Genomic DNA, 54,101 nt, shown 5'->3' with positions numbered 1-54,101 from the left:
TACAATGTATACTCTGGTCGGGGATCACGGGTACAATGTATACTCTGGTCTCACGGGGTACAATGTATACTCTGGTCAGGGATCACGGGGTACAATGTATACTCTTTGGTGATGGTCGGGATCACGGGGTACAATGTATACTCTGGTCGGGGATCACGGGGTACAATGTATACTCTGGTCGGGGGTCACGGGGTACAATGTATACTCTGGTCGGGGCTCACGGGGTACAATGTATACTCTGGTCGGGGATCATGGGGTACAATGTATACTCTGGTCGGGGCTCACGGGGTACAATGTATACTCTGGTCGGGGATCATGGGGTACAATGTATACTCTGGTCGGGGATCATGGGGTACAATGTATACTCTGGTCGGGGGTCACGGGGTACAATGTATACTCTGGTCGGGGATCACGGGGTACAATGTATACTCTGGTCGGGGATCACAGGGTACAATGTATACTCTGGTCTGGGGTCACGGGGTACAATGTATACTCTGGTCTGGGGTCACGGGGTACAATGTATACTCTGGTCGGGGATCACGGGGTACAATGTATACTCTGGTCGGGGTCACGGGTACAATGTATACTCTGGTCGGGGGTCACAGGGTACAATGTATACTCTGGTCGGGGATCACGGGGTACAATGTATACTCTGGTCGGGGATCACGGGGTACAATGTATACTCTGGATGGGGATCACGGGGTACAATGTATACTCTGGTCGGGGATCATGGGGTACAATGTATACTCTGGTCGGGGCTCACGGGGTACAATGTATACTCTGGTCGGGGATGGTCGGGGATCACAGGGTACAATGTATACTCTGGTCGGGGATCATGGGGTACAATGTATACTCTGGTCGGGGCTCACGTGGGTACATTGTATTACTCTGGTCGGGGATCATGGGGTACACTGTATACTCTGGTCGGGGATCATGGGGTACAAGTATACTCTGGTCGGGGATCACGGGGGTACAATGTAACTCTGGACAGGGATCACGGGGTACAATGTATACTCTGGTCGGGGATCACCCGGGTACAATGTAACTCTGGTCGGGGATCACGGGGTACAATGTATCTCTGGTCGGGGGTCATGGGTACTATGTATACTCTGGTCGGGGATCACGGGGGGTACAATGTATACTCTGGGCTGGGGATCACGGGGTACAATGTATACTCTGGTCGGGGATCACGGGGTACAATGTATACTCTGGTCGGGGATCACGGGGTACAATGTATACTCTGGACGGGGATCACAGGGTAACAATGTATACTCTGGCAGGGATCACGGGGTACAATGTATACTCTGGTCGGGGATCACGGGGTACAATGTATACTCTGGTCGGGGATCACGGGGTACAATGTATACTCTGGTCGGGGGTCACGGGGTACAATGTATACTCTGGTCGGGGGTCACAGGTACAATTGTATACTCTGGTCGGGATCACGGGGTACAATTATACTCTGGTCGGGGAATCATGAGGGACAATGTATACTCTGGTCGGGGGTCACGGGGTACAATGTATACTCTAGTCGGTGATGGTCGGGGTATCACGGGGTGCAATGTATACTCTGGTCGGGGGTCACGGGGTACAATGTACACTCTGGTCGGGGATCACGGGGTACAATGTATACTCTGGTCGGGGGTCACGGGGTACAATGTATACTCTGATCGGGGGTCACGGGTACAATGTATACTCTGGTCGGGGAACACGGGGTACAATGTATACTCTGATCGGGGGTCACGGGGTACAATGTATACTCTGGTCGGGGAACACGGGGTACAATGTATACTCTGGTCGGGGATCACGGGGTACAATGTATACTCTGGTCGGGATCACGGGGTACAATGTATACTCTGGTCGGGGGATCACGGGGTACAATGTATACTCTGGACGGGGAACACAGGGTACAATGTATACTCTGGTCAGTGATCACGGGGTACAATGTATACTCTGGTCGGGGAACACGGGGTACAATGTATACTCTGGTCGGGGATCACGGGGTACGATGTATACTCTGGTCAGGGATCACAGGGTACAATGTATACTCTGGTCAGGGATCACGGGGTACAATGTATACTCTGGTCGGATCACGGGGTACAATGTATACTCTGGTCGGGATCACGGGGTACAATGTATACTCTGGTCGGGGGTCACGGGGTACAATGTATACTCTGGTCGGGGATCACGGGGTACAATGTATACTCTGGTCAGGATCACGGGGTACAATGTATACTCTGGTCGGGGATCACGGGGTACAATGTATACTCGGTGAACTTTACTTACGATGGGGAAAGAGGTTCCTCAGGCTAAAAATACCTTTCATGCCGAATTTCTGGTGAATAGAAGGGGAAGGAATGAATTGTGCGCCGCGCTACAGATGTGAGAGACGCGAGTCTTTTCAGAGAAGAGGAAAGAAATCTATTTTTGGAGGTGCAGATTGTGGGGGCGTCCGAACCGCAGAACCTTTCCGTAGTCACCAATGACTTCTCTCTACAGCCTGACATGAAAAGTCATTATGGGGGCAAAGGAGCGAAATCATCACATAGACCTTCATAGGAAAGAGCAAGTCTGACTCACTGGCTGCATGCTGAACCGGGGGGGGGGGGGGGGGGGGGTGACATCACTTCTACACAGGCTCATGAACTACCCTGGAACTGGTATGTGAGCCTCACGATATCAGAGACTTCCTGAGGAACTCAGCACAGGGATGGTGGGAACCCCTCATAATGGGCACAGCGGGTGTACAGACCCGGGAACTCAGCACAGGGATGGTGGGAACTCCTCATAATGGGCACAGCGGGTGTACAGTCCCGGGAACTCAGCACAGGGATGGTGGGAACCCCTCATAATGGGCACAGCGGGTGTACAGACCTGGGAACTCAGCACAGGGATGGTGGGAACCCCTCATAATGGGCACAGCGGGTGTACAGACCCGGGAACTCAGCACAGGGATGGTGGGAACCCCACATAATGGGCACAGCGGGTGTACAGACCCAGGAGCTCAGCACAGGGATGGTGGGAACCCCTCATAATGGGCACAGCGGGTGTACAGACCCGGGAACTCAGCACAGGGATGGTGGGAACCCCTCATAATGGGCACAGCGGGTGTACAGACCCTGGCACTCAGCACAGGGATGGTGGGAACCCCTCATAATGGGCACAGCGGGTGTACAGACCTGGGAACTCAGCACAGGGATGGTGGGAACCCCTCATAATGGGGCACAGCGGGTGTACAGACCCGGGAACTCAGCACAGGGATGGTGGGAACCCCTCATAATGGGCACAGCGGGTGTACAGACCCGGGAACTCAGCACAGGGATGGTGGGAACCCCTCATAATGGGCACAGCGGGAGGTACAGACCCCGGAACTCAGCACAGGGATGGTGGGAACCCCTCATAATGGGCACAGCGGGTGTACAGACCCCGGAACTCAGCACAGGGATGGTGGGAACCCCTCATAATGGGCACAGCGGGTGTACAGACCCGGGAACTCAGCACAGGGATGGTGGGAACCCCTCATAATGGGCACAGCGGGTGTACAGACCCGGGAACTCAGCACAGGGATGGTGGGAACCCCTCATAATGGGCACAGCGGGTGTACAGACCCGGGAACTCAGCACAGGGATGGTGGGAACCCCTCATAATGGGCACAGCGGGTGTACAGACCCGGGAACTCGGCACAGGGATGGTGGGAACCCCTCATAATGGGCACAGCGGGGGGTACAGACCCAGGAACTCAGCACAGGGATGGTGGGAACCCCTCATAATGGGCACAGCGGGGGGTACAGACCCGGGAACTCAGCACAGGGATGGTGGGAACCCCTCATAATGGGCACAGCGGGTGTACAGACCCAGGAACTCAGCACAGGGATGGTGGGAACCCCTCATAATGGGCACAGCGGGGGGTACAGACCCGGGAACTCAGCACAGGGATGGTGGGAACCCCTCATAATGGGCACAGCGGGTGTACAGACCCGGGAACTCAGCACAGGGATGGTGGGAACCCCTCATAATGGGCACAGCGGGTGGACAGACCCGGGGAACTCAGCACAGGGATGGTGGGGAACCCCTCATAATGGGCACAGCGGGGGGTACAGACCTGGGAACTCAGCACAGGGATGGTGGGAACCCCTCATAATGGGCACAGCGGGGGGTACAGACCCGGGAACTCAGCACAGGGATGGTGGGAACCCCTCATAATGGGCACAGCGGGGGGTACAGACCCGGGAACTCAGCACAGGGATGATGGGAACCCCTTCGCTTCCCCGCCCAAACTGAAAAATAAGACTTCTTGGCTTTCGATACATTTTATATTTTTGGATCTTTTTATATCTTTCAGCAGTAAGACAGGAAAATGATGAATCTTGTTTAGAAACACGAATTACAAAGTATCATGTGACCCGACACCTAGAAGAGAGAAATGTTTCTTTGTGACATACAATGTTGGTAAACAGAAGAACAATAATAAGAAGGAAGTGAGGGAACGTCGATCATTACCGATCGTCAGAAATAGAACTCCAATATATCGGCATTGATCAGACCAGTGATATTCCTTCCTGCTTCCTGTCCCCGGGTGACTCTCAGAAAAAAAAGTGTCCGATGTGTCCGCCATAATGTCGCAGTCACGATAAAAATTGCTGATCGCCGCCATTGCTAGTAAAAAAAATAATAATAAAAATGCCATAAAACTATCCCCTATTTTGTAGACGCAATGGGCCAGATCCACAGAAGAAGTACGCCAGCGTATCTACTGATATCTACTGATACTCCGGCGTACTTTTAAATTTCCAGCGTCGTATCTTTAGTTTGAATCCTCAAACCAAGATACGACGGCTTCTGGCTTCGATCCGACAGGTGTACAGCTTCGTACGCCTTCGGATCTTAGATGCAATACTTCAGCGCACGCTGGGTGGAGTTGGCGTCGTTTTCCGCATCGGGTATGCAAATTAGCGATTTACGACGATCCACGAACGTACGCGCGGCCGTTGCATTTTCTAACGTCATCTGAAGTCGGCTTTTTCCGCCGTATAGTTAAAGCTGGTATTTTGCGGTGTATAGGTAGACTTGCCATGTTAAGTAAGGTCGTCGTTCCCGCATCAAAATTAGATTTTTTATTTTTTTGCGTAAGTTGTCCGTGAATAGGGATGGACGTAACTCACGTCTAAGTTAAAAAAAATGACGTCCTAGCGCAATGCACGGCGGGAAATTTCGGGACGACGCATGCGCAGTTCATTCGGCGCGGGGACGCGCTTCATTTAAATGAAACCCGCCCCCGACCCGCCCAATTTGAAATCCACCGTCCAGAAATACACTACGCCGCCGTAACTTACGGCGCGAACTCGCTGAGGATTCGAATATACGCCAGGTAAGGTACGGTGGCGTAGTGTATCTCTGATACGCTGCGCCCATCGAAATGTATGTGGATCTGGCCCTATAACTTCAATAGCGATCAATAAACGCTTATTGCGATTTATTTTTACCAAAAATAGGTAGAAGAATACGTATCGGCCTAAACTGAGGGGAAAAAAATTATATATGTTTTTGGGGGATATTTATTATAGCAAAAAGTAAAAAATATTGATATTTTTTTCAAAATTGTCGCTCTATTTTTGTTTATAGCGCAACAAATAAAAACCGCAGAGGAGATCAAATACCACCAAAAGAAATCTCTATTTGTGGGGAAAAAAAGACGCCAATTTTGTTTGGGAGCCACGTCGCACGACCGCGCAATTGTCAGTTAAAGCGACGCAGCGCCGAATCGCAAAAAGTGCTCTGGCCAGGAAAGGGGGTAAAATCTTCCGGGGGGGGGGGGGCAGAAGCGGTTAAAGGTAAAAAAAATAAAAAATTACAATATTCGTTTTTTTAGTAACATTTTTTTTTTTTAATTTCATTGAAAATATTAAAATAAATGTGGGCGCCGTGTTGCGTACTGGAGAGTAATTGTCGGTCAAACGATCTCGGCATGCCCGGTAATGAATTGGTATCTGCAGGTTGTTAAAAAAAAAAAGATGTCATCAAACTATTACCCAACTTTTCCTGGGGGGGCGGTAAGAACAAACGACGCCCAGTTACGCCATAGAGAGGCAAATAAAGCTGAAAGACGTTTTTCTTTGTTTTTTTCCTTTACAGCTGGGTGTTTATATAGAATGTTGCGTCATCTTTCCCTTGGTGCGTCGCCGGGGTTTTGCGCGGTTAAACGAGGGGGGACGTCGGCGTGGCGTGTCATGGATGTCCAGGAACTTTACGCGTGCCAGTCGGCATGTCACACCAACAGAGAGAGAGAGAGAGAAAAAAAAAAGAAGTGAGATTAGAAAACCACTTGTGTCGTGTGTGTGGGCGCAGATAAGATTGACAGATAACGTTTATTTCTGCAGAATTGCTGGAGAAACTTTAGAAAGCGGAGAACTGGTAACAATGAAGCTGAGCTCACGGCGCGCCCCATAGACGCTCCTCCCGCCAGGTTCTTCCCTGGAACATTATTATACAGGATAAACCCCCATCATAAAAACGATGAATAAATGGCGCATTCCATGCTGGTCTTCCTCACTCACCACTATGACATTCCTTTTCTGTATTCTGCAAAAGACCTGGTTGATCCTTCTGCTCTCTATCTCTCCCTCCAGTCCGTGTCCCCACTGCAGTTTTGGGTTTTACAGAGTGGTGGTGGCGGCAGGACCGCCATCAGGCAGGTACAGGCAGTACCCCCCCCCCTATTTTTTTTGTAAGGGGCCCGGAGGTCCCCAGGGCCCCGGATTGCAACCCCCCTTTTTTTATAAGATTTTTTTATTTTATATATATATATGTATATATATACTTTGGGGGGTTTTATTAAAGGGCCCAAAGGTCCCCAGGGCCCCGGATTGCAACCCCCCTTTTTTTATAAGATTTTTTTATTTTATATATATATATGTATATATATACTTTGGGGGGTTTTATTAAAGGGCCCAAAGGTCCCCAGGGCCCCAGATGGCAACCCCCACTTTTTTTATTTAAAAAAAAAAAAAAAAAAAATTTATAAAAAAAAATATTTTTCTATTTATTTTTTTATAATTTTTATATATATATATAGAGAGAGAGAGAGAGAGAGAGGTCCCCAGGGCCCCGGATGTCAACCCACCTTTTTTTTATTTATTTTTTATAAAAAAAATATATTTTTTTTATATACTTCTTGGGGGTTTTTATTAAAGGGCCTGGGGACCCCCATATGGCAACCCCCCCCTTTTTTTTATATAAAATGTTTTATTTATTTTTTAATATATATTTTATTTTTATTTCTTTTTTCTTTTTTTCTTTTAATTAAGGGGCCCAGAGATCCCCAGGGGCCGGAGATCCCCAGGGCGCTGGATTTTTTTTGTCTGAGGGGCCCAGAGGTCCCCAGGGAAATCCCCCAATAAGAGTTAAGTGGCACCCCCCGCTTCTCAATTTAAGAAGCAGGACCCCCCCCCCCCCCCCCGGTTCTTTGCTCCAGGGGGCCCATGCCTGAAGCTGTGTAAGGGGCCCCATGTGACTATAGAGTCACACATGTGGGAGCATACATAGTGGTAAAGGGCAGCCTACTCCCTCCCCCCTCCTCCATGCCCACTAACCAGCTAAACACAATGGGGGTGGGACATTACATGTAGATTGATGGAGGCTTCACCTCCCTCTTATTCTTAGACGCAGGTTGGAGGGGCGGGCCTGTGACGTTCGGCTTCTTTGGGCAACTCGTGACGCGTAGTATGCGACGGTCGGAAGCCTGTCAATCAGATAGGAACGCCCAGTCCCGCAAAAGACATACCCGGAAGCGGCGGTGAAAATATGGTATATACGGGGGAAAAAAAACAGCCGATTGTCATTAGGACAACTCCGCTGAATGTAATGTTAAAAATTTATTTTTGGGTGAACCCCCGCTTTAGGGTACTTATTTAGCGCCGTCAATTTACCCAGCGATATTATTATTATTATTATTATTATTATTATTGATGTATTATTATTATTATTATTATTATTATTATTATTATAATTATCATTATTGATTTATTATTATTATTATTATTATTATTATTATTATTATTATTAATATTATTAAATGATGATGGTGGATTGGCCAGGTATTGTTATTATTATTATTATTATTATTATTATTAGTAGTAGTAGTAGTAGTAGTATTATTAAATGAGATGAGATCTGTCAGGTATTGTTATTATTATTATTATTATTATTAGATGATGATGAGGATGATGATGATGATAAGGGATCTGTTAGATATTATTATTATTATCATTATTGATTTTTTATTATTATTATTAAATGATGATGATGGTGGATTGGCCAGGTATTATTATTATTAGTAGAAGTATTATTAAATGAGAGGAGATCTGTCAGGTATTGTTGTTGTTATTAGATGATGATAAGGGATCTGTTAGATATTATTATTAGATGAGGGGGGATCTTGCAGGTATTATTACTATTATCATTACTGATTTATTATTAATAATAATACTATTACTAGATGATGACGATCATAATGGATATGTCAGGTATTATTATTATTATTATGGGATGAGAAGGGATCTGTCAGTTATTATTATATGATGGGATGGGATAAGATGGGATGTGGTGGAATAGGATGGAATGGGGTATAATTAGATGGGATATATGATGGGATAGGATATGATGGGATAGGATATGATGGGATGTGATGTGGGGGGGGGGGGGTGGGATGGGAGGAGATGGGGTTGGGATTGTTATATAATGGGATGGGATAGGGTGGGATATGATGGGATGGAGTGGGATGGGATAGAATTAGATGGGGTGGGATAGGATGGGGTGTGATGTGATGGGATATGATATGATGAGATGGGGTGGGATATTATAGGATAGGATGGGAAAGGATAGAATGGGATGGGATATGATAGGATGGGATATAATGGGATGGGATAGGATATAATGGGATATAATGGGATGGGAATGGATGGGATGGGATATAATGGGATGGGATAAATGGGATATAATGGTATTGAATATAATGGGATTGGATGGCATGGGATATGATGGGATGGGATATAATGGGATATAATGGGATGGGACTGGATTGGATGGGACATAATGGGATATAATAGGATTGGATGGGATGGGATATAATGGGATATAATGGGATGGGATATAATGGGATGGGATATAATTGGATGGGATATAATGGGATGGGATATAATGGGATGGGATATAATTGGATGGGATATAATGGGATGGGATTGGATATAATGGGATATAATGGTATTGAATATAATGGGATTGGATGGCATGGGATATGATGGGATGGGATATAATGGGATGGGATATGATGGGATATAATGGGATTGGATGGGATATAATAAAATGGGATGGGATATAATTGGATGGGATATAATGGGATGGGATATAATGGGATATGATGGAATGGGATATATTGGGATGGGATATAATTGGATGGGATTGAATATAATGGTATTGGATGGTATGGGATATAATGGGATATAATGGGATATAATGGGATGGTATGGGATATAATGGGATGGTATGGGATATGATAGGATGGGATATAATGGGATATAATAGGATTGTATGGGATGGGATATAATGGGATGGGATTGAATATAATGGTATTGGATGGTATGGGATATATTGGGATGTGATGGGATGGGATGGGATATAATTTGATTGGATGGGATATAATGGGATAAAATTGGATTGAATATAAAGGGATTGGATGAGATCGGATTGGGTGATACAGGAATGTGTCGCACACACACACACAGCCGCCTCAGCCTCTCTCTGCCCGGCGCCCCATTCACAGAGGGAATCCCTGCCCTCTGACGTCACCAGAACCAAGGAAACCCGCACACGTCATTGCACGCAGATGCCCATATAGGGAGACATGCGTCACCGGGCGAGACCACCTTCCAGGAGAGGGGGGGGGGGGGGGAATGTCCGTGTCCAGTCCGGATTCGGACCCCCGCGGAGTCCCAGAGGAACCCTCCGATCCCAACCCGACCCCGCCACACACCGCACCGACACCCGGGGAGAACGGGGCCGGCTCTCGGGGCCGGACACTCCCATTGTCGGTGCGGGGGGGAGGAGAGATGATGACGTCAGGAGCTGGGAGCGGAATAGAAAATCAGAGAGAGATCGATGTCATCATCACATTCCACTGACTCATCACCGGGAGAAGGAGCGAGATCTACGGAGCCAGAGGGGGGACCGACCGACCCACAGACCGACCCACAGGCAGGGGGCCCGACTGACTCATCACCCTGGAGGTGAGAAGATCCTCTGTCCTCAGATCCTCCATATATAGTATATAGATCTATATTCCCTTCTCCTCCATATATAGTATATAGATCTATATTCCCTTCTCCTCCATATATAGTATATAGATCTATATTCCCTTCTCCTCCATATATAGTATATAGATCTATATTCCCTTCTCCTCCATATATAGTATATAGATCTATATTCCCTTCTCCTCCATATATAGTATATAGATCTATATTCCCTTCTCCTCCATATATAGTATATAGATCTATATTCCCTTCTCCTCCATATATAGTATATAGATCTATATTCCCTTCTCCTCCATATATAGTATTTAGATCTATAGTATTCTATTCCCTTCTCCTCCATAGAGTGATACATAGTATTCTATTCCTTTCTCCTCTATACTATAGAGCTACATTGTATTCTTTACTCATCTCCTTCATAGAGATCCATAGTATTCTATCCTCAGATCCTCCATATATAGTATAAAGATATATTGTATTCTTTACTCATCTCCTCCATAGAGCTACATTGTATCCTCATCCCTTCTATTGCATTGTATCCTTTCCTGAGCTCAGATTATTATTTAAACTAATATCCCCCCATCCTCATCCCCGCTCCTCATCTCTGACTTGTTACATTGTATTCTATCCTCACCCCCTCTATAGAGTTACATTGTATTCTATCCTGACAGCTTTCCTGAGCTCAGATTTATTCACACCAATATCCCCCATCCTCATCCCCGGATCCTCATCTCTGATTTGTTACATTGTATTGTATCCTCATCCCCGGGACTCCTCCGCACTCCCCCCGGGATGTTACATTGCATGGATGTGTTACATTGTACCCTCATCCCCGGGATTCCTCAGCTGACTTGTTACATTGTATTCCAGCCTCATCCCCGATCTCCTCTGACTGGTTACATTGTATCTCATCCCCGGGATCCCCGATCTTCTCACATTGGGCACCCCGAAACCTGCTGAGCCGCTGCACCGACCTGGTCACGTTATCCTCATCCCCGGGACTCCTCAGTACATCTCCCACCAGAGGATCGGCACCGACACCCCGGGGATTACATTGTGTCTTCATCCCCGGGACTCCTCTGAGGATACATTGTATCAGACATCTTCATCCCCGGGATTCCTCTGAGGATACATTGTATGAGTGATCTTCATCCCCGGGACTCCTCTGAGGATACATTGTATGAGTGATCTTCATCCCCGGGACTCCTCTGAGGATACATTGTATCAGAGATCTTCATCCCCGGGACTCCTCTGAGGATACATTGTATGAGTGATCTTCATCCCCGGGACTCCTCTGAGGATACATTGTATGAGTGATCTTCATCCCCGGGACTCCTCTGAAGATACATTGTATGAGTGATCTTCATCCCCGGGACTCCTCTGAGGATACATTGTATGAGTGATCTTCATCCCCGGGACTCCTCTGAGGATACATTGTATGAGTGATCTTCATCCCCGGGACTCCTCTGAGGATACATTGTATCAGTGATCTTCATCCCCGGGATTCCTCTGAGGATACATTGTATCAGACATCTTCATCCCCGGGACTCCTCTGAGGATACATTGTATCAGAGATCTTCATCCCCGGGACTCCTCTGAGGATACATTGTATCAGTGATCTTCATCCCTCAGCTGAATGGTCGTATTGGAGATCTGCCTCATCCTCATCCTCCGGACTCCTTAGCACCTCTGGATGGTCCCATTTTACCGGAGCTGATTGGTTCCAAAGTACCGACCGGGAGCTGCGCCGCCTTCACCCGACACCGTCCCCATAGTTCTCCCGACAGCGTTCTTGTCCCTGTACCCTCCCGGTGGTGCCCGGCTGCGTTGGCACTGAGGATCGCCCCCTCCCCCGCGGATCATGTACCAGGACTACCCAGGGGGTTTCGACAGCTCGTCCCGCGGTAGCAGCAACTCTCCCGCCGGCCCCCCGGAGGGATTCCCCGGAGCCCCCCTACCTACCTCCTTGCAACAGGTGAGGACTGTGGATGGGGAGGGGGGGCAAGATTGTGATGTGAGGGGGGGGCAAGATTGTGATGTGAGGGGGGGGCAAGATTGTGATGTGGGGGGGGGGGGCAAGATTGTGATGTGAGGGGGGGGGGGGCAAGATTGTGATGTGGGGGGGGGCAAGATTGTGATGTGTTGGGGGGGGGGGAGAAGGTTGTGTCTCTAAGGAGGTTCCACCAGGAGGGTATCAGATGAAGAGACCCCCAGTCCTCCTGTTTGCTGGGTGGTCTGTTGGCTTTGGTTAAACATCATCTGGTGACCCTGTGGGGGGGGGGGGGGGGTCCTTCAGGTAACATGGACCCACAAGATCTGATCATGGAATGGACTGGTCCCTGTGGGGATTGGCTGGCCTCATAGCAGCCCCATGTGATAGGGCCCCCCTCCAATGCAGGATAGACCCGACCTCTTGTGATAGGGCCCCCCCCTCAGTGTAGGATAGACTAGTAGTCTTCTTGTAGGGCCCCCCTTAGTGTAGGATAGACCAGACCTCTTGTGATAGGGCCCCCCTCAGTGTAGGATAGACTAGTAGTCTTCTTGTAGGGCCCCCCTTAGTGTAGGATAGACCAGACCTCTTGTGATAGGGCCCCCCTCAGTGTAGGATAGACCAGACCTCTTGTGATAGGGCCCCCCTCAGTGTAGGATAGACCAGACCTCTTGTGATAGGGCCCCCCTCAGTGTAGGATAGACCAGACCTCTTGTGATAGGGCCCCCCTCAGTGTAGGATAGACCAGACCTCTTGTGATAGGGCCCCCCTCAGTGTAGGATAGACCAGACCTCTTGTGATAGGCCCCCCCTCAGTGTAGGATAGACTAGTAGTCCTCTTGTAGGGTACCCCTCACTATAGGATAGACCAGATCTTTTGTTGTAGGGCACCCCTCAATGTAGGATAACCAGACCTCTTGTTGTAGGGCCCCCCTCCAATATTGGGGTGATCAGTCCATTTTTTTTTTGTGGTGGGGTGAACTTCAGTTGTGAGTAGTAAGGTAACCCCTCAGTGTAGGATAGACCAGACCTCTTGTGGTTGGGCACCCTTCATTATAGGATAGACTAGTAGTCCTCTTGTATGGCCCCCCTCAGTGTAGGATAGACCAGACCTCTTGTGGTGGGGCACCCTTCATTATAGGATAGCCCAGTCCACTTGTGATAGGGCCCCCCTTGGTACAGAGGGGACCCGCCGGTATGTGGTTTGGTGACCTTTGGTGTAATGTGACTAATTTACAGACCCCTCCATGTAGAGCGGCCATTCTCAACCAGGGTTCCTCCAGAGGTTGCCAGGGGGTCCATGAACTGTGGCAAACCAGCCACCCATCTGATGGTGCCGCCATAGTTCTGGGTTCAGTGCCACCTGGCAGAACCAGATATATGAACCCAATGATCTTTTTAGCTGCATGTAAGGTGTCATGCTTCATATTGATCAGCAATATAAGGGGACATTCTTTGTATTGATCAGCAATATAAGGGAGCATTCTTTGTATTGATCAGCAATATAAGGGGGCATTCTTTGTATTGATCAGCAATGTAAGGAGCATTCTTTGTATTGATCAGCAATATAAGGGGGCATGCTTTGTATTGATCAGCAATGTAAGGAGTATTCTTTGTATAGATCACCAATATAAGGAGCATTCTTTGTATTGATCAGCAATGTAAAGGGACATTTTTCCCCACTGACTATCAATGAATTGGGTTTTGCAAATGTTTTCTGAGACCTGAACATTTTTTCCAAGTGTTCCTCTGTGGTGAACTGGTTGAGAAGGAATGTCCCAGCCATCCCCTGGTCAGGGTTCATTTTACTCTAGACCAGTCCTTTAGTACAAAGAGCAGTTCTGTGTTTAGGACTTTCTTCAACACACAAGATTGGTCGGTAGGACTGCAGCCTTCTGTCCTGAATGTCCTAAGCCTGACCTCCATGATGTCTGATATAATTCCAGCCCTCCGTGTCCATGTGGGTTTAGTAAAGACATGACCTGTCCTCTTCATGGCTGTGCCCCCTCTCTGTCCTACACATGACCAGTCCTATGTACTCTGTCCCTCCTTTTCACTGCTTGAAAAGAACTTTGAAAGAATGGGAGTTCTGCTTGGAATGGAGACATGTCCTGACCTGTATCTGGATAGTATCTATCTAGTTTGGAAGTGGACACATGTGTACGACATGACCCCCCCCCCCCCCCCAATGTATGGGTCGGTGACACCCCCTCCCCCCAGTTATATGGAGCAGTAATTGGAGGACCCTATGCACTCTACACTTAGAAAACTGCCATGCATGCTACTCTTAGAGGACTGCCATGCATGCTACTCTCGGAGTATGCACTCTACACTTAGAGGACCACCATTGCATGCTACTCTTAGAGGGCCACCATTGCATGCTACTCTTAGAGGGCCACCACGCATGCTACTCTTAGAGGGCCACCATGCATGCTACTCTTAGAGGGCCACCATGCATGCTACTCTTAGAGGGCCACCATGCATGCTACTCTTAGAGGGCCACCATGCATGCTACTCTTGAAGGACTGCCATACATGCTACTCTTAGAGGACCACCATGCATGCTACTCTTAGAGGGCCACCATGCATGCTACTCTTAGAGGGCCACCATGCATGCTACTCTTGAAGGACTGCCATACATGCTACTCTTAGAGGACCACCATGCATGCTACTCTTGGAGTATGCATGCTACACTTAGAGGACCACCATGCATGCTACTCTTGGAGTATGCATGCTACACTTAGAGGACCACCATGCATGCTACTCTTGGAGGACTGCCATCATGCATGCTACTTTTAGAGGACCGCCATGCGTGCTACACCTAGAGGGCCACCATGCATGCTACTGTTTAGAGGACCGCGGTGTGTGCTACACTTAGAGGGCATTCTAGACACATCATCTTCAGTAACATTTTTGAATTTGGTTCTTTGGCTGCTGAATCCCATGAATCAGGTCTCAGACAGTTAGAAAGTGTCATTGGCTGGGCTGGGGGTATGAATCACCCATCTAATGTTCTATAGAGCGGAGCACATGGTGCGTGTAACCCTACGTGCACCAGAGGCCATCAACACTGCCACTTCCTTTATACCACCAATCTTCAACTTTCATCAACTTTTTAATCTTTTTTTAGAGAAAACGTCATTTTTCACTGGGGGGGGGGTGTACAAAATGTGTGTAGATGTCCTGTGGGGGGCCCTGTGTGTGGGTTGTAGCTCTATGGCACCCGGGGACCTGCCAGGATATGAAACTTCTCTGGTTATTCTTATGTGTAGCGTGCCCGTCTCTTCACGTGCATTATCTGCATTTCTTGTTTTCGGGAAAGCCGCGTCTTCTCTGGGGCCACATAACCACAAGTTGTCTTTTTTCGGAGAATGGAGGAGACTTTTCTAGATCTTCCTGTCCACAGGCTCTGCATTGTCAATGTGACACTCTTCTGTGCAGTGCTGAGGTTTTATGCAGCACCCTGCAGGAGGTTTTCGGGGTGCAGAGACAGAAATGGAGGTGCCTTAGGAAAAGTTCAGGTCACATTTTTTTTAAATCTGTGTTTTTCTTGTGCTCGGCGAGTTTCCCAACCCCCTGCACTTTGTTTTATTGATTAGAGTACAAACATTAAAGTTCATTGTACTACCACGCCCTGCCCCCCTGCCCCCCTCCTCCTCGTCCTACAAGAGACCTGATACAAGGTGCCAAACCTGTGGCCCTTTGGCACATTGTGTGGCCCACAGGGCCCCGGCAGGCCATAGTCTGTGTTTCCTTACCTGGGTTTTTACTATTGCAAGAAAAAATCCAATTCCTTTACTTTTTATGTGCGTTTTTTATCTAAACTTCAAAAGTTTTGAGAGAAATTTTAAATACGGCCACATGGAGTTTGTGGGGAGCAAAATTTGAAAGCATTGACTTATATAGGAACTGTAATAGCAGTCATCTCTAGCAGTCTTGCGTAATATGTATGATTGTATCTTGTAGCATGCCTGCAGTCTCTGACCATCTCCTGTATTATGTCTGCAGTCTCTGGACCTCTCCTGTACTATGTCTGCAGTCTCTGACTCCCTCCTGTACTACGTCTGGAGTCTTTGACCATCTCTTGTAGTGTGTCTGTAGTCTCTGACCATCTCTTGTAGTGTTTCTGAAGTCTGACCATCTCCTGTAATATGTCTGTAGTCTCCAAACCTCTCCTGTTGCATGTCTGCAGTCTCTGACCATCTCCCATGGCATGTCTGTGGTCTCTGATCATCTCCTGTACTATGCCTGCAGTCTCTGATCATCTCCTGTACTATGCCTGCAGTCTCTGATCATCTCCTGTAATATGTCTGCAGTCTCTGATCATCTCCTGTACTATGTCTGCAGTCTCTGATCATCTCCTGTACTATGTCCGCAGTCTCTGATCATCTCCTGTACTATGTCTGCAGTCTCTGGCCATCTCCTGTACTATGTCTGCAGTCTCTGACCGTCTCCTGTACTATGTCCGCAGTCTCTGATCATCTCCTGTACTATGTCTGCAGTCTCTGGCCATCTCCTGTACTATGTCTGCAGTCTCTGACCGTCTCCTGTAATATGTCTGCAGTCTCTGACCGTCTCCTGTACCATGTCTGTAGTCTCTGAACCTCTCTTGTTGCATGTCTGCAGTCTCTGACCATCTCCCATGGCATGTCTGTTGTCTCTGATCATCTCCTGTACTATGTCTGCAGTCTCTGATCATCTCCTGTAATATGTCTGCAGTCTCTGACCATCAACTTTAGTGTGTCTGCTGTCTCTGAGCCTCTCTTGCGGCACAGCTGCAGTCTCTGACCCTCTCCTGTGACACAGCTGCAGTCTCTGACCCTCTCCTGTGGCATGCCCATACATTTCTCTCTACCATCATACCCATTCATTATTATGTGCAGCCCTTTGGTGAAGTCTAGGGCCACACTTGAGGCCCCCCTTTACATGAAAGCTGACCACCACTTTGTATTAGTGGGTACAGACACTGAAAGGTATTCTTCATCATTATAGGGGTATTGGGGAGTATTGGGGTACACAATCTGCACAGGTGACCAGCATTGGCCTGGGGACCCCAATGAGATCCAGCAATCCGTTTTTGGGGTCCACAGACTGCTGATTTTTACATTTTTGGTCATTCAGCGTCTGTCGGAAACATTTTTGGCTCCTGAAACAATGGAAAGCTGAGAGAGTTTTTTGGGCCCCAGAAAAGTAACACAAAGAACTTGTGAGCGGCGGATTGGACGTCAGTGTGAGTGACAGAAGTGGAGTCAGTTTGGAGGATTAGGAGCTCGTTGCACCCGGAGCCTCACACCTGGATTAAGGCCGGGCATTTTCTTTTGTCTCTGCAAACACTGCTGAGATTACGAGGATGGGGTGGAACTGTTTAGAGGGCATTGGGCTCACCAAAGTTCTACTCCACCCCGTCAGTCCCACTCTCTAATGCATCCATTGTTAACCCCGTCTGTTCCTTTCACGCCAAACTGCGACTTTCATTGTAACAAATTCGCTGCTCTGATCTCAATTCTGTTCCATAACCTCTGTTCTCTGCTATTCAATGTTTCTTTTATTTAATCCGAAAACGTAATCTTTCTGTTCTGGATTTGTTGATATCGGGGAATACTTTACAGTTTTTGAAGAGAAAACAATGTTCACCACTGAAACTCTGCGAGGGATGAGCGGCAAGCTTTATATTTTAGAGAAGTAATGAACTGGTTTTCAATGTGTTTCCTCTTTTACTATGTGGTGTAGCTTACTGCTGGCCACATGAAGTGGGCTGATGGTGTCAGAGAATTGTACAGAGCTCTGCTAATTGGCACAATAGTTTACACGCCAATGGAGAAATTTATAAAGGTGGCACTGGGCCTGCAAGGCTGGGTATGGTGTCACAGAGAGATATAGGGACACAATGCATCATAGGCTGCATACTGGTGTCAGAGAATTGTACAGAGCTCTGCTAATTGGCACAATAGTTTACATGCCAATGGAGAAATTTATAAAGGGGGCACCGGGCCTGCAAGGCTGGGTATGGTGTCACAGAGAGATATAGGGACACAGCTGGTGTCAGAGAATTGTACAGAGCTCTGCTAATTGGCACAATAGTTTACATGCCAATGGAGACATTTATAAAGGTGGCACCGGGCCTGCAAGGCTGGGTATGGTGTCACAGAGAGATAAAGGGACACCAAAGCCTGTATACGGGTGTCAGAGAATTGTACAGAGCTCTGCTAATTGGCACAATCGTTAACATGGCAACGGAGCAATTTATAAAGGTGGCACCGGGCCTGCAAGGCTGGGTATGGTGTCACAGAGAGATAAAGGGACTCCAAAGGCTGTATACGGGTGTCAGAGAATTGTACAGAGCTCTGCTAATTGGCACAATAGTTTACACGCCAATGGAGAAATTTATAAAGGTGGCACTGGGCCTGCAAGGCTGGGTATGGTGTCACAGAGAGATATAGGGACACAATGCATCATAGGCTGCATACTGGTGTCAGGGAATTGTACAGAGCTCTGCTAATTGGCACAATAGTTTACATGCCAATGGAGAAATTTATAAAGGGGGCACCGGGCCTGCAAGGCTGGGTATGGTGTCACAGAGAGATATAGGGACACAACTGGTGTCAGAGAATTGTAAAGAGCTCTGCTAATTGGCACAATAGTTTACATGCCAATGGAGACATTTATAAAGGTGGCACCGGGCCTGCAAGGCTGGGAATGGTGTCACATAGCGATAAAGGGACACCAAAGGCTGTATACTGGTGTCAGAGAATTGTACAGAGCTCTGCTAATTGGCACAATCGTTTACATGGCAAAGGAGAACTTTATAAAGGTGGCACCAGGTCTGCAAGGCTGAGTATGGTGTCACAGAGAGATATATGAACACCAAAGGCTGTATACTGGTGTCAGAGAATTGTACAGAGCTCTGCTAATTGGCACAATCGTTAACATGGCAATGGAGCAATTTATAAAGGGGACACCGGGCCTGCAAGGCTGGGTATGGTGTCACAGAGAGATATAGGGACACAATGCATCATAGGCTGCATACTGGTGTCAGGGAATTGTACAGAGCTCTGATAATTGGCACAATCGTTAACATGGCAATGGAGAAACTTATAAAGGTGGCACCGGGCCTGAAAGGCTGGGTATGGTGTCACAGAGAGATAAAGGGACACCAGAGACTGTATACTGGTGTCAGAGAATTGTACAGAGCTCTGATAATTGGCACAATCGTTAACATGGCAATGGAGAAACTTATAAAGGTGGCACCGGGCCTGCAAGGCTGGGTATGGTGTCACAGAGAGATATAGGGACATAGAGCAATGTTTCCCAACTCCTTTCCATTATTTTGTACAGGTGATTTGATCAGTTTCACCGCCTTAGTAATTACAACAGTTGTTTCATCTGAGGGAAATGCTGAAAACATGACCTGTTGTGGGCACCTTGAGGACTGGGGTTGAGAAACACTGTCATAGAGGAATCCAGAGCTCTTCTAGCTATCAGAATAGTTTAAATGCAAAGGGGGCGAGGTATAAGGGTGACACGGGGCCTGAAAGGCTGGGTATGGTGTCACAGAGAGATATAGTAACACTATAGGCTGTATACTGATGTCAGAGATTTGTACAGAACTCTGATAACCGGCACATTAGTTTGAGAAATTTATAAAGGTGACACAGGGCCTGCAAGGCTGGGTATGGTGTCACAGAGAGATATAGGGGCACAATGCACCAATCATAGGCTGTATATTGGCATTACAAAGGAGTACAGAGCTTGTCTAGCTAGCAGAATAGTTTACATGGCAAGGGAGCAATTTATAAAGGGGACACCAGGCCTGCAAGGCTGAGTATGGTGTCACAGAGAGATATAGGGACACAATGCACCATAGACTGTATAATGGTGTCAGAGAATTGTACAGAGCTCTGCTAATTGGCACAATAGTTAACATGGCAATGGAGAAATCCATGAAAGGTGACACAGGGTCTGCAAGGCCGAGTATGGGGCCACGGAGAGCAATATAGGGACACAATGCCCCATAGGCTGTATATTGGTGTCACAGGGGAGTACAGAGCTCTTCTAGCTAACAGAATAGTTTATATGGCAAGGGAGCAATTTATAAAGGGGAAACAGGGCCTGCAAGGCTGGGTAGGGGGTAGTGTCACAAAACGATATAGTAACGCATTGCACCATGGACGATATATTGATGTTGGGGGGGGGGGGGACAGAATTGTACAGAACTCTGCTAACTGACAGAATAATTTATACGGCAATAGAGAGAGGGGGCAGGGCAGGGTAGGAGGTCACAGAGGGCAATAGGGCCACAGTGCACCATGGGCTGTATACTGGGGTAACAGAGGGATACAGGATGTCACTGCTAACGGGTAGAATAGTTTATATGGCAAGAAAGAGCATGGGGCAGCAGTTGCCCTGGACATGGGCTATCACCAAGAAATATGATTGCGAAGGGTACTATTTGTTATATATAGAGTTACAGCGGGCTGCAGGGTGGCACGGGGCACCAGAGACCAGGTATCTATGTCTTCTATGAATGGTATACAGCGATAGGGGCACAACTTAGGATAGGTACATGGGGTTTGACAGGTTTTCTTATGATATAAGACCACGGGGTACATCTGGTGCCCATAGGGGGGGGGGGCACTTTGCGAAATGAGCCAGAATACCTGTTGCCAGGAGGTTAGAATCAAATAACATTATTAAGTTACTGTCCGCACCCAGGGGACAGGGAATGCTGCCCAGGAATGAGATTACCGATACAAACACTGGGTTCTGCCAACTGATCGAATTATTGTAAGAAAGGGCAGTGGCCCTGGGCTGATGGAGCGCACGCCGCTGCCTTACGCAAGGTGGCACATGTACTGCTCAGAAAGCTCTCTACTGACCCCTACTGGATGCCAGAGTGAAATGCAACACAAGGATAAAGCCAAAAAGCCCATACAGTTGTGGAGATTTACTAAAGCTGGTGCAGCTGTGCATGGGAGCCAATCGGCTTCTAGCTTCAGCTTGTTCAATGAAGCTTTGACAATAAAACCTGGAAGCCGATTGGTTTCTATGCGGAGCTGCACCAGATTTTGCGCTCTCCAGTTTTAGTAAATCCTCCCCCATTGTGTATAATGTTCAGATATTTAAAGCGTAAGATCTAGAAGATCATTTATTACCAGCAGATACATTGCATATGAAATCATTTAATAAGCAATATTTTTGTAAAAAAAATGATAGACCTAATGTTACATTTTACCATTGGCTCTGTTTTATTGCCCGCCGAATTCTCCCCCGGGCTTCTACGGTCATTCCATGCCCAATCTGATAGTTTGCCATTGGGCACAGTGGGTACTTTAAGAGCCTGTGCAGGCAGGATATATCATCTGACAACCTGTAGCACATATGATGGTCGATGACCCCGCCCCATTAGTAAGACCTTATTGAACCGATGCTACTCGGTTGCTATAGGTTACCGCAGGCATATTTGCAATTTTGAGCTGTAGAAAGATGGCCAAATTAGGAACCGTATTCCAACGAGACTGAGGCGGGCGCAGAGGGTGTTTCAGGTGTGTCTGGGCACACTCTAATCACTCTTTGCTGTTCTGATTTCCACTATTGCCCAGGGTCTCCCCTGTTTTGTGTCCTCCACAGTGTTGCTGGCTTCCTCCCTCTTCTCCCCCAGCTGCTGCGAGGATGTTTCAGGATGAAGAGCGGAAGAAGGGGCTGGTCAATGTGTCATTTACCGTCCCCTTCCTTTTCTAAATGAACACACTCACTCACTGTGTTCATTCATATCTGAAGTATAGTAAAGTGTGTTAACTTGTTAAGTAAGTGTTTACTATGCTTCTCCCTCCCCCCATGACAGGTCCTCTTTTCCCCCTCCCACTGATTGGTAAAAGGCTCAGGGACAGAAGGGCAGTAGGGTCAGGGACAGAAGGGCAGTAGGGTCAGGGACAGAAGGGCAGTAGGGTCAGGGGCAGTAGGGTCAGGGACAGAAGGGCAGTAGGCTCAGGGACAGAAGGGCAGTAGGCTCAGGGACAGAAGGGCAGTAGGCTCAGGGACACAAGGGCAGTAGGGTCAGGGACAGAAGGGCAGTAGGGTCAGGGACAGAAGGGCAGTAGGCTCAGGGACAGAAGGGCAGTAGGGTCAGGGACAGAAGGGCAGTAGGCTCAGGGACAGAAGGGCAGTAGGCTCAGGGACAGAAGGGCAGTAGGCTCAGGGACAGAAGGGCAGTAGGGTCAGGGACAGAAGGGCAGTAGGCTCAGGGACAGAAGGGCAGTAGGCTCAGGGACAGAAGGGCAGTAGGGTCAGGTACAGAAGGGCAGTAGGGTCAGGGACAGAAGGGCAGTAGGCTCAGGGACAGAAGGGCAGTAGGGTCAGGTACAGAAGGGCAGTAGGCTCAGGGACAGAAGGGCAGTAGGCTCAGGGACAGAAGGGCAGTAGGGTCAGGGACAGAAGGGCAGTAGGCTCAGGGACAGAAGGGCAGTAGGCTCAGGGACAGAAGGGCAGTAGGCTCAGGGACAGAAGGGCAGTAGGCTCAGGGACAGAAGGGCAGTAGGGTCAGGGACAGAAGGGCAGTAGGCTCAGGGACAGAAGGGCAGTAGGGTAAGGGACAGAAGGGCAGTAGGCTCAGGGACAGAAGGGCAGTAGGGTCAGGGACAGAAGGGCAGTAGGGTCAGGGACAGAAGGGCAGTAGGGTCAGGGACAGAAGGGCAGTAGGCTCAGGTACAGAAGGGCAGTAGGCTCAGGGACAGAAGGGCAGTAGGCTCAGGGACAGAAGGGCAGTAGGCTCAGGGACAGAAAGGCAGTAGGGTCAGGGACAGAAGGGCAGTAGGGTCAGGGACAGAAGGGCAGTAGGGTCAGGGACAGAAGGGCAGTAGGGTCAGGGACAGAAGGGGAGTAGGGTCAGGGACAGAAGGGCAGTAGGGTCAGGGACAGAAGGGCAGTAGGGTCAGGGACAGAAGGGCAGTAGGGTCAGGTACAGAAGGGCAGTAGGCTCAGGGACAGAAGGGCAGTAGGCTCAGGGACAGAAGGGCAGTAGGGTCAGGGACAGAAGGGCAGTAGGGTCAGGGACAGAAGGGCAGTAGGGTCAGGGACAGAAGGGCAGTAGGCTCAGGGACAGAAGGGCAGTAGGCTCAGGGACAGAAGGGCAGTAGGCTCAGGGACAGAAGGGCAGTAGGGTCATGGACAGAAGGGCAGTAGGGTCAGGGACAGAAGGGCAGTAGGCTCAGGGACAGAAGGGCAGTAGGCTCAGGGACAGAAGGGCAGTAGGGTCAGGGACAGAAGGGCAGTAGGGTCAGGGACAGAAGGGCAGTAGGGTCAGGGACAGAAGGGCAGTAGGGTCAGGGACAGAAGGGCAGTAGGGTCAGGGACAGAAGGGCAGTAGGGTCAGGGACAGAAGGGCAGTAGGGTCAGGGACAGAAGGGCAGTAGGGTCAGGGACAGAAGGGCAGTAGGCTCAGGGACATGGCACGGGGTTACAATGAACATACCAGTCTGGCTCATGCGTGCTTCCGCCATGCTGTCACTGTCCAGGGACCAGGGGGGGGGCTGCTGTCTGCTCCCGCACTACCACACCTTCATATGTCACTCTCCGCCTCTCGCCCCACCCCCTCCGATGATCCCTTTGCACCATGCTGCGTACTATGGATTTCGGCACAGGGGAGCCGCATGGGCCCCCTGGAGCATGGGGACGGGTCGCCATTGAGACCCCTGAGACCCCTATAGCTACGCCGGTGTTCTAATGCAATGAGAATTAGGCCAGAAAGCATATACGGCGCACACCGGTCCTTCATCAGATCCCAGTGCCAATTATTTCTCTGCGTCGGCTCACATGGTGGAATGTGGGCGGAGCGACCGGCAAAAATATGCAGCGATGACCTTCTTAGATAACACATAAAACTGCACTTTGTAAAGTAATTTACTATTTTTATATGAAGCTCCTTTGAAGCTGTCGGGTCTTCTTGTTCTGCTGAAGGAATCCTTAGAACTTCACAGGAGAAATTTTCCATTTATTTCTTGTTTGCCCACATTTTATGCCACCCACCCATTGGTATAACAACCGTTACTGCACTGCGGTAGGTGTGCGTTGACATGCAATACTTACCTTGAGCCTAGGTAGGTTCACAGGTTTGAGATCATGCGAGTTCAAAGCGGCATTTCAGTCCGACTTCGGGGGGCGATTTGTGAGACACCTTCACAGATGTCTATTGAAGTCGACCCCCCCCCCCACCGAAGTCGCCAAAAGTAGCGCAGGAACCACTTTCGGCAACTGGTGCGACGGCGCAAAAAGTTGCAGCGTCACACCAATTCGGACGGTGCCAGTAAAAGACCCAGGGTCGGACTTACCATTGGGCTTGACTGGGCTCAAGCCCATGGGTTCCTACCAATAGGGGGCCCCGGGCTCAATCTCGGCAACCCCCCCGTTCGCTGCAATCGCAGCAACCCCCTCTTGCAATTTTGCGTCAATCCCCTCCCGCAATTTCACGGCAATCCCCCGTTCGCGGCAATCGCTGCAATTTTGGCACCTCCCACTGAACAACTTCGATGGATGGATGTAATTCTCGGCAGCCCCCAGCCCCCCTCGCTCAACAACTTCGATGCTCCAGGGGGCCCCTTCACTTCAGCTGTGTAAGGGGCCCCAAAAATACTGAAGGCGGCCCTGGGAAAGAGGTAAGAAGTCCGTCCAGCCGCTGCCCCCCTGCTCAACAACTTTGATAGGTCGGCGGATCCAGCCCCCCACCCCCCCTCAACAGCTATGATTGGTCGGCAGTAACAACCCACCCCCCCATTTCTCTGCTCCAGGGGCCCCTTCGATTATTAAGCCCAGGGGCCCCCACCTCCCTATGTCCTGCCCTGAATAGACCTGTCAAATACCTGCTGAAATACCCCCTTTTAGCACAAACCTTTGTCCCCCCTCATGCCCCAACCCCCCCCCCTTTCCCAACTTAAATTCCCCTTAATTACCAGTGTTCCCCTCTTACCCCTCCCCAAATTCCCCCTCCTAGAACAATACTTACCCCCTGCCACCCCCCCAATTCCACCATCCAACACATACCCCCCATTCTCCTTGTGGCACCCCCCTCCTCCCCCATCTCACATGACACTGCAATGCCCAGGGCATAAGGTGAATAACATGTCCCGGATTGCCTGGGACAGTCCCGTATTTTGCAGGTCTGTCCCGGGCACATTCATTCCAGGACAATACGGTGTCCCGGAATGAAACTGACACAGCCACCCCCCCTAATTCCACTTTCCAACACATACCCCCCCCATTCTCCTTGTGGCACCCCCTTCCTCCCCCAGGGCATAGGGTGACCACATGTCCCGGATTGCCCGGGACAGTCCCGCATTTTGCAGGTCTGTCCTGGGCACATTCAGATTCTGTCCCAGGATGAAACTGACACAGCCACCCCCCCGGGCCAATCTGATGCCCCCCAAAAAAGGCCGCCACATCACCGCTTTACTCACTGACAGTACTTATCCTGGCCGGGAATGCCTGGAGGAGCACAGTCCCCGCCCCCTGCTTGTGATTGGAGAAATAATAAATCCCGCCTCTTGTGTCCAATCACTGTGCTGTGATTCGTTACAGCACAAGCTGATTTTTGGGAAGGGAGGGGGTGTCCCCGAATGGTAGTTTGGAAATGTGGTCACCCTACCAGGGCAGCCGCCCCTTCTGCCCACTTCTTGCCCTGGAATCAGCTGCCCCCCCCCCCCCAACAAAAAAAATTATTGTAAACTTTCTATGAGTTTGTAGTAAACATTGACACCGGTTAAGTAGAGTTTCCCCTTTAATGGATGTTGGCAGCCTTTCGAATCCTCACCTGTACCCAGAGGGTGGGGACCGGAGGGGGGGAGGGGGGGGCTGGTGTCACCACATGGTCCATTCCAGCAGTCTGAGCATGCACAATATTTCCTGTTTGTTCGGTTGATTACCCAATAGCGCCCTTAGGCTGCTGAGCCATCCGTCTGTATCTCAGCTGCCGTCCTGCATCTGTCCCTCCCGAGGGGAGACATTCCTTAAAGTCCAACGAAACTCTCTTCTTCGGAGTATGAAATATGGATTTTCTGCGCACAACGGCGTGCTAAAATGTACCTTCATAAGAACGAATGCAGCTGCGAAGCCAGATCCCTCCTGCACCCCACTAGAGAGTGCTTGGGAGGGTCTGAGCCGGACTATTACCCCCCCTTCCCCTCGAATCCTGCAGATGGAGCCCTGGGGAGCTAGGCCTGGCTATTCACTGATATGCTCTCAATGGTGCCAGCAGCTACAGCAGCAGCAATGGTAACAGCGAGAGGAACAGGGGGTGTTCCAGCCTAATCATTGCGTGCGGTGCCGATTGCCCCTACTGCCCAGGCTTTCCCCTTGTTGCCCCCCTCCTTCCGCAGGCCTGCTGGCCTCCCCCCCCTCTCCTCACCCCCAGCTGCCGCAGGGGATGTTTTAGGATGGAGAGTGGGGGAAGGGGCTAGTAAATATATAATTTACCAGCCCCTTCCTTTTTCTCACAGTGTTCATTCATAATGGAAGCATAGTAAACTGTGGATAGGCACTTCCTTTGATTGGGTGACAACGCCCTTCCTTCTGCTGTGGGTTCACTTCAGCGTTGTCACCCAATCAAAGGAAGTGCCTATCTATTTGTTCTATAGGTATTTACAAAACCGAAGCTTGGAGCAGTGGCAGCTAGTGCTCAATTTTTTTTGGGGGGGGGGGGGGTGCGGAAAACCAACGCCCCCATGGGAGACAGACAGGAAGAATGTGATCCCCCCATGCAGGAGAAGGACATGAAAGTGGCGATCAAATGCCCCCCCCCCCCCGCGCGGGAGACGGATGGGCAGAGGCCTCCTTACCTTAGGAGGCAGCTCCCCGCTATGGGGGCCATTGCTTCTCCTCCCAGTCGAACAGTAAGTGGACCCGGCGATGGTGTCTTCCTTCTGTTACAAGGCAGGCTGGGCAGTTTGGCATATTTGCCCTGGTCAGTGGATGACCTTGTGCCTGGGACAAGGGGTGGGCGGAAGGGCTGCTGCCCTGGGCGTAATGGTTTACCATGGGGATGATGGTGTCTTCCTTCGGTTACAATGCTGGGCAGTTTGGCATATTTGCCCTGGACAGTGGATGACCTTTTGCCCGGGACAAGGGGTGGGCAGGAGGGACTGCTGCCCTGGGCACAATGGTTTACCATAGGGATGATGGTGCCTTCCTTCTGTTACAACGCTGGGCAGTTTGGCATATTTGCCCTGGACAGTGGATGACCTTGTGCCTGGGACAAGGGGTGGGCGGAAGGGCTGCTGCCTTGGGCGTAATGGTTTACCATAGGGATGCTGGTGTCTTCCTTCGGTTACAACGCTGGGCAGTTTGGCATATTTGCCCTGGACAGTGGATGACCTTTTGCCCGGGACAAGGAGTGAGTGGTGGGGGCAGCTGCCCTGGGCACAATGGTTTACAATAGGGATGATGGTGCCTTCCTTTGGTTACAACGCTGGGCAGTTTGGCATATTTGCCCTGGACAGTGGATGACCTTTAGGCCGGGGACAAGGGGTGGGCGGAGGGGTTGCTGCCCTGGGCGTAATGGTTTACCATAGGGATGCTGGTGCCTTCCTTCTGATACAAGGCTGAGCAGTTTGGCATATTTGGATGACCTTGTCTAGGGGGGTGGGGGGGTAGCTTTTATTTGAACCCCTCCCTCATGCCTGTGTTGCAATCTCTTGCCAGGAACAGGTTGGATTTGGAGTGAAAGACGTGCTCGCCGGAGCGTATTATTATTACTGATATTCCATCATCTCTCTGGAATTCAGATCTCTCTTTCCTCCGGGGTTAGACTATTGCTTAACGGGCAAAAATGTAGCGCGGCCCTGCTAGGGGGGGGGATGGGGTGTAAAGAGTTAAACATATATGGACTCCATTAATAAAAGGCGATTTCCATCCCCCCCCCCCCCCTTTTTTTTCTTCATATGACAGAATGGCTAGCCGGCCAGATTTCCCTGCCAGCGGCCGGAGCCTTGTGACATTCCTGAAACTTCAAAGAGACTTTCCCAGAAATGACAAAACCCCCCCCCCACCCCCCCTCTCTGACCATGCCAGGCAGACGGCATTGCACAGCTGCCCCCTGCAGGTCAGCCAGAGCTCCTTCCTGGGATTGTGGGAATCTGGGAAAGAAGCGGAGAGCCTGATTTCCAGTAAGGGCTGGGTGTGTGGGAGTCGCCAGAATGGGAACTTATTGAATTTCAGCTTTTTTGGCAATTGCCCCCCCCCCCACTTGGGTGAGATAATAAAATAAACAGGAATGTTTGCAGATAACTGACTCATTGGATCTGGGTTGCATCAGCAGGGAAAAGCGGGAAGGCGTTTTGAACCTTTTGTGCCTGTAAAGTTTTTTTGTTTTTTTTTCCTTGTTTAAAAAAAAAAAAAAAAAGATTTCATCAGTTCCACAAAAACCTGTTGTGAAACGATCGAGGCGATCGACTTCCGAATGACGTTTTCACAATCGGATCCCCACAAGAAACATAGAAAAAAAGTTCTATAGAAGAGACAAGGATACAATGTTTATATTTCTGGAACTTTTATTTCCTGTGTTTACAAACACTGAGGGCCAGATTCATATACATCGGTGTATCTATCCGCGGGGGCGTAACGTATCTCAGATGCGTTACGCCGCCGTAATTTAGGGCGCAAGTTCCGTATTCAGAAAGAACTTGCGCCCTATGTTACGGCGGCGTAACGTATGTGGTCCGGTGTAAGCCCCCCTTAATTCAAATGTGGATGAGGTGGGCGTGTTTTATTTAAATTCACTGTGACCCCATGCATATGACGTATTTTACGAACCGTTCATGAAAAAAAAAAATCCCAGTGCGCATGCTCGAAATTCCGCCGCAAATCGTCATTGCTTTCGACGTGAACGTAAATTACGTACATGGATTAAATGAAGGATAAGGGGTAGTGGCGCTGTCCTACCTATAGGGTACCCGTGCCAGATGGTGGGTGAATTGGGTGAACCAGGTGATAATCCAATAGTGTAAAAAAACAAATGTGTAACCCAACTGTATGTGTGTATAAAGTGCATACAAATAGCTCTAAGAGCCAATGTCTAAGTTCTGGCACACAGTGAATCAAATATGCTGTACGGTAAAAGCAAGTAGTATATGTATATAACACAAACTGTAAATTCCGTACAGCCCTATTCGCGAACGACTTACGCAAACGACGTAAAATTTTCAAAATTCGACGCGGAAACGACGTCCATACTTAACATAGGATACGCCTCATATAGCAGGGGTAACTTTACGCCGGAAAAAGCCGAACGTAAACGACGTAAAAAATTGCGCCGGGCGGACGTACGTTTCTGAATCGGCGTAACTACCTAATTTGCATATTACTTGCGGAAATATACGGAAGCGCCACCTAGCGGCCAGCGTAAATATGCAGCCTAAGATACGCTGGTGTAAGACACTTACGCCGGTCGGATCTTAGGGATATCTATGCGTAACTGATTCTATGAATCAGGCGCATAGATACGACCGAGCGCACTCAGAGATACGCCGTCGTAACTCCGTTGTGAATCCGGCCCAATGTTTATATTTATGGAACTTTTATTTCCTATGTTTACAAACACTGAGACTTTGTTTATATTTGTCTAACTTTTTTTGTCTATTTCCTGTATTTAAAAAAAAAAACACTAATATAATTTGAAATACGTCAAACCGCATCAGTCCCATCCCCCGAGAGAACCGGGAATATTAACCACTTCCAGCCCAGGGCCTATTCTGGTACTTCGTTCCTACATGTAAAAAATCATACATTTTTTTTTTCTAGTAAATTACTCAGAACCCCCAATTTTTTTTTTATTATTATATATATTTTTTAAATTGGCAGTTGTTGCAACTTTTTATGTCACACAGTACCAAAGTTTGGCGCCATTCCACAAATGTGCACAATTTTAAAGTGTGACATGTTTGGTGTCCATTTACTCGGTGTAACATCATCTTTCACATTATACAAAAAAAAAAAAAAAAAATGGGCTAACTTTTACTGTTTTTTTTTTTGTTTTATTCATGAAACTGTTTTTCTTTTTTAAAATAAATAAATAAATAATAATAATAAAAAAAATCGGTGCGTAAGCACCGATTTTTTTTTTTTAAATTATTATTATTATTATTTATTTATTTTTAAAAAAGAAAAACAGTTTCATGAATAAAAAAAGAAAAACAAAACAGTAAAGTTAGCCCATTTTATTTTTTTGTATAAATATAAATAAATATAAATATAAAGAGACAGTAGAGAACCTTTTAAATGTATTTCTATATATATCATAAGCATTTATAATGAAAAATAAATTATAAATAAATAAATATATTTAATTTCTATATATATCAAAACTCAAAAGCATTTATAATAAAAAATAAATTATAAATATAAAGAGACAGTAGAGAACCTTTCAAATTTATGTCTATATATATCAAAAGCATTTATAATAAAAAATAAATGATAAATATAAATAAATATAAAGAGACAGTAGAGAACCTTTCAAATTTATATATATATAAAGCATTTATAATAAAAAATACATTATAAATAAATATATTAAATTTCTATGTATATTAAAAGCATTTATAATGAAATATATATATATATATATATATATATATATATATATATATATATATATATATATATATATATAAATATAAAGAGACAGTAGAGAACCTTTTAAATGTATTTCCATATATATCATAAGCATTTATAATGAAGAATAAATTATAAATAAATAAATATATTTAATTTCTATATATATCAAAACTCAAAAGCATTTATAATAAAAAATAATTTATAAATATAAAGAGACAGTAGAGAACCTTTCAAATTTATTTCTATATATATATAAAGCATTTATAATAAATTATAAATATAAAGAGACAGTAGAGAACCTTTCAAATTTATATATATAATATATATAAAGCATTTATAATAAAAAATACATTATAAATAAATATATTTAATTTCTATGTATATCAAAAGCATTTATAATGAAAAATATATATATATATATACATATAAATATAAATATAAAGAGACAGTAGAGAACCTTTTAAATGTATTTCTACATATATCATAAGCATTTATAATGAAAAATAAATTATAAATAAATATATTTAATTTCTCTATATATATATATATATATATATATATATATATATATATATCAAAACACAAAATAAAATATAAAGAGACAGTAGAGAACCTTTTAAATGTATTTCCATATATATCATAAGCATGTATAATGAAAAATAAATTATAAATAAATAAATATATTTAATTTCTATATATATCAAAACTCAAAAGCATTTATAATAAAAAATAAATTCTAAATATAAAGAGACAGTAGAGAACCTTTCAAATTTATTCCTATATATATCAAAAGCATTTATAATAAAAAATAAATTCTAAATATAAATAAATATAAAGAGACAGTAGAGAACCTTTCAAATTTATATATATATATATATATATATATATATATATATATATATATATATATATATATATATATATAAAGCATTTATAATAAAAAATACATTATAAATAAATATATTTAATTTCTATGTATATCAAAAGCATTTATAATGAAAAAAAAAAAAAAAATTATATATATAAATATAAAGAGACAGTAGAGAACCTTTTAAATGTATTTCTATATCATAAGCATTTATAATGAAAAATAAATTATAAATAAATATATTTAATTTCTATATATATATATATCAAAACACAAAATAAATTATAAATATAAAGAGACAGTAGAGAACCTTTACAATATATTTCCATATACATCAAAAGCATTTATAATGAAGAATAAATTATATAATATATATATATTGAATTGGAAAGGTTCTCTCCTGTGTCTCTGGAAGTTTGGTTGTGGAAGGGTTAAGCAGCCCGTTGGGAGGGACGGTGACCACACCTGAGCTTTAAGTAAATGGAGCAGTATGAAAAAAGAAAAAAGAGGAAGGCGGGGAGGAGGAAGTTGGTGTTACAGTGGGAGGCGATTATGCAATGGAGATTTCCTGCCCTTCCCTCCTCAGATGCCTGTCTGCGGGGAGAAGGAAGATTCCATAGAGGAGGACGGTGAGCCTGTCCTGATATTTTAGGTGGTCCTTCCAATGTGCCGTCTCTGTGACTTGTCTGTCCTGTGGGGACAAGGAAACTCCACAAGCTATCGAGGGACTACAAGTCCCATTGCTCCAGGCACACTGGGGTTAGTAGTTCCTTGGTGGCTGGTGGGCCACACATTTATGAGGCTTGCTGTCTAGAAATTGTGTTTTTTTTTGGTAGATAATAATAAATTAATATTTATTATTATTTCTGCTATTATTTATAATATGTAGGATAACAACTGAGTACTGTCCGTAATATTTTTATGTTTTTCCGCACTAACATCTAAATTGTCAGGACAGGACCCCCTTAGTCAAGGTCCAATCAGTACTCTAGTACTTGAAGACGGGGGGGGGGGGGGGTACACCCCCAAAAGCTTGTCCTGAAAAAATGTGTCTGTTAGTACAAAAAAAAAAAAAGTATCTCGGACAGAAATAGATTTTTTTGTAACAAGCGCACTTATACGGCTACAACCGCCTCTAATATATAAATGACGAGATTTCTAATAACAACGACCCAATCGGATCTCTCATTAGAGTCAATCTCGGAAAAATTGACTGTGGAATGATCGCGGCGGTTCTGGTGATCGTTCTCACCTGGACTGTAAGGCTGATGATGTCAGACGGCGACTCTGGTGACAGTTCCAGCCTCAGGAAAATTGTCAAGGCCCCCCCCCCTGGAATCCCCCCCACCCCCCCTTTAGGAATGTTGATGGTGTGCCGTGAGGAGGACATGAGGTTTGATGGACTTCTGGTGACCCAAGTCCTGGGAAGGAAAGTGAGTCAGATGAAGCACCTGTTGCTCTTCCAGTTTGCTGAGCGTTCTTCCTGGCAGAAATGTGGAGCCTTCCCCCCCTCCCCCCCCCCTCAGAGATGTTTTGTCTGAGCGGGAGGTTCATGTGTGGAGGAGAGGAGATTGTCTCTCTGCTGGCTTTATAAAGATGGCCTCCATCTGTGGAGGAACTAAAAGTCACTGCATGGCCTGCCGGCCCGGGGACCAACTCAGGCAGAGTATTGTCTGTAATAATGAACATGGGGGGGCGCTGCAATGGTGAGGACTACAGACAGGTCCACCCCATAAATACCATTTTATCTTCTGTTTCTCTTTTGTTCCATTTGTCTGTCTCCCTCTCCCTCTTGCTGTCGCTGTCACCCTCCCCCTCTGAGCTTTCCTCATGCTGTCACCCTCTCGCTGTCTTTGTGTCTCACTCGCTGTCTCTGTCTCCCTCTCATTGCCTCTGTCTCCCTCTCGCTGCCTCGGTCTCCCTCTCGCTGCCTCTGTCTCCCTCTCGCTGCCTCTGTCTCCCTCTCGCTGCCTCTGTCTCCCTCTCGCTGCCTCGGTCTCCCTCTCGCTGCCTCTGTCTCCCTCTCGCTGCCTCTGTCTCCCTCTCGCTGCCTCTGTCTCCCTCTCGCTGCCTCAGTCTCCCTCTCGCTGCCTTGGTCTCCCTCTCACTATTGTCTCCTACCTCTCGGTGTCTCCCTCTTCCTCCCACTGTTGTCTCCCTTTCACTGTCGTCTCTCTTGCTGTCGTTGTGTGTCTCTCTTGCTGTCGTCTCCCTCCCTCTTGCTGTCGTTGTCTCCCTCTCCCTCTGAGCTTCCCTCATGCTGTTTCCCTTTTGCTGTCACCCTTTCTCTCTCGCTGTCTCTCTTTCACTGCCATTGTCTCCTCCTTGCTGTCACTGTCTCCCCCTGAGCTTCCTTCATGCGGTCTCCCTTTTGCTGTCGCCATCTTGCTATGATTGTCTCCCTTTTGCTGTTGTTGTCTCCCTCTCCCTCTGAGCTTCCTTCATGCTGTCACCCTTTCTCTCTTGCTGTCACCCTTTCTCTCTTGCTGTCACCCTTTCTCTCTTGCTGTCACCCTTTCTCTCTTGCTGTCACCCTTTCTCTCTTGCTGTCACCCTTTCTCTCTTGCTGTCACCCTTTCTCTCTTGCTGTCACCCTTTCTCTCTTGCTGTCACCCTTTCTCTCTTGCTGTTGCTGTCTCCCTCTCAGCTTCCCTTTTGCTGTCTCCCTCTAACTCTTTCTCTGTTCCCCTCCCGCTGTCTTCCTTTCTCTCTCTCTCTCTCTCTCTCTCTCTCTCTCTCTCTCTCTCTCTCAGGTGTTAATACTCCTCTACTGTGTCAAGAATAATCCGCTGTGTGCCATACTGCCGGCTCACCTCCTGTTGCCCATACTGCCGGCGCACCTCCTGTCGCCCATACTGCCGGCGCACCTCCTGTCGCCCATACTGCCGGCGCACCTCCTGTCGCCCATACTGCCGGCGCACCTCCTGTCGCCCATACTGGCGGCGCACCTCCTGTCGCCCATACTGGCGGCGCACCTCCTGTCGCCCATACTGGCGGCGCACCTCCTGTCGCCCATACTGGCGGCGCACCTCCTGTTGCCCATACTGGCGGCGCACCTCCTGTCGCCCATACTGGCGGCGCACCTCCTGTCGCCCATACTGGCGGCGCACCTCCTGTCGCCCATACTGCCGGCTCACCTCCTGTCGCCCATACTGGCGGCGCACCTCCTGTCGCCCATACTGCCGGCTCACCTCCTGTCGCCCATACTGGCGGCGCACCTCCTGTCGCCCATACTGCCGGCGCACCTCCTGTTGCCCATACTGGCGGGTCCGATACTCGGATTCACCTCAATGTTCAGCCAGGTGCTGAGGAGGAAACAGTGAGCTCACCCCCAACACCCCCCCATCTGTCTAGACAGAGGGCAGAACTTTGTGTCACCCGGGCTATGACAGGCTGGAAGGCTTTGTTAGGTTACAGGCAATTTTCACATTGTTTGATATTTGTTCCTTCAGAATGAGTTAGGAGGTTATTATGGGGAAAATCGGGTACAATAAATGTCTGGCTTCTATTATCTCTCCGGAGATCCAGTGGGCATCTTCCTCCACCCGGCGTCCTGTCCGGGTTCAGTCCTGTCCGGGTTCAGTCCTGTCCGGGTTCAGTCTTGTCCTAGTTACACAAATAGTTACATTGTTGCTGTGTTTGATCGGCAGTTTTTGCTCCTGATTTTTCTGACCTTTTCTGCTTTCTTCCCACAGAAATACCGGAACGAAATGCCAGGTTCCAGCAGTGCCTTTATCCCAACCATCAACGCCATCACCACGAGCCAGGACTTGCAGTGGATGGTGCAGCCAACAGTCATCACCTCCATGTCCAACCCATATGGGCGACCGCACCCTTATGGACACCACATGCCAAACATGACATCGGTGGGCGGGCATGCCACCCTCCAGCGACCCGGTGTCATCAAGACCATCGGCACCACTGTGGGCAGGAGGAGGAGGGATGAGCAGGTAAGACAGGTACATTGTGAATTTTTTTTTATGTAGGGCTTTGGGCAGCTCACATGCCCCCCATCCACCCAGATTTTCTTTTATAAGGATTTCCTCTAGGCCAGGGGTCTCCAAACGTTCTAAACAAAGGGCCTGTTTACTGTCCTTCAGACTTTAGTGGGGCCGGACTGTGGCCATTGGGAGTAGGAAATGTCCCAGCGTCAGTGGGAGTAAACAATCCCCCATCATTGGTGTCAGTGAGACAAATTGTGCCCCATCATTGGGTCCCATTGTTGGTTTCATTGGAAGTAATTGTGGTATCTTTGGGAGGAATTGGGCCCCGTCATTGTTGTCATTGGGCCCCATTGTTGGTGTCATTGGGAGGACTTGTGCTCCATCATTGGTGTAATTGGGCCCCATTGTTGGTATTATTGGGAGGACTTGTGCTCCATCATTGGTGTAATTGGGCCCCATTGTTGGCGTCATTGGGAGGACTTGTGCTCCATCATTGGTGTATAATATAACACCCCAAGGGCCGGATAAATGTAAGCAAAGGGCTGCATCTGGCCCCCGGGCCACAGTTTGGAGACCACTGATCTAGTTTGGGAGGAATTGGGCCCCATCATTGGTGTCATTGGGAGGACTTGTGCTCCATCATTGGTGTAATTTGGCCCCATTGTTGGTGTCATTGGGTGGAACTGTGCCCCATTGTTGGCATCATTGGGAGGAATTGTGCCCTTCATTGGTGTATAAAACAACACCCCAAGGGCTGGATAAAAGTAGGCAACGGGCCGCATCTGGCCCCCGGGCCGCAGTTTGGAGACCACTGATCTAGGCCAAACCCAAAGCTTTTTCTCTTTTCGGTCTAGGGGAGAGAATGTAAAGGATAGAAACTCTGTTGGGTATTTATTGCTCCACAAAAGAAGAATGAAGGCCTCGTGAGTCCTCCTGTGCCGTTCTCCTCCCACGCATTTTAAGGAGAGGGAGGGGTTTGTTTCTGGAGCTTGGACCCAACAATTGCCCATGATCCTTCTTACATGTGGATCCTGACCCCAAGGGAGATGCTGGAGGCCCTCTTGGGCTTCTGGAGCTGCCTAGCTGAGGGGGATTATGTTACAGCGGCGGTGCGTCCATAAATGGTGCAGAAGCTCCGCCCCCCCCCTCTCCTGTCACTCTCTAATTACCATAGATATATTTGTGCAATGCATGAATCTATCTATCTATGGTCGGTGCTGACACCCCCCAGTCAGGTGTCCGGCCCCTTTTCAGTCACCGGGCACCTGAATTACAGCGGCGGGTATTTTTCGGATTAGAGCCGTAGGCATCCAAAAAAGTAAGAAGGGGGCGCAACGCTGGGCTGTATGTTAGGAAAGTGATGGAATCCGCTTTCCTAACATTGAACCTCCTCTCAGCCAATCGGGTGCACCGGGTCTGTGTTACCCGTCACCTAATTGGTTGAAGCAACAGGCGCTTTGATTGGATGCCTATCAGGCGTCCAATCACAGCACAGGACGAGAGGAGGAGCGGGCGGGAGAAGCAATCGGGGTCGGGGGAAGGTGGAGGACACGGACACTTCTCGCCACCTGCCGCCGTCACCCGCTGCCCACCCAAGACGAGGTATGTGCCGGGCAGATGGCAGATGCCGGGCACAGTGGCAGCACATGGAGCACAGTGGCAGCACTTGGGCCGGACACCGGCAACAGTGGCGCTCAACAGGGGGCCGGACACCTGAATAGGGGGCGGCAGCGGCGACAATAGATAGATTCATGCAATGCATGAATCTACCGTATTTATTGCGGTATAACGCGCTCCCGCGTATACAGCGCACCCCTAAAGTGACCCCCAATCCTGTGGAAAAAAAGTTATTTTTGTACTTACAGTTTTGGTGTCTTGCGCGGCGTCCATCGGCTGCCTCGTCGGGTCCGGCGTCCTTCTGCGGCTTCGGGTGTCCTCTTCGGCGGGTCCGGTGTCCTTCTGCGGCGGGTCCGGTGTCCTCTTCGGCGGGTCCGGTGTCCTCTTCGGCGGGTCCGGTGTCCTCTTCGGTGGGTCCGGCGTCCTTCTGCGGCGTCCTCGCGGCGTCCTCCCCGCTCGTTTCCCACGCCGAGTTTTGAATACTGCGCCAGCATATACCGAGCGCAGTACACTCGGGCAGGCTCGGCAACTGTCGCGCTCACGTCCTGTACGTCCAGGACGTGACCGCGGAAGAAGCCGAGACTGGCCGACTATACCCGAGTGTACTGCGCTCGGTATATGTCGGCGCAGTATTCAAAACTCGGCGCGGGTATCAGCGATTTTGCCCTGATTTTCAGGGCAAAAAAATGTGCGATATACGCCGATAAATACGGTATGTATTGTTGAGTGACGGGTGCAGGAGAGAGGGGGCGGAGCTCCTGCGCCCACTATAGACGCACCGCCACTGGATTTCCAAAATCTGACACCCTGCGGGTGATGGGTGGTAGCTGCCCAGCTGCTCTTATCGGCATTCCTGAACCTTGAATAAATCTTCTCCTACAACCTAGATTTCTGGCCTTGTGTTGGCAGCCCCAGAGTCTAACGTGTATCGAGTAATGCCCGGCGATGGCGTGCTTCCTTATGACGTTGGCACTGGCAGGATTACAACTGATAAGAGGAGTTGTGAAACCGTTGTAACCGCAGAAAGCGCCTGTGCTCCCGAGGTCCGCTGAGCGCACTCCGCCGCCTTACGCAATCCCAGAAAACCAGCCGAGCCGACAACTCTTTGTGGCCTTCTCTTTTTTTTTTTTCTGACCACAAAAGACGCGTTCATTTATTTATCTTTCCTTTTTTTTTTTTTTTCTGCAGCTGTCACCAGAGGAAGAGGAAAAGCGAAGGGTCCGGAGAGAAAGGAATAAACTGGCGGCCGCAAAGTGTCGCAACAGGAGGCGAGAGTTAACGGACAAACTTCAGGCGGTATGTCGGCACTATCTGTTTCCTTTCTGCGTTGCCGATTGGAGGTGATGAAATTGGCCATAAAGGTTCCCAGTTTCATCACATCTGCTTCGAGAGAGAGAGAGGGGGAGAGAGAGAGGGGGTGAGAGAGAGGGGGGGGGTGAGGGGGAGAGAGAGGGGGGGGGGAGGAGAGGGAGAGAGAGGGGGAGAGAGGGAGGGAGAGGAGAGGGGGAGAGAGAGAGAGGGGGGAGAAGGAGAGAGAGAGCGAGAGAGAGAGGGGGGGAGAGGAGGGAGAGGGGGAGAGAGAGGGGGGGCGAGAGAGAGGGGGCGAGAGAGAGGGAGAGAGAGGGGGCGAGAGGGGGCGAGAGGGAGGGAGAGGAGAGGGGGGAGAAGGAGAGAGAGAGAGAGAGAGGGGGAGAGGAGGGAGAAGGAGAGAGAGGGGAGGGGGAGAGAGAGGGGGGGCGAGAGAGAGGGGGAGAGGGGGGGGGGGCGGGAGGGAGAGGAGGGGGGGGAGGGAGAGGAGAGAGAGAGAGAGAGAGAGAGAGGGGGAGAGAGGGGGCGAGAGGGAGGGAGAGGAGGGGGGGAGAGAGAGAGAGAGGAGGGGGGAGGGGGGGAGAGAGAGAGAGGGGGAGAGGAGGGGGAGAGGAGGGGGGGAGAGGGGGGAGAGGAGGGGGGGGAGAAGGAGGGAGGGGGGAGAGAGGGGGGGAGAAGGAGGGGGGGAGAGAGGGGGGAGAAGGAGGGAGAGAGAGAGGGGGGATAAGGAGAGAGAGAGGGGGGGAGAGGAGGGAGAAGGAGAGAGAGAGGGGGGAGAGGAGGGAGAAGGAGGGAGAAGGAGAGAGAGGGGGGGAGAGGAGGGAGAAGGAGGGAGAAGGAGAGAGAGGGGAGGAGAGGAGGGAGAAGGAGGGAGAAGGAGAGAGAGGGGGGAGAGGAGGGAGAAGGAGGGAGAAGGTGAGAGAGGGGGGGAGAGGAGGGAGAAGGGGGGAGAGGAGAGAGAGGGGGGAGGGGGGGGAGAGGGAGGGAGAGGAGGGGGAGAGAGGGGGAGAGGAGGGGGGAGAGAGGGGGGAGAAGGAGGGAGGGAGAGGAGGGAGAAGGAGAGAGAGAGGGGGGAGGAGGAGGGGGGGAGAGGGGGGGGAGAAGGAGGGAGAGGGAGGGGGGGGAGAAGGAGGGGGGGGGAGAAGGAGGGAGGGAGAGGAGGGGGGGAGAGAGGGGGGAGAAGGAGGGAGAGAGAGAGGGGGGGGAGAAGGAGAGAGAGAGGGGGGGAGAGGAGGGAGAAGGAGAGAGAGAGGGGGGAGAGGAGAGAGGGGGCGAGAGGGAGCGAGAGGAGGGGGGGAGAGAGAGAGAGGGGGAGAGGGGGAGGGGGGAGAGAGAGAGAGGGGGAGAGGAGGGGGGAGAGGAGGGGGAGAGAGGGTGTGAGAGGGGGGAGAGAGAGGGGGGAGAGGAGGGGGGGAGGGGGGGGGGGGAGGGGGGGAGAGAGGGGGGGGAGGGGGGGGGGGGAGAGGGGGGAGAAGGAGGGAGAGAGAGAGGGGGGAGAAGGAGAGGGGGGGAGAGGAGGGAGAAGGAGAGAGAGAGGGGGGAGAGGAGGGAGAAGGAGGGAGAAGGAGAGAGAGAGGAGGGAGAAGGAGAGAGAGGGGGGGAGAGGAGGGAGAAGGAGAGAGAGGGGGGAGAGGAGGGAGAAGGAGGGAGAAGGAGAGAGAGGGGGGAGAGGAGGGAGAAGGAGGGAGAAGGAGAGAGAGGGGGGGAGAGGAGGGAGAAGGGGGGAGAGGAGAGAGAGGGGGGAGGGGGGAGAGGGAGGGAGAAGGAGAGAGAGAGGGGGCGAGAGGGAGGGAGAGGAGGGGGGAGAGAGGGGGAGAGGAGGGGGGAGAGAGGGGGAGAAGGAGGGAGAGGAGGGGGGGAGAGAGGGGGAGAGGAGGGGGGGGGGGAGGGGGGGGGAGGAGGGGGGGGGGAGAGGGGGAGGGGAGAGGGGGGGGGGAGGGAGGGGAGAGAGAGAGGGGGGGAGAAGGAGAGAGAGAGAGGGGAGAGGAGGGAGAAGGTGGAGAGAGAGGGGAGGAGAGAGGAGGGAGAAGGTGGAGAGAGAGGGGGGGAGAGGAGGGAGAAGGAGGGAGAAGGAGAGAGAGGGGGGAGAGGAGGGAGAAGGAGGGAGAAGGAGAGAGAGGGGGGGAGAGGAGGGAGAAGGGGGGAGAGGAGAGAGAGGGGGGGAGGGGGGGAGAGAGAGAGGGGGGGGGCCGAGGCCAAATCGCAGCGGGCCTTTATTATTGAGGAGAAAACGTGACAGGCAGCCAATCAGATCAGCTTTGAGTTTCCAAAAAAGTGACCGCGCGATCGCTCGCTATGCCCAGTGTGCTTTGTACTCCAGCATTGTTCTGATTGGATAAGCCCAATAGAGGAGGTCAGGAGTTTCTGGCCTTTATAGTGTATTTCCACCTTTTAGCAGTTATTATTATATATATTCTTTGCTTAGAGAATCATACTCACCTTGGTGGACGCGGCTGGATTACACAGAGCCGTGCTTGCTCGGCATTTGCAGTTACACACAGTCCCGCCTCCCGGACGGCTCCTAGGATAGACTTTGCATGTCCCGGTATTGGACCGGTGGTCTGTCTATCATAGGAGCCGGTCCAGAAGGCGGGACTGTGTGTGACTGCGAGCGCAGAGTAAACAGGAGATCCCTTTGTGTAATCCGGCACTGGTGAGGCTGCATTGATGGGCAATGGTGAGGCTGCATTGATGGGCGATGGCGAGGCTGCAGATGGGCACTAAATAAAGGAAAGTCCTAAATAAATAAATGTCTTCCTTCCTCCCTTTTTCAATTCTTCTTGCTTCCTTTCCTTTCTCCTTTTTTTCCTTCCTTTCCTTTTTCTTCCTTCCTTCCTTTCCTTTTCCTTCCTTCCTTCCTTTCCTTTTTCTTCCTTCCTTTCCTTTTTCTTTCTTCCTTCCCTTTTTCTTCCTTCCTTCCTTCCTTCCTTCCTTCCTTCCTTCCTTCCTTCCTTCCTTTCCTTTTTTCTTCCTTCCTTTCTTTCCTTTTTCTTCCCTTCCTTCCTTCCTTCCTTCCTTCCCTCCTTCCTTCCTTCCTTCCTTCCTTTCCTTTCCTTTCCTTTCCTTTCCTTCCTTTCCTTTTCCTTCCTTCATTCCTTCCTTCCTTCCTTTCCTTCCTTCCTTCCTTCCTTCCTTCCTTCCTTCCTTCCTTCCTTCCTTCCTTCCTTTCCTTCCTTCCTTCCTTCCTTCCTTTTTCTTCCTTCCTTCCTTTCTCTTTCTTTTCTTTCCTTCCTTCCTTCCTTCCTTTTTCTTCCTTCCTTCCTTTCTCTTTCTTTCTTCTTTCCTTCCTTTCCTTTTTCTTCTTTCCTTCCTTCCTTTCCTTTTTCTTCCTTCCTTTCCTTTTTCTTCCTTCCTTTCCTTTTTCTTCCTTCCTTTCCTTTTTCTTCCTTCCTTTCCTTTTTCTTCCTTCCTTTCCTTTTTCTTCTTTGCTTCCTTCCTTTACCTTTTTCTTCCTTTCCTTCCTTCCTTCCTTCCTTTTTTTTCCTTCCTTTTTTTCTTCCTTTTTTTTCCTTCCTTTTTTCCTTCCTTTTTTCTTTCCTTTCCTTTTTCTTCCTTCCTTCCTTTTTTTTTCTTTCTTCCTTCTTTATTTCCTTCCATCCGGAAGAAAAGGAAAGGAAGAAGGAAGGGAATTATAGAGAAAAAGGAAGGGAAAGGAGAGAGGGGAAGGAAGGGGAAGAAAGGATGAAGGAGGGGGGGAGAGAAAAGGGAAGGATGGAATAAAAAAAGGAAAGAAAAGAGGAAAGGACTGGCACTGCAGTGGGGTAAAACATGTGGCAGTGTCATGACATTTGTGTCTTTTAGCAGGACGGTGATAAGTCCCCAGTTTCTGGTCCCCGTTATCACATGTCCCCGGACACAGACACCTAGGCCCCACCCCCATTTGTTTATGAATGTCGCCAAAGCAGCTCTATAAAGTTAGGTCATGGAAGACCCGACACCCTAAACTTCTAGAAGTCGCCACAATTTGAAATCATTTTCTACAATATTTTCATTGGTGAATATGAACCTAGATGACCATGTGATACATCGTTATAATTTACCACAAAACTCCTGAAAGGAAATTATATATATATATATATGCAGAAAGTACCGTGTATAGCGCGCTCCCGCGTATACCGCGCTCCCCTAAAGTTGCCCCGAATCCTGTGGAAAAAAAGTTTTTTGTGTACTTAGTTTTGGTGTCTTGCGCAGCGTCCATCGGCGGCCTCGTCGGGTCCGGCGTCCGTCTGCGGCTTCGGGTGTCCTCTTCGTCGGGTCCGGCGTCCGTCTGCGGCTTCGGGTGTCCTCTTCGTCGGGTCCGGCGTCCGTCTGCGGCTTCGGGTGTCCTCTTCGTCGGGTCCGGCGTCCTCTTCGGTGGGTCCGGCGTCCTTCTGCGGCGTCCTCCCCGCTCGTTTCCCATGCCGAGTTTTAGCATATACCGAGCGCAGTACACTCGGGCAGGCTCGGCAACTGTCGCGCTCACGTCCTGTACGTCCAGGACGTCACCGCGGAAGAAGCCGAGACTGGCCGAGTACCCGAGTGTACTGCGCTCGGTATATGTCGGCGCAGTATTCAAAACTCGGCGCGGGTATCGGCGATTTTGCCCTGATTTTCAGGGCTGTGATGGCTGTGTCTATCACACGACCTGGTCTAAGAGGAGGGCGGGACTTTTATCACAGCGCGCCCAAACTTTTCAGTGAGCTCCTGACACAGCAGTCTACCGGCCCTGCGTGCGGCCCGCGGCCCGTAGTTTGAGGACCCCTGATTGTTTGAGGACCCCTGATTTAGTGCATTGATTCTTGTTTGCACCTTAGCGCTACATTTGTTTGCTTTGTATGTTCTTTTATCCACTTGTCCACTGGTTTTGTAGCCGCTCACCACTTCTTGACAGCACGGGATTATTTTGCTTTTGAGGAATGGTATCAGACTTTGGAATTCTCCACCGAAGATGGCCAATTGTATTCCCGGGGCTCACATGTGATTGGGACTCCATCCTTTAAAAAGTTCCTAATTTTTAAATTTTTCTCCTTTTTAGGAAACGGAAAAACTGGAACACGAGAAGTCTGGACTGCAGAAAGAAATCGCCGACCTGCAGAAGGAAAAAGACAAACTGGAGTTCATGCTCGTCGCCCACTCGCCCATGTGTAAGATCCACCCGGAGGAGAGGACGAGCTCCGCCCACATTTCCCACCCAGTCCGCACATTGGTTGGCAACAGGGTAGTCGTCAAACAGGAACCGCTGGAAGAAGATATCGGCGTCGCCATCAACAACAAGTCTCAGAGATCTGTGATTAAGCCAATCAACATCGGAGCAAACTTCTTCAACGAGGAGCCTCTCAACACGCCGGTGGTCATGTCCACTACGCCTCCGAGCACTCCCAACACCGCCAATCTCGTATTCACCTACCCAAGTGTACTGGATCAGGAATCTTCATCCTCTCCCACCGAGTCCTGCTCCAAAGCTCACCGCCGAAGCAGTAGCAGCGGTGACCAGTCTTCTGATTCCTTGAACTCCCCGACCCTACTGGCCTTGTAACGAAGACTTTGGTGGTTCTCTCCTGCGTATCAGTAGATGTCTTGAGGGTAGACAGCTGGTGGCTGGAGCTTCCTAACCATGGACAATTTAAAAAAATAAAAAATGGTATTGCAACTGGACCGCCCATAGTTCAGAGGCTTCAGTGTAGCTTGGACGTGCTTGGGATCCAAACGAAGGCCGGACGTTTCATCCTTCACAATATCCGACTCCCACGTGGACCCAGGTGGGGGGTAAATTATTTCCAGCAGCTTGTTGACCCAAGCCATTTCACTTACTCTTTACTGGTCAAAGATTACTGTCTCTCTTCTTTTGTTCTTTTTTGTTCTTTTTTTGTTCTTTTTTTGTTCTGGGCACTTTAAGGGAATATCTATTTTGAGGATTTACTCTTCACTGGATGAAGGTACAAATGATGTATTTTATTATTATTATTAATTTGTTTAAAAACTAGGTCTAAGACTTTAGCCATGCTGTAAACTTAAAACAAAAAAGCCATGGAAACTTTTTGGTTGCACCCAATCACTACTGGAGAAAAATTCCATGCCAGCAAAGCTCACGCCACGCCAAAGACTGTTCCGGAACACCGCCGTTCTGGTAAACTCCGAAGATTTTTTAAAGAGAAGGATCGGAGATTGGAAACGGTTAAAAAAAAAAAAAAACTTGGCAATATTACACGCCCTTGTGCCTTTCGGATAAAATAAGAGAATTTCGAATGAACGGTTGACAATCTGTTTTTGGGGAATCTGAAGTATTGTTTTTGTTTTTAAAGGTCTTTAGTTTAGCACAGTTTTTTTTTTTTCGGGAGAGGGGGTTCGTGCGCCGCGCCCCCCCCCCCAATCCTTCTGCCTGTTGGGGACCCGTACTCAACCTTCTCAGTTCATTACAAACTTTTTGCAGTGTGAAAAAAAAAATGTAAATAAAAAAAAAAAGGGAGCTGGCATCTTAATTGCAAAAGAAGCGGTGATCATTTTTACGGGTTGTGTCGCCGGTGGGGGGCCCTTCGCCCGCGTTTTATACCTTCTCTTTGTACTTGACGTCTCCTAAAGGCAAAGTGTCGATTGCTGGAGTTTTTATAAAGGATGTATTGGGGACACTTCTCCATAGTTGGTACATCACTGAGGGAGTCGTAACGTTTTTGAGTTCCTAAAGGCCCCATACACACGATCGGACTTTTTGACAACAAACCTCCAACGGACCTGTTTTTGCGGGCGTAAATACGCCCCATCGGACAAACTTTTCCGGTTTGCATCAGAGAAATGTTCGCAAACTTTCCGGCAACAAAAGTCCGATCCGATTGTGTGTCCACCGGACTTAAGTCCAAAGTACAAACACGCATGCTCAGAACCGAAGCTAAAGATCAACCAGCAATAGCAGAAGTTGCCCAGAGGGTGGCGCTAAAGAGCAGAAAAAACACGTAGTACGACAATTGCGTCACTACGTTCGTGTTTGTTGGCTGAAAAAAGTCCTGCCGTGTGTATGCAGAACAAGTTCACGCCCAACGCCCTTTGGATAGAAATCCACGGAGAAGTTGGCTGGAAGCCCGATCGTGTGTATGAGGCTTAAAGGTTGAAGATCGCGCCGGACAGACTTGCTCAGTTGGGGGTCTGTGAGTGGGTGATGGTGGAGGGGGGTGGGTTGGGAGAGTTGGCTCCCGATCAATCCGGCCCGGCTGGATATAAAGGTGGTGGTAAGCCCCTTTGAGGGGCTTGAGCTGCTACCCCTGAGTACGGCCTCAAGGTTGTGGTGGTCGGTTAAAGAAGCGCCCGATATCCAATTAGGAAATTAGCAACGCAGCAACTTTCTTGTTTTTGGTGTCACAGATACACCAGTTGGGTTACATCCTCACTCACCATTACCATAAGGTAGAGCTGCACCATTCCGGCCAAAATGAGAATCGCGATTTTCTTTGCTTAGAATAAAAATCGCGATTCTCGCGGCGTAAAATCTTTCACATTATACAAACAAATTTGGGCTAACTTGAGAGCCGGTTCACACAGGGGCGACTCAGCCGCCTGACAAGTCGCGGGTCCGCTCTGTTCAATGGGAACGGCGCAAGTCGCTCCGACTTAGAAAAAGGTTCCGGTACGATTTTGGGGGCGACTTGCATTGACTTCAATACAAAAGTCATTTTGCAAGTTGCCTCTCAAGCCATCTTGAGATCGCCCCAGCGAGTCGCCACCAAAGTCGTGTTGCCTGTGTGCGTGAACCGGCTCTTACTGGTTAGTTGTTTTTTTTTAATTCCTTAATTTTTTTCCTAAAAAAAATTGCATTTGAAAGACCGCTGCGCAAATACAGTGCGACATCAAATATTGCAACAACCACCATTTTATTCTTTAGGGTCTCTACTAAAAAATATATATAATGTTTGGGGGTTCTAAGTTATTTTCTAGCAACAACAAAAAAATGATTTTAACTTAAAAAAACAACAAATGTCAGAAAAAGGTTTGGTGTTCAAGTGGTTAAACGTTCCTAATTTGCATACAGAAGTCTATTCCTTTGATGGAAAAGACAAATTGATACAATGTTTAGACTTAACATTCCACTGATAAAGAATGTTTCAAAACTTGGCAGACTGCCCCAGACTTTGGCTGAGAGCTGAGAGAAAATTCTCTGCATACCAAAGATGGGGAAATACTTTGTCAAAATCGCAACGGGAAAAAATCGCGATAACGATTCTTAAGGGAGCTGCGGTGGCTCAATGCGATTGGCACTGCGCTGACAAGCCATTCACCTCTGCAGCTAGGGGTTCGGATCCCGGTCCCGGCTACATGTGAATTGAGTTTGGTGGTCTCAGCCCGGTACACGCACAAAAAAAATAAATCGCAACGCGAAAAAATCGCGATAACGATTCTTGACGATTAATGGTGCAGCTCTACCATACAGCATCTGTTCTGTTGTCACGTGACCTTAAAGAAAAGCAGCCCTGAAGAAGGGGGAGTCTTTGTCCCCCCCCCCCCCCCAATGGCTTTGCCTTTATCATGTTTTGCTACTTTCAATAAAACTACGAAACACGTCGTTCCAGAAACATGCTTGTAATCCAAAGCGCTTGTATATCAAAGCAATGTTTTTACAGAGAAGAGAGGCTCCTCTAAGTGTAGCAATAAGTTGCTAAATGTTTTATCTTCATTAAATGTAACCATATTGCTACACTTAGAGGATCCTCTCTTCTCTTTTATACTCAGCTGTGACATGACGCTGCTCTTATATCAAGACATCGCTTGTATATCAAGGCAAAAATGTATTAAAACATTTTTGCTTGTCTTGCAAAACGCTCTCAAACCAAGTCGCTCTCAAACCAAGGTTTTGCTGTATTCGCCTTCAATTTGCTTGTACTTGGATATTGGGCGCTCTTGTAACCTCCCATCACAAGTAACGTTTTTTACATTCCTAAATGGAAAATGCCTAAATTATTTTTCTCCAGGATTTAAATTTTAGATATATATATTATTATCCTTTTTTTTTTAATGAATAGGTTGGTGTACAACCAATGGGAGATGTTAAAGTGGCACAGATCCGGCTGACTGAAGGTCGGTGAAATGGACGTAGCCTTAAAAATATTTTGGATGGGTGTGTGGATCCATTGCCCCCCCCCCCTTTTTTTGGAATAAGGGAAAGTTGGGAAAAGTGTTTGTATTGAATTGTTGTTCTGTATTACCTGACACTGATTAATTGCCATTGTGTACCATGCTTCTGCATTAGTGTTGGCCGTGTGTTTTTTGGGGGAGGGGGGGGGTAATATTTTTGTACTATATCCCTGCTGCTAAAAAATCCTTTTTTTGATTAAAAAAAAATTGAAGTGTCTTTGGACGCGACTCATTGGCCAACCCAAGGGATTGGCGGAATGCTCGGCGTTGAAACACAACCAGGGCTGTCTTAATGGGAGGGCACACCTGGGCACACTGCCCAGGGGCCCCAGCTGCATGGGGGGGGGGCCCTGCCCTTTCCCCAAAGCAGCTGGTCCTTGAGCCCATGCTGCCCATCTACATCCCAGATATGCCCCCAGCACTCTGACCCCTCTACACTCCAGATATGCCCCCAGCACTCTGACCCCCTCTACACTCCCCCTACCTCCTACCTACTTGATGTCTGTTTACCTGCACTGTCTCCATTGTAGGGGCCCCAGAGCATCACTTTTCCCAGGGGCCCATGATGCTATTAAGACGGCCCTGAACACAACCCAAGGACAGACCCAAGTCACGCTAGTAAGTCGCTCATTCCTGTGGCCGCATTCTATAGAAAGCACTTTGAGTACATGATAAGGCTTCACTCCATCTCAGGGGTCTCCAAACTTTTCAAACAAAGGGCCACTTTATTGCCCTTCAGACTTTAGGAGGGCCGGATTGGGGCCAGCAGGGGAAGAAAATGTCACGGACCCGGCCTCAGGGAGAACAAATATGGCCTCAGGGTTGGTGGTCAATAGGAGGAGGAATATTCCCCCTATTAGTAGGAGGAATGGTGTCCCATCTTTGGTATCTGTGGATGATATAGTGCCCCATTGTTGGTGCCAGTGGGAGGAATTGTGCCCCAAGGGCCGGATAAAGGCTAGCAAAGGGCCACATCTGGCCCTCGGGCCTCAGTTTGGAGACCCCCTGCTCTATCTGGACGTCAGTCTGGTACAATCGGTATGACCCCCCCCCCCCCAAAGAACGGTCGCGTCTCATTCTTTTCACAGAGGAGGCAATTTTCTAGAACACTTTTTGAATGTCAGTTTTGCACTGTGATAACTTATTAGTGATGCACTTGTCATTGGTCTTTCGTTTGAAAGGCCCCGCCCCCAAAATAATTTTTTAAAAAAGACAAAAAAAAAATCTATATATTTTTTTTCCAAAAATGTTTTGACGGTTTTCTGGTCTACTTTTGTAAAAAAATTTGTTTGTCGCTACTGTTTTGTAAATTTTGTATTTTTTTTGCTGCCGAGGCGCAATTTCTGCATAAAAGTAAAGAAAAAAGGGAGACAAATTTGTAGGAACAGCCACAATTTTTATTATTATTCGTACACAAAAAAAATACAAGTCTGCGTAGGGAAGAGGAAGATCTCGCAATCGTATGATATACAGGGGGCGGGGTTATGTCCCGGAAGGTTTTATTGTCCGTCGCGATTTCTAGGACCGCGAGACCTAAAAAAAAAAAACAGCATTTTTTTTTATATAAAGTCTTAACGCGATTTTGTGGTTCTCAAAGCACAATGATTTTCTAGGTGTATCGCATCTCTTCAGGGTACAAGAGGTTTCACATACACACTGTATGTGAAACCTCTTGTACCCTGAAGAGATGCGATTGGTCGTGTTTGTTGGGAGATAATAACTATTTGCTTGTAAATTGATTTCGGTTTATTAGTCTTTTTTTATTTTTTTAAAGCAGAACTAATTATCATTGGCCCGGATTCAGGTACGACTTGCGCATTATTTGCGGAGGCGCAGGGCAACGATTTTGCCCTGCGCCCCCGCAAATAATTTGCGTTGCCCTCGATTCACGGAGCAGTAGCTCCGTAAATTGCGAGGGCGCGCCGGCAAAATTGCCCGTCGTAAGCGCGCGCAATGTAAATGATCCCCGCCGGGGGCGGGAATCATTTAAATTAGGCGCGCTCCCGCGCCGAGCGTACAGCGCATGCTCCGTCGGGAAACTTTCCCGACGTGGTGCATTGCGGCAAATGACGTCGCAAGGACGTCATTTGCTTCAAAGTGAACGTGAATGGCGTCCAGCGCCATTCACGATTCACTTACGCAAACGACGTAAAATTCGAACTTTGTGACGCGGGAACGCCGGGTATCCTATAGCATTGGCTGCGCCTGCTATTAGGATGTGTAACCGTACGCGAAACCCGACGTACGCAAACTACGTAATTTGCGTACGCAGGGCTCGCGCAACGTTGTGAATCGGTGTTAGTATGCAATTTGCATACTATACACTGAGCACAATGGGAGCGCCCCCTAGCGGTCATCGCAAGAATGCAGCCTAAAACCTGCGTGGCATAAGAGCCTTATGCCACGCAGATTTTAGGCTGCAGTCGGCGTAACGAGTTCTCTGAATCAGGAGAACTCGTTACGCCGGTGCAAGTCAGCAATTGCGCTGCGTAACTATGGTTACGCAGGCGCAATTGCTACCTGAATCTGGGCCATTATTATTATTTTTTTTTTTTAGCGCACACACTCTAAATTGCAAGTTAAATATCGCTTGTATGCAGGGCTGGCGCAAGGATTTATGACACCCTAATTTTGCCCCCCCCCCCCCCATTGACTTCAACCCTGACTCCACCCCCTTTGCTCGGCCCATGTATACCCCACCTTTTTAATGAAGTGCCCATCAATGCAGCCTCAACAGCGCCCATCAATGCATGTTTGCTTGCTTCCAATCAGTGGCGTCACTAAGGGGGGGGGGCAGAGGGGGCCCTGACCCCCCCCCCCCCCAACATTATGCTGTGTCCCCACCATGTGCCCACCCAATTAAAACACATTTTTGTTTCTGTATGTAGCTGGTGTCCCGCATCTTGCTTGGTTTCGCCGCCGAGTGGAGAGCCTGCGTCCCAAGCGTGTCACGATCCTACGGGGGTAAAATGACCGCACCAGCCAAGCAGACACTGGCTGGAAAAGCGCCCAGAGGCGATTCAGTTCGCATGAGTAGCGCTATACAAGTCATTCATTCATTCATGTGCGCATGCGTTGTTCTATCATGAAGGGTGCAGGCTGGTTCTGGGCTACAAGCAGGGCCGCCATCAGGGGGGTACAGGCAGTACACCTGTAAGGGGCCCGGTGGTCCCCAGGGGCCCGAATGGCATCCCCTTTTTTTTATTTATTTTTTATTTTATTTTTATTTTGTCAGCACCCAAAGCCCCACCCTCCGACTTCTAAGGGGCCCAATGGTCCCTAGGGGCCCGGGTGTCATCCCCCCTTTTTTTATATATTTTTTATTTTTATTTTTTTATTTGTTAATTTTTTTTTTGTCAGCACCCAAAGCCCCACCCCTGACCTCTAAGGGGCCCGATGGTCCCCAGGAGCCCGAATGGCATCCCCTTTTTTTTCGTTGTCTGCTTTGCGCCTGAAGCTGCGTAAAATTCCTAATGGCGGCCCTGGCTACAAGGGAAGAATTTAATTGTATTTGTTGAAAGTAAAACTCTGGGGGGGGCGGCGCGGCGTTGCGTAGGCTGGAAATAACCCGTCCCCGCCATTGGCTCATTTCCTATTCCACCCCCCCCGAACTGCTCATGCAAGTGTCGGGACTGGAAACACTACATTCTGCGCAAGACCAGGATGGACGCAAACGGGGGCCGCCTTGTTTAATATTTCAATACCCTGTTTGATGTGCGTTCGATAGGCTCCACCCACTTTTGCATTGCGACTTTAAAGGGATTCTCAACATTTTATTTTATTTTGCTGAAGACTTGTCGGTTTGGTAGTATTAGGGACACTCCCAGCTCATCTGTCCGCTCCTCTCCCGTAATTCCTCCGCCGCCTCCCACGGGCCCTTTGTCAGCCACTAAGGTGTGAACTTCCCCTCGTAAAAAAAAACGTTTAGCGTGGGGTGTGGCCTTCTGGCTCATAGGATGGAGGTGACATAAAGGTGGGTGTGTCCAGGGCCATTGACAGTGGGGGGCGGGGAAGGTGTAGACCCAACTTTCCTAATTGGCTCATAAATAGCGGAGGGATAATAATAATAATGCGTCGGGCGCAATATACATTGTGCATTCCTGAGTGGTGAAGGCGACTAATTCCATTGTCATCATCCCTTCAATTACGTGCGACGATAATTACGGGACGACGCGAAGAATTCTCAGTCCTCTTCAAGCCTCATTGCTTGGACAGTTACTAAGAAACTCATTAAATGTGGCAACAAAACTTGGGGCTAGATCCAGCATTGATTTACGCCGGCGTATCTATCTATACGCCGCGTAAATTCAAAGCTGCGCCGGCGTATCTTCTTTCTGTATTCAGAAAGCAAGATACGCCGACATTAGCCTAAGATCCGACTGGCATAAGTCTCTTACACCGTCGTATCTTAGGGTGCATATTTACGGTGGCGCTTCCGTCGTTTTCGGCGTAGAATATGCAAATGACCTACGCCGATTCACAAATTTACGTACGCCCGGCGCTATTTTTTTTTAGGTCGTTTACGTTAGGCTTTTTACGGCGTAACGTTGCTCCTGCTTCTATGAGGCGCGCGCAATGTTAAGTATGGACGTCGTTCCCGCGTCGAATTTTGATTTTTTTTTACGTCGCTTGCATAAGTCGTTCGCGAATAGGGCTGGACGTAATTTACGTTCACGTCGAAACCAATGACGTCCTTGCGGAGTACTTTGGAGCAATGCACACTGGGATATTCCACGGACGGCGCACGCGCCATTTGGGAAAAACGTCAATCACGTCGGGTCACCAAGAATTAACATAAAACACGCCCCCCCTCATACTAATTTGAATTAGGCGCGCTTACGCCGGACCCATTTACGCTACGCCGCCGCAACTTACGGAGCAAGTGCTTTGTGAATACTGCACTTGCCCCGTGTAAGTTGCGGCGGCGTAGCGTAAATAACATACGCTACGCCCGCACAAACTTACGGCGGGCTACTTGAAGCTAGCCCTTCATTTTCAGGCAAATTGTTACTTTGTCTAAATTGTTGGAAACTGATACTAAATGTGAATTGCAGCGGAACCTCGGGTGACGAGGATAATCCGTTCCAGGAGAACGCTTGTAATCCAAAGCACTCGCATATCAAAGCGAGTTTCCCCATAGAAGTCAATGGAAACAAAGATAATTAGTTCCACATTGCCTTCTATTGTATGCAGTACCGTATGTGGCCAGAGGTGGGGGGGGGGGGGGGCGCCGGAGAGCCTCAGAAATACAGTAAAACCTCGTATTGCGAGCGTAATTCGTTCCAGAAACATGCTTGTCATCCAAAGCACTTGTATATCAAAGCATTTTTTTTTACAGGGTATAAAAGAGAAGATAGGCGCCTCTAAGTGTAGCAATACGTTGCCAAATGTTGCACCTTCACTAAATGTAACCATATTGCTACACTTAGAGGCTCCTCTCTTCTTTTTTTATACTGCCCGAGGCCCAGTGGCGTAGCGTGGGTTGTCAGCGCCTGGGGCGAGGCAAGTAATTTGCGCCCCCCTGACCCATGGACTTACCTATTTTCAGCTTAGCTCCAGTCTGGTCACATGACCCACTGTGTGAGACAGCGGTGGCGGTAGAGAAGAGGAGAGCGTGCTTGATAATGACTGGTAAAGCCTGGAGTGGTGACATCATGCATATGTTCCTATGTCCCATCTGTTGTTGGCACTCCCTCCTCTCCACACTCTTGACAGCGCCCCTTTAAATTTTGCCCCCGGGGCGGTGGTCCCCCTCGCACCCCCCACGCTACGCCACTGCCGAGGCCACTAGGGGGCCCCCTCAGTAAAACTAGGGACAGTATGTAAAAATCTGTCCCTGAAATGTCTGAAACCGACGCCATTTTGATGTGAAATTCCCGATCTGAGGCCAACCGCAGCGCTTCACTCTTCCGCTGGCTCTACGACTCGCTTGCGCAGTTCAGAGGCGGCAACAAGTGGATTGTTTTCTAATTAAAAGCCTTTTCCCCCGACAGCTGCCAGCCACACCAAGCAACTAAGGTGTGAACATGCGAGTACAATCTCCGTTCGCCACCCCACTTCATACAGTGGAACCTCGGATGGCGAGTAACGCGTAGCCGATCGGCGCCGTTCGTAACCGCTCGGAAATACTACGTTCCCGAGCCTTTCCGAGGTTTGCCGAGGTCAGCTGAGCTGTCCTCGGGCCTTTTTTTAGGTGTTTCCGAGGCTCTCCGGCGCCCCCCTCCCAGCCTCTCGCCGCATGCGGCATTGCATGCCATTGAAGTCGATGCGGAACAAATTATTTTAGTTTCCATTGACCTCTATGGGGAAACTCGCTTTGATATGCGAGCGCTTTGGATTACGAGCGTCCTCCTGGAACGGATTTTCCTCGTAATCCGAGGTTCCG

The 54,101-nt window shown here is 48.7% G+C and overlaps 1 protein-coding gene across 4 annotated transcripts; it reads left to right on the top strand.

Annotated features, from left to right (window-relative positions):
- Positions 1 to 10,050: 10,050 nt before the first annotated feature.
- On the top strand, positions 10,051 to 45,240 carry FOSL2 (FOS like 2, AP-1 transcription factor subunit). 4 transcript variants are annotated; one of them, XM_040351853.1, is made up of 5 exons: positions 10,051 to 10,280; positions 11,172 to 12,276; positions 35,447 to 35,710; positions 38,501 to 38,608; positions 43,635 to 45,240. In XM_040351853.1, the coding sequence occupies exons 2-5, from the start codon at positions 12,163 to 12,165 to the stop codon at positions 44,133 to 44,135; spliced, it is 987 nt and encodes a 328-aa protein (XP_040207787.1). In that variant the 5' UTR covers positions 10,051 to 10,280; positions 11,172 to 12,162; the 3' UTR covers positions 44,136 to 45,240. The 4 variants fall into 4 exon arrangements, with proteins under 4 accessions (XP_040207787.1, XP_040207788.1, XP_040207789.1 ...); XM_040351854.1 differs by having other exon boundaries at positions 10,071 to 10,280; positions 35,447 to 35,701; positions 43,635 to 44,262; XM_040351855.1 differs by lacking the exon at positions 11,172 to 12,276 and having other exon boundaries at positions 10,076 to 10,280.
- Positions 45,241 to 54,101: the final 8,861 nt, after the last annotated feature.

This window comes from Rana temporaria, chromosome 4 (genome assembly GCF_905171775.1).
Source record: "Rana temporaria chromosome 4, aRanTem1.1, whole genome shotgun sequence".
Lineage (NCBI taxonomy): Eukaryota > Metazoa > Chordata > Amphibia > Anura > Ranidae > Rana > Rana temporaria.
This window is presented reverse-complemented; position numbering and strand designations above follow the sequence as displayed.

Excerpts from the sequence above, each read along its gene's own strand:
- FOSL2 (XM_040351853.1), top strand. The coding sequence starts at position 12,163 with ATGTACCAGGACTACCCAGGGGGTTTCGACAGCTCGTCCCGCGGTAGC. Across the intron at positions 35,711-38,500 it reads GGGATGAGCAGGTAAGACAG|CTGTCACCAGAGGAAGAGGA; the intron begins GTACATTGTGAA and ends TTTTTTCTGCAG. Across the intron at positions 38,609-43,634 it reads TAACGGACAAACTTCAGGCG|GAAACGGAAAAACTGGAACA; the intron begins GTATGTCGGCAC and ends TCTCCTTTTTAG.